This window comes from Papaver somniferum, chromosome 7, assembly GCF_003573695.1.
Source record: "Papaver somniferum cultivar HN1 chromosome 7, ASM357369v1, whole genome shotgun sequence".
Classification (NCBI taxonomy): Eukaryota; Viridiplantae; Streptophyta; class Magnoliopsida; order Ranunculales; family Papaveraceae; genus Papaver; species Papaver somniferum.
Window position 1 is genome coordinate 236,060,044 of NC_039364.1, and position 72,089 is coordinate 236,132,132.

A 72,089-nucleotide genomic window follows, 5' to 3' on the forward strand; every position below is an offset into this window, starting at 1 on the left:
TCCTCGTGGGAACGACCTGTACTTTCCATTGTTCTACTAGTTAGACACCGTGCAATTGCGGTTTATATAAATAGGTATCTTCTGATCCTATCAATTTTTGGGTTTCTTGGACAGACAGTATCTGGCAGTGGCAATGGTGTACTCGAGTCTATGAAGTTATTTCTATGGCTGATTGATCGATTGAAAGAAGCTGCTACACAGATTGAAATTGAGTTGGTTGTGGCGGAAGTATAGAAATGAGAAGATTGCAACTGGTGGCAGTATTGAGAGAATTACTGGCTGTCTTTGCTACTCGGAGATAAATTGCAGCAGCGAAGAGTTATTGCAGGGAGTAACGGGTACCAACCAGTGCAGGCAGTAGTGACGGGTTTCTAAGGCAAGAGTTTTTAGGAAGAAGTTGGCGAGATGGGTTGTATTCTGTGTTGTTTAATCGAGTAGAGACGGAGATACTTGCTAACTAGCTAGAGTTACGACTGCCGGTGAAGGTAGGTGCTCAGATGGTCCGAGAAAGAAAGGTTGGTGTTGTGGTCGGATTTAAGTTGGGTATCGGTGAATTGGACTAGGCCTTGGCGGACATTGCTAGGTTACATATTGGACTCGCAGCAGCATCTAGTATTTAGACATCAACAAAGACTCAAGCTGGGGAGACCGGTTGGAGGAGGTCGGCGACCAAGCCGCAGAGAAGAGAAGAACAAGAAGAAGCTGCCGCTACAAGAAGAACTGAGATATTAGGGTTTGAAGTTTTTCTTCCTTCTTGGTTTCAATTAGCTAGATATTATTTGAGATTTGTTTATGGCTTTTGAGAAAGCCATGTCTGACTAATCATTTTGTAACTAGGGTTTTTATGGTTGAAACTACATGGGTATTAGGTCATTTTTGATTAATTGGATTATATAGCAATAGACCATTTTGAATTGAATAAATACACAAAATTGGTTAAAAAGACCAAAATCAACAATTCCTGGGTGAAATGGACAGTTAGATTTTGATACTGTTTAAATGGACAAAAATGTAAAAATAGGCAGGATGTAACCAGTTTCATCGTGCCCATTTTCAAATATATTTTCTTATTTTTAATTTACACAGGATGTATCCAGTTTCATCCTTGCTATTTTTTAAATTTAAGCTAAGATGAATCCAGTTTCATCCTTGCTAATTTTTTTTTTTGCCATTTCACCCAAACTATTTTTTACTCGTCCATTTGAACCGTGATTTAAAAATATTTGGACAAATGACCCATTTTCCGGAATAAATAATTCCATGATTTTATATATTGATTTAATGATCATATGAGTTGTTGCTTCACCGGTTTCGTATAACATTTGTGCATAATTGTTAGGAACGAAAATATATTTGTCTACTTATTTGATATTTCATGCTTGGGTTAAATCCTTTGATGGGGTATGCTTAGAATAGCCAGGTATTATTTGAGAACCTGTATTTAGTTTCGTATAAATTTCTCGCTAATGCAATTTGATGGTGCATGCTTTGGTTTAGTCTTTTGATGTGCCATGCTTAGGGTGTCCCAATGATATTTGTGACTCTAATATATATAATAGGTGATGTCAATAGAACGGACAATAAATAATTCATGAATTATGTTTCATTTCAGTATTTGAATAGAAATAGTGGTGGGTACATTAAACCCTGGTTACCAACTCTCCCATTTGATTCGTTTTGTTACTTGAGTTTATTCTTTTCATTGTCTTTATTCTTTCAAAAATACAAAAACATCTTTATTTGTTAGTCCTTTTAGAAATATTGATGACGTATTTCCACCACTCCTCGTGGGACCGACCTGTACTTGCCATTGTTCTACTAGTTAGACACCGTGCAATTGCGGTTTATATAAATAGGTATCTCCGGATCCTATCAGTACCCAAAATGGAGAGCTGCAATGGATGAAGAAATCACAACTTTATTACAGAATGGTACTTGGAGGTTAGTTCTTGTTGCTAATGGTCAAAATGTTATTGGTTGCAAATGGATATTCAGAATAAATAGGAGAGCTAGTTGCTCTAGATATTTAAAGATATAAAGCAAGATTAGTGGGTAAGGGCTACAACCAAGTAGAAGGTATTGATTATCAAGACACTTTCAGTCTTGTAGTCAAGCCAACCACTGTGAGAATAATTCTTTCTATCTCACTTTACAAGAACTGGCAGATAAAGCAGTTGGATGTGAAAAATGCTTTCTTGCATGGACATTTATTTGAGGAGTTATTTATGGTTAAGCCATAAGGTTAGTCTGATAAACTTCTTCCCAATCATGTATGTAAACTTCAGAGGTCTTTATATGGTTTAAAGCAAGCACCCAGAGCTTCGTTTGAGAGATTGAGTACATTTCTTGGTGCCCATGGTTTTCTACCATCCAAAACTGATACTTCTCTCTTTTACAGAGTTACCAGAAAATCTGCACTTTATATTCTCATTTATGTGATGATATTTTAGTTACTAGTAGTTCTCCATCTGATGGTTTTGTTGGTTATTTGAGCAGAGAATTTTCTATCAAAGACTTGGGTCCACTACATTTTTTTTCTTGGGTATTCAGTCTACCAGAAATTCAGCTGGGATTTTATTAACTCAGGAGCAATATGTTGCCAATTTGATTGTCAAGACTAAAATGAATACTAATAAATCTACATCCACTCATATATTATCTTATACTTCTGATGATGATTCCACACCTTTTGAAGATCCATTTCTCTATAGAAGTACAATTGGTGCTCTTCAATATGCCACAGTCACCATGCCTGACATTGTATTTACAGTTAACAAAGCATGTCAACATATGCAACATCCATCTAATGCAGATTGGTCAGGTGTAAAAAAATAAAATAAGGTATTTGCAGGGTACTCTATCCTTTGCTTGCAGTTTAAGAGGGCTTCAGTTCTTCAGTTACAAACATATTCAGATGTTGATTGGGCTGGTGATATGTATGAAAGAAGATCTACAAGTGGTATGGCCATTTTTCTTGAACCAAACTTAATTTCTTCGTGTTCTTGGAAGCAGAAAACTATCTCTAGGTCTAGCACAGAAGCAGAGTATCGTTCTTTAGCTGATGCCACCTCTGAAATAGTTTGGGTTGAATCTTTACTTGATGAATTACACTACTCAACTTCCAGAGTTCCAGTTTTGTGGTATGACAACATGGGAGAAACTTACTTGACAGCAAATCCTGTTTTTCATAAAAGAATGAAGCACATTGAGATTTCTTTTCATTATTTGAGTGAATTGGTTGTTGCCAAGGCTTTGGATGTACATATGTTCTCCATAAAGGATCAGATAGATGACATCTTTACCAAGGCATTGTCCACTGCTCGTTTCTCTCTTCTCGGGCTCAAGCTCAGTGTCTATAGTACTCTATAGACCTTGAACTTGCGGGAGGGGAACTAAGATGTAAACGTGTGAAATGATTATGTGAGTACGTGTATGAAGAGCGTGTGTGTGATAACTGCCACATGAACGTTTAAGTGTACGTTAGTCACCGGTTGTGTGAGTCATAACTTTATCCTGTTTAAATAGTCTATAAAATACATCCTGTGTATGAAACAAGAAAACATAGTTTGAAATGACATCAAACTCAGAGAAGAATGTCTAACGACTTCTAATCTTCTCAACATGGAGGAGAGATCCTGATGATCGACCAGATGGAACACTTAATAATTTCAGCAATTTTTAGATTAGTAAGGTCAATTCCTATGGGCATGACAAATCCATGAGTTTGCCACTTTTGTACCCACTATGGGCATGGCGAAGTGGCAGACATGCCTGGCTAAGTGGTAAATTTGCCACTTAGTCAGGCCCGGTCAAGTAGTTATTGAGCGGTGGAGTCTCGACCGCTTGGTGGAGAGTAGATCTCCCGGTAAAGTCTCCACCTCGATCGGTCAACACTTGATGGCTAGGTAATTTTTTGATTTTTATTTTATTTCTTCTCTCCTACTTTCTAGTTTTTTTTTTTTTTTTTTTTTTTGAGAACCTACTTTCTAGTTATTATCGTAAATTTTGATCATATAAGGGTCCCATAAAATATCATTAATCTCTAAATATTTAATAAAGACCCATCAAACATAAACAACTAGATTTTTTATTGATAAGGATCCCACAAAACACAATAAAATATATTATTTTAATAGAAATTTCCTTTTAATAGAATTTGTCAATTTTACTATAACGGGAAAACTAGTTTTCCATGTCACATGGCATGGTAAAATAACTTTTATACCTCTCCATAAGAAGCAATCTAACGGAACCGAATATGAGTAAGTGGGTCAACCATCTGCAAAACCTGTTTATGCCATCTGAGTGCCTTATGGAGCCTTTGCAACCTGGCGACCCAGAAGAAACCACGTGAATTGATGATAGTAAATGCCTGAACCTGGGAAGCCACGTTAGTCATCCAGGTCCAGTTTTAATAGTACTTAGAAATCACATTGACTTTGGTTAACCAATGGCGTGTTTGTTTGCAGAATTCACGATTTCGAGAATTTATAATTTCATGGGATTACAAATTATGGGATTCATATAAATCCCTCGTGTGTTTGATAACTCATTTAAAATTTCTAGGATTCATAGAATAATTTTTTTGAAATCCATATACTGTTTGGTATTACTCTTAGAATCTTAAAATTGTATACATATGAGATTTAAAATTAAAATAAATGGGTCCACAGATCCCTTGATAAGTTTCCCAACAAATCTTATGGGGAGGGGTCGGACTCCATATGGAGAATCTGCTGAAAAACTGATTCCCGTGGGAAACGTGATTCCAGATATTCCGAAGGAAACGTAATTCCATCAAATCCCATGAACCCATAAATCCCCCTTTAAGATTCTACATCCAAACCACCTTAAGTATAAACCAACTTTCTTTGTAATAATTGCTTAAATTACCTAGCAAACCTACGGTTTTTCACTTTTAACTCGTGGTTAAAAGTTAAAACAAGATACATCAGGTTAGGGTTTATATTGCTTGTGGCTTAATAATGTTCTACCTGAATATTGCTTAATAATGTTTAGTGTTCTACCTTAATAATGTTTATATTGCTTGTGGTTTATATTGCTTGTTTTTCCCTCTATAGACATGGCAGATCAGAGAATGAGTACTCCAAAGTTTCTACCTGAAGAAATCACACTGAATATATTTACTAGATTACCAGCCGACTTAGTTTTAGATTGCAAACTAGTACGCAAAACATGGAGAAATTTTGTTAAACTTTTCCATTCTAAGACCACTTACTTTGCTTATCAACATCTTTGGCGCCATTGTGGTCGTGGATTAATACAACAACACGAGCAGCTGCATAATCTTTATCATAATGATTTCGATTCTGCGAAGTTGAGTTTTGTTTTCTGGAACCGAGATGCTCAAGCGTTAGATTATATGGAGTACCATGAGGAAGGTGAGTCGAATAGAGATAAGCAGCTCGCTAACTACTACACAAGGAAGATCAATTTTAAGTTTCCGCTGGAGGCATATGAATTTGTAGGTACATGTAATGGATTGATCTGTATATCAGTCAAGACTGCGCATGTTTCCTACAGAGAGGAACCTGAACCTAAACCAGCTTTATACATATGTAATCCCATTACCAAAGAATTCATAAGTCTTCCAGGGTTAGGGATCAACAAAGAGAAATTAGACAAGAATGATGGTGTTCACATCGTACACGGATTTGGCTACGATCCTCAAACTAACAAATACAAGGTTGTTAGAGTTCTTTACTTTGGAGTCGATTATAAAAATTCCTTCAAGGGGTCACATGTCGAGGTATACACACTTGGGAGTGGCTGCGGGTGGAGAAGTGCAGGAGAAACCAACTATTTTGTAGACCCTAGTTTTGGAGCCGCGAGTATTTGTGTAAATGGAGCTCTTCATTGGATCTTAGGACGAACTCCAAAGATTGTTGTCTTTGATTTGGCAGATGAGAAATTCCACTTGCTTCCTGCGCCTCCAGGTGTGCCATACTGCGGCAAACTTTTTGTTATGAAGGGGTGTCTGTGTCTTGGTGAAGCATATCGTAAATTAGGTCAATATTGGAAATGGGACTTGTGGTATTTAAAAAACAACGAGGAAGAGAGTAGCAGTAGCAGTTGCCAAGAAGGAGAACATTATTACAGTTTCTGGAGTTGGCGTAAAGAATTCAGGACATTGGGAACGATAGATTTCAAGGAAAGTTACTGTGAACCATTTGCCATCACGAACAAGGGTGAAGTTTTATTATTCGCAAATTACCTTGGTGACATCAGTCTTCATAACCCAGAAACAAATACTGCTACTCCGAAACAAATTCGGAATTTTTTCGAATACTGCAGCCCGGGTATGGAGATGCCCATACCACACATCAACAGCTTTGTTTCATTGAATGCACTGGGAGCAGAAAATGTGAGGACAAACATCGTAGATTAGCCAGCTGTAAAGAAAATGGCAGGCTTAACAGGGTGATGCTTCTTAATACAGTACTAGATAATCCATATGCATACACCACAAAATGTGTGCCTGATAACAAAGCCAGTTTTCAGAAAATCAATGCGTTCATGTGCAGTAGTGCAATAATTTAATTTAGTCTCAGTTTTTTCATTTCTGCTATATGCATTAGAAATTTATAATTGAAAAGTTCATGTTACCACTTGTTTGGATGAATTTTAACATCAAGCAAAATGTTTAATGCTTTAATGACGATATCTTCAAGTCTATGGACGGCTCTTCAAAATATTCTCTTCATCATCTTGGAACTAAAGAAAACCATAAAATTTTCAAGTCTCACCCCAGTATACTATTTAACACCCATAGTCTTTATCAGTTCTTCAAAACATATGCGGTTATTGTCAATGCAACAGTATCAACAAATCTCCAATACCCCAGCCACCATATTTGTTTGCTTAGAAGCAAAACCAAACCCAATACAAAACCCCAAAATCCAGTTCCAATACCTATAAGAAAAGCAGCATAAAACACCAGCTTGACATTTGCTTTCCCTTCACTGTTAGGCTGAGTAAAACCAGGATTAACCTGTTCACAAATCTTGTTTGTTGGGTGACCGCATAACAAAGTGTTGCCAACATAAGCTGACCCATCCAAACTCACTAGATCAAAGTGCGCACCTCTAGGAATCATTCCACTCAAGTTATTGTAAGACAGGTCCAGAGTGCTGAGAGGGTCGATCGAGGTAAGAGACAATGGAATGTTTCCAGACAATCTGTTGAAACTCAAATCTAATGACTCTAAACCTGCCATGTTACCGACATTCATTGGTATCTCACCATGAAGGTTGTTATGCGATAGATTAAGCATCTTAAGACCTTTAAGTAGACAAATATCTTTGGGAATGTTTCCTTCGAGGAAGTTTCTTGATAGATAATTCCAGTATTGTAAGTGTGTACAATCCCAAGTTGTTCAGTCGCCTTTTTCCACTGTATTTGTAGTTCCACACCTAAATATACCAGTGAGATTACGTCACCAACCACCAGACTATTATTTGACATACTTGTTAGCATCTCCAAGTTTCCCATCTTCTCAGGAACTGAACCAGACAGTTTATAATTTGACAGGTCTAAGAATTGCAGTTTATGCAAATCAGTAATTTCTTTAGGGATCGATCCATTAAACATATTTGACCTTAAGGAAATAATCCTGAGATTACTCAAGGAACCAAGGAAATGGGGTATACCACCTTCAAGATTGTTACTCCACAAGTTGAGAACTTGCAAATACTGAAATTGTTGGATAAAGGTCGGAAATGTACCATTTAGATTGTTCTCGTAAAGTTGAAGAAACTTTAGATCTTTCGCTCTTTCAAGCTCATTAGGAATGCTTCCTGTGAGATTGTTAGCCCCAAGATTTAGAGAAACAAGAGAACTACAATACTTTAGAGTAGAGGGTATTCTTCCAGATAGTTTGTTCAGATCTCCAGAACTTTTAGACTACTTCCTCGTGAACAAATAGCAGAATGAATCGAACCACTAAGATTATTATCAGATAGTGATACATGAACAGTGTTCGACAGTCTTTCACTTACTTCCTTAGAGATTTCACCAGAGAATTCATTATCGGATATATCCAAAAGCCCAACATTTTTTGGTGGAAGAGGAAGAGGACCCTGGAGTTTGTTGCTCTGTAATTGTAGTACTGAAATTGGATATTCTTGAGAAAGAGATATCGAATGCGGTAGTGTTCCTTCTAGGTTGTTGTTTGAGAGATCTAGGTATGAAAGATGTGGGAGTTTGAAGATACAAGAAGGGATAGAGCCTATGAGGTTGTTAAATGATAAATCCAACAGAGAAAGTTGAGTCATATTGCAAATGAAAGTTGGAATATACCCTTTCAAATTGCAGTCTTGCAGGCCTAAGGTTTGCAGTTCTTCAAATTCAGATGTAAGCGAGTAATTAACATCTATCTTTACGTCTAGAGAGTTGCTGCTTGAAGATATCCATACAGGGTTCGACCCTAGGAACAAAGATCTAAATGAGATAGCTCCAGTCAAATTGTTACCTGTGACATCAAACACCTTTAATATTCGCAGCTTGACTACGCAACTAGGCACTGATCCGCTCAAATTGTTGTCTCTTGCAAGAAGAATTGCAAGAGAAGAAATCTCACATATTGATTTTGGCATGGGACCATGTAAACCATTTTGGATCAAATTTAGCGCTTGTAGATTTCTTAGATTGGAGATTGAATGGGGAATGTAACCATTCAAGTAGTTGAAACTGAGGTCTAGATATTGCAAGTGGGTAAGGTTTGAAATTGAATCCGGTAAGGATCCTCGAATTGAACAATGTGATGCAAGAAGATAGACCAGTGATGATGCATTTGAAATAGAACTTGGGATCGGCCCAACAACATTAGTCCAAGTAATCGAAAGCAATTGAAGTATAGACCATGGATGATTGAACATGTGAACGAGATCAACCATGAAATCTTCGTTAAGACTCACATCCAAGTATTGAAGTTGTGGAAGATAAGGCACTGAACCTTGCAACTGACAGTTGTTCAAATCAAGGACTGAAAGAGATGTCAAATTAGCAAGCTGAATTGGAATTGGTGAGCTCAGAGTATTAGAGTCCATTTGTAAAAGCGATAGACTTGAGAGATTGTGAAATTCATGAAGTGGAAATGGACCAGAAATGCTACAACTAGAAAGTGATAGCTCCCTAAGGTTGGAAAGCACCGATATAGGTTCCGCCCAGTTCGTGCTGAGCACTGAAGAAGCCAGCGATAAATCAACACCGGTTAACTTTAGAATCTTGAGATTGATTAACCCTCTTAACCAACTTATATTAGTTGAAGAAACATAACTAGTCGGCAAATAGGAGCTACTGTAATCATAGGATCCTTCTAATGTTAACATACTATAAGAGAAGGATGAGAAATCAAATATCACTGAGGAGCACGAGAGATCGAGGTACTGCAAAGTAGATAGATTTGCAAACTGATTCTTAATAAGACTTGAAAACATCGAATTTGACAGATTAAGGTAAACAAGACTTTTGAGCTTGAAAAACTGATTGTGAATTTTGGAGTAGTCGAAGTTGTTGTAGCTTAAGTCAAGATGTTTGAGATGAAAAAGATTAAAGAGGGAAGGAGAAATTGTACCATTAAGTGCATCAGATGGCCCAGACGAAATTGAAATGACATCCGAATAAAGATTACGCATAAAGTTGTCCGGTTTTGGGTTCCGCAGGTCGACCTTTATGACATGTAAAGCGTCATTAGAGCAATGAATTCCCTTCCAATTACAGCAGTTTTTCCCTCGCCAAGATGATAAAAGGCCTGAAGGGTCAGAGAGAAGCGTTTTAAAGCTCAGAAGAGATTTTCTGTCTTTGTCATGGCAACATTGAACTAAAACATGCAATCCAACAAAAAGAAAAAGAAGAAAAATGGTGATGAATTTCATGTCTGTCTAGCTAGTATGTTATTGACAATCTGTTGTTACTAGTTGGGGTTTAGTAAACTTGGATTATGCATAAGCTAAGGGTGGATTATGACAGTTAATGACAGTAGAAAAAAGAACAAATGTCCAAGATTGCAACATCATCAAGTAGGTGGACTTATATTGAAATCAACGAAACGTAGACTCGTCATCATATAGGAACCCTGTTAATACTTGTTTATTTTAGTTGAATTTGGTTTTATTGACTGAAACCAGTTGATTACATTTAGACGATTTCTCCATTGGTATTTTATTACTAAGATACAATATAGAAAGAATTAAGAAAAAAACTGCTTTGATTAACAATAGAATTACTAAGAAACTGCAAACTTGCTTCTCTTATAGGCAAAAGCTGCTTGCGTGAGAAATTTACCTTGTCCCTTACAGGAATTGCTTAGGCAGGGGCCCTAGGGGACACTGTTTGAGCAAGTGTGTATGAAAGAATCCAAAGTATGATACAAATGTGGAAGATCAAGTCTACTTGACGCTCAAATCTGATGGTTTCCGAGATGAATTCTTTTTCTGACTGTTGATCTTATGGTTGAAGATGGAGCATCAAGTCTTTTGAACGCCCATCAACAGACTTGACGCTCTGGAACAATCTGCAACCCTCCACCATAAGATTTACTCTTCCAGAACCAATTCCACCTACTTCTTAGGTGCACCATAAGACTGGGGTTGTAACATTGTCACCCTAATGAATCAAGTTGCAAGCGAAATGGAAAAAGATGAGTGCAGCAAGCACACTATACATGGTGCTGGCTTAAACATTCACCTTCTTCCTAAAGTAAAATCCGGATGGTAGGGTCCTGCAGAACCCTTAACGATCTGCAGATGTCAGATCGTTAAGGGTATGCTATGCAAGCACCAACTAGCCATAAAAACAATACCCCGAAAAAACATAGGGATTATTCTGCACTTGTCAAAGAATCAGTACGTTCTGTGACTTCTATATCCAACAATCTGACCTCTAACCCTGAGGGTGGAATAAGCTATCAACCAGCAACATTTTGATGGATGTCAGAGAGTGACAGTAAAGACTACTGTGCAAGCTGTCAGCTAGCGCCTTCCCCCCATCGGAACCAGTCGCCAAATAATTTTAGAGATTAACTTGTAAGATTACATATAATGAAGAAGATGCAAAAACAATATCAAAAGGCTTTCTTAGATGGTATGACTACTAACATAATACCACCACCGACATAAAAGACTGGGATAACTATGAAAAAGATGCTGCAAGACGATAAAATAAAATGACGGGGAAGCTACCAAATGTGGATGGCAATATCATCTGAACTATCTGCCTAATGACTCGATCAAGGTTAATATAAAAAAAGGATCTTATCTGGTATATAAGCTGAGATTAAAAAAAATGAAAAAAAATTCTGCAGGCAACACACATTCATATATCTAAATTCTCGTAAATCATGATCAAGGCTAATCATCAACAGAGTAAACGGTATTTAAAAGATCTAACAATAGTGAAACAGTTTGCTCACAGTTGGGCAATCTCCTGGAAGTTCTCGTGGCAAATTACACTCTGACTCAGAGATCACAGGGGAGCGAATGATGCAAATCAAAACAAATTATCAGCCAATAAAAGTTGGCAACCCTTTACCTATATCTCTAACAACACTGATACATGTGGAGTACCAAACAGAATGACCGACAACACAAACAAAGTTAAGCGCATACAAAAGATGCTCAAAGCTCCCTGACGCTATATTAATCAACAAGAAATATAAATTAAGCCCTACAAACTGATAACGCCAATGCAATATAATAAGATGTCATTGCCTGTACCAGCTCCTGTCTGTAAGAACAAAATCTGGATAGGGAGTGAACAAATACATCTAAATTAGGCTTCTGTAACGAGTTATGAAGATTAGTTTCCATAAACTAACTTAATGCATCAACCACAAAAGAAATAATGAAAATAGATCCAAGTAACATCACCAAAAGCTATTGAAAGTGTAAATTTCATATGCAAAATTGCAAATCCCATGCACTGAAGGTTTCATCATTTGTGAACATTACGAGGAATATCATTGAATATAGCTTTGAACTTCCTAAAACTTCAAGTTGAGATAATGACTACTTCTGGTACCAGATCAGTATATACAAAACTCATCATGAGACATCAAAAACAACGCAACCTGAGAGGTATAAAAACAAAGTATATCTATCTAAAGATACAACTAAACAACCCCACCACAACATCTGGAATTCCCGAAAGAATAAGAAGAACTTTACCTTCGAATCGGTCCAGCAAAATCCATTAATCTTCCATCAGAGATTGCACCCATCCATCATCCGTTCTTAAAGATTCGTCAGTGGTCTTCACCTGCAGCAGACGACCAATTATTTCTCACAAGGCTTTTCTCCTACTTGATAGAACCCATCACTTGACTACTCTTCTTCCTTTTTCATATCCTCACTCAATAAGTTCTGCTTTCTTTGTCTAAGATCACAAAAGAAATCCGTCAACACAGATTCATAGCACGGCATCTTCTCATACCCAGGGAAGTAATTAATATCAATAACAACATAATGATTACCAATTCTAGAATCCCTAATGACATCAAAATTAAACAGATGCAATCCCATAGCATGTCTTAACCCTCTAGCAATATCAGTAACCAAACTATCCGGCGGCATTACAGCATCTTCTACACGCATTACCTCATTACACATACCCCCACTTCGTTCTTGACTCGTCTTATTCGAAATTTGCGAAAACGTAACACAACTCTCTTCCAGATCCTTCCCAACCAATTCTTCCTCAGATATATCCGGCAACGATTTCCTCTTCACACATTTCACATAATCACCAACAACATAAACTTTGAAAATAACACCACCGTGATTAACAAACTCTTGCAAAACAACCGGGGTGTTAAGTTTATTCAAACCATCGCGATTATACACCAATGACATCTTATGTGACAGCGTGCTTCCATCAGCAACTAAAGGCTTTGCAATCACAGGGAATTTCAATTTCGACCCCTCCGCCACCAATGAACCAACATCATTAATCACAATCTGTTTAGGGATACCAAAAGTGGCCGTTTCAGTTTCATTCACTTGACCATTCATTTTCAAATCTTCCACAACTTGTAACATTGAGATACGATCATGAAGAATTTCAATTTTGGAAGGAGAATCAATAATCAAAACATTAGGGTTTTGTAATGAATATTCTTCTAACTGTTTAATCCAACTCTCAGTAGACAATTTCTGTAAAATACAATCAAATGGACCTTGTTCTATCAATGGTTTATCAGTATCTATCTTAATAAGATCAATACCTCTTTGTCTTGATTCATTCAATAATGAACCCTGGATAAAATTCTTCTTTTGTGTGAATGCATAACCTATTTGGAAACGTTTTGCCATTCTTCCTTTTTTTTCTCCTTATCAAGATTCTAAAATTTGAAAAGAGGCAAACCCAGATTTTGAAATCTAGATTGAAGATGAAATTGAAACTTAGGTTATAGGAAAATTAGAGCTTCTTACTGTTTGCTGCTGCTGCTGTTCCAACGATTAACCCTATGAGATGGAGATATCAAAAACGGATATATTTTCAGGGTCCGCTTGAGATTGAAGCTATCATCAAAGTTGAAGATGCCTCCGGTCTCGGGCTGTGTGAAAGTAATCGAGTAAATTGAGCTAACGCATGCTAGCCACCACCTGGGTTCCTACCACGTGTGAATGAGGTGAAGAATACCTCGTCAAAGCGGAAGGGAAATGAGTGTACATCACCCATCCAAAGTAAAGCGTGTAGTTCTATTTTTCCTACTTTAATTGGGGCCATAGCCACGGAGGTAAAGCGATACGATAACCTAGTAAACCGTAGCTTCAAAACGTTATTGAAGCGGAGCTTCCCAAAATTAAAAAAAAAAAAGAAAAAAAACTTGTAGATTTCTATGTGAAATTGAATAACACAAAACCAAAAACCAATCTAATAATTCATGATGAAAGGAATAAACAAACTAACTAGTTCACTAAGCATATGCAAAATGCAGTAACAGAATAATCCACCATGATAAAAGGAGTAGAACAAATAAAAAAATTAGCTAACTAAGTCTATGTCGTACTGACTTGTTCTTTGGTTTTGGAGTCTCTAAATAGTTGGCTTGCAGAGAGTTGAGTTTAGGATTGTTTAATACTAAAACCTAAGAAGAAAACGATGGGACTTGTTTTTGGGATTTAAATCTCTGTTTTTTCTCCAGAAAATCTAAGAAGGAAACGTTGGGACTTGTTTTTAGGATTTAAATCCCTGTTTTTTCTCCAGAATATTCCTTTTTTTTTATTTCTAAACAATATAACCTAGTATTAATGCGGACGTATTGGAGCGTTTTTTAGCGAAGCGCCAAAAAGCGTGCTTCAAAACCTTTTTTAAAACACTGCATACAATTATGGTCAAAAAGAGAGGTTGATCCTCCTGAGCATTTAGTGATCTCAGATGTATCCATACCAATGGAATGGCGAATAGGCACTTCATATCATGGGCGTGAATCCGATATGCTACAAATTTCAGTTTTGACATCCAGAGTCACTTGACCCCTCTCAATTTTTTTTGCTAGAGTATTTGGTAGTGAAAATTGTAAGTGTTGACCTCTTTATACTACTTCTTTGAAAACTCAATTGACCTCCTTAAATTTCTTTAGAAACTAACTTTTACTCACTTTTTAGAATTTTGTTTGTAGAAACCATTACTAGGATAATATATAGACTTTGTTACTTGACGTATAATGCATATATCTAGTATTGGTAAAATTTATAATGGTCCTAAGATTTTGAGAGGTCTTCGACCGCAACTATGCTACTGCGTTGATCTCATCGAGAAATATATCTGGTCCTGCACTGCGCATTAGAAGGGTGGCGATGATTTCTTATATAATATAGCCAATGTTAAGAAATGAGTTGTTTTTCTTTGAAGTATATATTATCAGGAAGAAGATTTTCTCCTTTAAATTATCTTACTTCCAGAATTTGAGCTCATTTGATTGAGTTTCATTAACGAATCTTCAAGCAAGTTTTAAAAGGAGAGATATATTAAATATTTTAGAATCTTTAAGCCTCGGTTTATATCTTTTTGGATTACAAACTTCGTCCCAGGAAACAGGATAAATCCTTTGCTAATTTTTTTTAATCATGTTCATTTTCGTAAGAGTAATGTCAGGAGGCTCAAAATATGCATTTGATAATTTGATGTAGTACTTATAAAAGCAATTACAGTAGTTTTGCCAGCTTGAGAGTTAAGCTTCGCATGCCAAGTTTGAAGTTTTTGTCCAAGTACATATGCACTAACCAGTTTTCTAAGTATATGATGCCTGCAGAAACGATATTTTTGATGTTCAATGTACGCTCAATTGCATCCTTTTGCAATCTTATTCCGGTAGAACTCATATTATCATAAAAGGCGCAAGAGCCATTCTTTGAATACTTTTCACTAGGCCTAACACACTGAAAACGATAATCTTAGTGAGTTGAGGTTATTTTAAGGAATCCAACGCAAAAGCCACACAGATGTAACAAAATTTATGCTTCTATTCATCATAATATCCCGTCATTAATAATATATCATGCTACTTGTAAGAAGGATTACTCGACAATTCCGGAAAATCCTAATCTAGTTATATGTACGAATGCATGCTCATTTAATTTACGAGTTAGTCAATCAAGCAATCAGTCATACATGGCATTATAAACATTAGAACATAAACGATAATAAAGATATCATGAACATTTGATGATGAATAGATCATTTAATAAACATGTTTAATTTCCAACTTATGACTACATCTTTATTAGTGTGATGATCAATCAAACGATAATCCTAGCTCCTTATTCTCTTTATTGTTGTAAAGTATTTATATCTCCCTTTTTGGAAGTGCAAAGGGTCTTCCCATACAGTTCCTACGAGATCTAGGTATTAGCATCTTCATGAGGATGCAAATGTTCTCCGTCATATCATTGAAAATGCATATTTTTCACGTACCTACACAAGATTATGATATGGTTATTGTCCTGGATTTATCTCCTGACTTGGTCTGATTATCGATCTTTGTCTGTAGATTACCTAATTCTTAGTCCAAATGGTGATTATCGAGTTATCTCTAGGTCGGTAATCACAGTTGAGCTATAAGGAAAGTATGGTGATTATCGAGTTATATGTAGGTAGGTGATCACAGTTGAGCTTTAAAGGAAAGTATGAGAGACAAATAAAGAATAGATAATTTTTATTGATCAAGATAGATTGTATAATACGTCTTGGATTACAAAGGGAGCCTTATTGGTCTTATATAGTTAGTTACACTATGTATGAATCACGCTAAAGGTATATATAATATGGACCACTCTTATATACCTGGAGATGATGTCATGATTCACTCGGACTCCTACTTAGATAGTGTTAATAACTCGAATGTGATCTTTAGTATCTCGATCTCTAAGTATTGATTCTGATAGCCTTGGCCTTCCTTTTCTTCGCTTCTTGCTCCAAAACTCGTGTCTTACACGTTTCGTGATATTAGTTGTCTTGTTCTCATTCTATGTTGAATCATTATCTTCAGTACGTGATTGAGCTGAGAATTTATTTATTCTTGAGTCGACCTCTTTCTTGGCTTTGAGCTCAATGAACTTCCAGCTGTTACTGGTAGATGTTATTATATTTTTTCATCTACATATTTTCCCCAAATTTATTTAAAATGTAATCTTTAGACTATATATTAATTAAACTTTTTTTTTGTTTTTTTTTTGTAGCCTTTATCAGATCATATTCAAAGATATGCTTTATCGACTTAGCTCAAATATATGTTGTAACATCTCATTGATATATTTTTAAAAAGATGAGCAACATGATATCTACGATCTTATTAGGTTTTTTCTCTTATCGAGGATATCTTAAATCGAGTATTCCTCTTTCTACCCCAAAAGGATGAGTATCATTTAATGAAGGTATTAGATCGTCAGTTAGTAAGGTAAGTGATATCTTCTCCACCTTTTCTGATCACACGTCACGTGTAAAGTTTTAGCATTTAATAATATACTCTAGAGGAATATTACCCTCTAATTTTTTAGAGAGATAATAAATTTATTGTTGTTAATTATGAGCATAATTTTTCGCATGGGGAGAAGTCTTCACCTTTTTCGAAAATCGAAGAGTTTTAGCTCAGTTTTCTTCGCCTCTTTTTGGAAATCGAAAACTTGTATTTTTTAAATAGATCGTGCACTTTATGACCTTATTTACTGGTTTTCATAATAGTTGTCATTAAGTTATAGAATAGGTATTGTAGATCATGAACTGCTTTAGTCGATCACGTTTTTTCACTTTCCTTTTCCTTTGGTTTTCCCTATTTTTCCTATTTCCCATACCCATTACAATCTATAAAATCAATTTACTTTTGAATTCTACTTTTTCCTACGTACCACCTATAAAAGTCAAATTGACTCCTATTATGATTATTACCATTTTTATTTGTCTTCGTCTTCATTAATCCTTCCTTTTCATAGAACAAAACTAAAAATTATCAAGTTAGAAACCTAGATTAGATTTCAATTAATTATTATTATATTACGTCTATTTATTTTTATCTTTTATCATGGAATTTGCCAAGATGTAGATAAATTGATAATCTAGGGGGAAATATCTCAACCCTAGTTTAATCAACATACATATATGAAAATGTCCTTTAACATTCCGAAAGAATTAATCCAATCGATTTACAACTTCTACATGCCAAGGAGACCCAAAAATATTGCAGCAAGACAATTGCGTATAAAAAGTAGTAACTTAATCCATATGAACTTCTCATCAGGTTTCAGGTCCCGACAGCTAGCCAATGCACCAATCCAAATAAAAAATAATGGAAATATGGTGTAATTCCTAATATGATTGATTTTACCAATCATCATCTTGGATAATCATCCTTTTCTAGGAAATGCTAACTCGATCAAAAACGAAGCCGTGTGGGACTATAACCAACCATTGTAGGTCCAGTAGTACTTTCATGGGTTTTCCACTACAGGAAAAATATACATCTACAACTGGAGATTTACAACTCTTCGCTAAATATCGTAGAAAGTCATATGTTTTACAACTGGTTTCAAAGGAAGAGTTGTCATATATCATCACTACCAACCATTAGGAAACAAGGGGTTGCGCTAAGAAAACAAACGACAACTCCTTAAGAAAAAGAGTTGTGACGACATTTAGCTACAACAACTCTGTTCCATAAAGGTAGTGACTAAGCCTATCACAATTTTCACAAGAGTTATTGAAGAACACCAAAATATGATGATGAAAAATAGTGTTAGAGGGAAGATTCGAACATGAACCTACTACATGGAAGTCTAGCTCATCAACCATCCTCACAGTTCACAAGTTTTGGTCATGGTGATGGTCATGGTGAAATTCAACAACCATTATGATTACAACCGATACAAAAACTATATGTGATCCCTCTTTTAGTTTTATTTGATTCGCTTTTCTTCGATTTGTAAAGGATAAAAAACCAAAGACACTGAAACGAGACTTATCACTTAGGGTTTTTTTTGGGTTTAGTTGTAAGGTGTTTTTATTGTTGGTGCATTTAAAAAGCCAATATATAGTATTTTAGACATATGAAATTTTATCTGGGTGGTACTTAGGATAATTGGGGATAGGAACTAAGGGGATTAGAATTAAGAACAATGAGGATAAGAAATAGGGAAAACCTTTCCTTTTATATAAGGATTTCGAATACAAATAATTTCTTTCACATTTTCATCTTTATCATCTTCTTTTTCAACAATCTTTGAGCCATCTCAAATTTTCATTATGCATTTCGAAACTCAAGTTTAAAAAATTTCATTAGTTGAAGGTAAACCAGTTCAACCTGGCGGTTTGAACCTTTCAATATCAATGTTTCCCAGGTTCAGGATTAGAAAACATGATTTATTCATTACTGAGTCACATCTTCAGTATGGATTGATGTTCCCTATTCTCACTTTGTTGATGAATTTTTGATGTTCAGTGATTGTGCTCTTATTCAGCTAGTGTGAAAATTTTCTGGTTATATGCGTAGGATACTTAAGGAAACTGCATCCTCCATATCAGCCGCTTCTTTGTTTGTTGAAATACGGTCTCTCCATAATACATCATACAAAGTATTCCTCACATTCTAAGGTATTTCACATTAATACCGTTGGTTCTGACCATTCGCCTATTATTTTGGTGATCAACACCCAATCTCACCAAGGTAAAAGGCCGTATAGGTATTATAAATGTTGGTTTCAGTGATCCCACCTCTCATGAGGTTATGAGGTTAGAGGATATCCATCTTTTCAAATGGCGAACAAACTTAGATATGTTAAGCATGAGCTAAAAAAGTGGAATATAAGTCATTTTGGTAATATTGATCATAGAGCCAAGGATTTAGAAGCTCAACTTTAGAATCTGAATAGCAACCCTCATGCTATTGATAGGTGTAGAATTACACCCTATTTATTATCTATTGTTTATGCTTTCTTTGCTATTTTTCTTGTGAATTATGTATTTTACGCGTGTTTTTGAGTTATTAGGTACTGTGGAGTCGCACAGAGGAAAAGAAGAAGAAATCACCCAATTTGAGCAAAAATTATCATTTCATGGGCGGACACTATCTGGAACTGAGACAAGGTTAAGGGCCAACTCTCCAAGAGAAGTATTAGAAGCAGCCGGCTGATGTTAAGGGGTGACCACATGTTATAGGATACCCACTGGGGTATACCTTATCTTATGCAGTGGGGTGTCATTATCCAACCTTGCTTCTTTAACCTAGAGTCGAGAGAATTTTCCTCTCATTAATTACACATCTGAAATTTGAGGAAATAAAGTATCCGCACCATTATTTCCGAGAGATCGAAATGAAACTTGAATCTGGCGGTTTGATTTTGCGTCTGAGAAGGAAGGGTTTCACTTGGATTGAAGTTCCATTGAAGTAAGAAGATTGGGTTAATCAATGTCTCGAAATTGAGATGATGGTGGTTGAAATTGATATGAGCTTGAACACAGAGCAGAAGGGTTTGCTGGAATCGGTGAGAAATTGAGTACAAGAAGCATCAGAGATGGGTTTTAGATCGAGATGAAGAATCAAAGAAGAAGAAGGTCACGTAGATGAAAAGATGTTTCTGAAACTGAGAGATAACTGGTGATGCTTGAATGAAGATGGGTTTGTTGTTAAAATGGGATTGAGGTTTCGAATCGGTAGAGAGACGAAGAATTGATTCTAGGGTTTCAGATGAGCAGGAGAACATGAAATACAGATGGGTTTATCTTTGCTAAGGTTAGACAGAGTAATGGGTTTGCTGTAAATCAGATCGAGAAATTAAAGATGGGTGTTTGATGTGAAATGAGTTTATGAAGGTGGTAGTGCTGCTTCTATTACAGGGAAGATGAAATTGCTGTTGAGAATGAAAATGGGTTTGAATCCGAGAGCTGCTATTCATGGGAAAATGGGTGCAGATGGTGATTACAGACCATGGAGCTGAGCTTCTGTTGATTGCAAGAAGCCAAAGGAGGTGTTGTTGCTGCTATGGATATCTGTTGATAAATGAAGGCTGAATTGAAGTGTTGAATTAGATGTATGTTAGGGATTGTGAATGATGCAGAGAAGGAGCTGAGAAAAGGCTTGAAATCGGCCTGAGAATTGTCGTAAAAACAGACGAAACTCTGTCCATTTTTCTGCTCTGGCGAGTTGACTCAGCGATTCAGGTGAGTTAACCAGGTAACGGTGCCGTTAACTTGACCGTTAAAGATGATGGCGACTACAGAAGAGCATTAGTTTGACTCAAGCGACGGAGTAGCATATTCCAGTGACCGTCAGGGTATATTCCGTTCAACTACCGGCCTGCGACACCAGACTTCAAGCGACCAATTCTGGCAGAGATTTTCACATGGGTTTTTAACACAAGGGTTTGGTGGACTAATTGGAGATGGGTTTGGAGAAGACCCAAATTTGAAAAGAGTATCCTTTTGGAATGGGAGAAGCATATAAATAGAAAAGTCTTTCTCTTAACCTAAAAAGTATCTCCATTAGAGAGGCTTTTACTTGTTTTCTGGGGTTTCACATGATAGTTCTTCTTTGCTTTCTATGATGATTTCCAAAAACACAAGTAACTAAGTTTTATTATTAGTTAAAGATGTAGTTGGATTTTGCAACCAAGTTATTGATTTTATGAATTAGTTTTCTCTCAATATTATCGTTTGATTTCTACTGGGTATAATAATTGCATGATTGATGTATTGCAATATGATTGAATGTTTGTTTAGTTAAGTATAGAATTGATTGAACTTACATCCATATCTATAGCTAATTTAGGGTTCATCATCGAGCGATAACCTTGAATACGAGTAGCATGATATGATTACAGTTTGTAGTGGTACACTTTTGTAATCATATGTAGAAATTGACCTTTGTCCGAATTGTCATGCGCAATGTATTTCAATTGCATTGATTAGCCTATTTCTGAAACTTAATGCTCCTGGGAATTTAACTTAATTAGCGCAAGGTGTTAGGTTATTCTTTAGGTAGAATTCACATACGCAGCTCTAATGTGTGTGTTCATGACTTAGGAAATTTACGGAGTATTCTTGCAATAAGGTATTCTAGGGCTTTTGATGATAGCGAGATTAAATACGAATTCTATTCATATATTCAAAAACTTGTTTACAATTGAAGATGAAACTTTTAACCAATATCTTTCCTTGCTTGATTTGTTTATTTCTTTGTTTGCTTTTATTTCACTTTTAGCTTATAAAAATCAGAAAACCCCCATTGTTACTTATAAGAAACCATAACATATTGACAACCCAAGACCTCTCTGTGGGAACGATCCTTTCTTGCCCTTGCTTCATTATATATTTTGAGTAGTAAGAAAGTGTTATTATTTTTGATGCCTACGACAGCGATCAACTATTCAGAACTGTGAAATTATTAAACAAGTCGAGTAATATCTTGAGCATTGGAAAAAAATCCTAGAGGATTTCTATGCTAAAAATCCAGAGTTGAGTACATTAAGAGTTATGATAAGAATACTAGCTTTTATCATATTTCTGCGAATAGAAGAAAGCATTTTAACTATATCAGTGCTCTTGAACTCAACAACGGTCTCTGGTCTAGTAATAGATTAGAACTGGAAGACCTCCTTGTCTCTCATTTTGAGTCCATTAGCACCACTTCCCATCCTTTTTGAAATAGAAATTTTCTTAATTGCATAAGCCCTTGTATTGCTAATGAGGACAATGTGAAATTATTGAGTCCCATTAGTTTACAATAAGTTAAGAATAAATATAAATGGCTTCATGGACTCCCCCGTGTCCTGATGGTTTCCCATCAGGGTTCTATAAACAGAACATGGAGCTTCTTGAGAATGATGTCTTGCAAACTGTAAAATGCTTTTTTGACTCAAGACATTTGTTGAAACAAATGAATGATACATTTCTGTTGCTTATTCCTAAGGTCGATAATCCTTCCACTCCAGCGGATTTTAGACCAGTATAATTATGCAATACTAATTATAAGATTGTTTCGAAAATTATTGTGAACAGAATGAAACCATTTCTTGGAAAGATTATATCTCCTTTGCAAGCAGCCTATGTTCCCAATAGACATATACAATACAATATGGCCATCGCACATGAACTTGTTCATTCTATGAAAAGGAAGAAATGTAAATGCAGTAAAATGGGTTTAAAATTAGACATGTCCAAGGCCTTCGACAGAATCGAATGGCCCTTTCTAATCGATATCCTAAAGAGTTTTGGTTTTTCTAACCATTGGTGTGACTTAATTCTTAAATGTATTATGACAACCAGTATTTCTGTTCTTCTCAATGGGTCCCCTTGCTCTTCTTTCAAACCAACTAGGGGCCTTAGGCAAGGAGATCCACTCTTTCCATATCTTTTTATTTTATGCATGGAGTCTTTTACTCGATATTTGTTGCATACTGAACAATGCCATCTCAACCATGGCTTTAAGGTGACACGTGAGGAAATTAACATTTCTAATTTTCTATTTGTTGATGATTGTCTCATCTTTACAAAGACAACTCATGATGAGGCGGATAATCTCATGTCTCTCATTAAGTATTTCAGTCTTATTTCTGGTCAAGCGATCAATTTTCAAAATTCTGGTTGCTTCTTCAGTAAAAATGTCCATCCGGACCATTGTGTTTCCCTCATTAAGCAACTAAATGTTACGAAAGTGTAAATGATAAATAAATATCTCGGCATACCACTTTTCTTAAATCAATCTAGGAACGACACTTTTCATCATTTAGTCGGTTATTTTGATAAAAGAGTCGTTAAGTGGAAAGAAAACACCTTACACAAGCTGGTAAGTCTGTGATGGTTAAGCATGTACTTAACTCATCTACTAACTATCACATGAATTCCTTTCTACTTTCAGATAAAATTCTCAAGAGAATGGATCAATCTCAAAGAGATTTATTGTGGGGGAAAAACTCTCCAGGTGGTGTTTATTTGAAAAAATGGGATAATATATGTTCCCATAAAATGAATGGTGGTTTAGGCTTTCGATATTTAAAAATATTTAACATTTATTTACTCTCTAAGACTTCCTGGAACCTAATTCACAACCCTAATGCGCTATGGGTTAAGATTCTTAAATGTAAATATTTTAAGAATTGTAACCCTATGCGCTACACTAAACCTAAAACTTGTTCATGGGTTTGAGAAGTATTTCGATTGGTCTTGATTTTGTTATTCAGAATTCCGTATGGGAAGTTAGGATTAATGTTAATGACTACTTGCATCTTATTCTGTGGCTTTAAGATGGTTTTCAATATGTCTGTATCATCATGTGTGCTTGGCATGGTGATGTTTCTCAGCTCTCAGATCAACTGCATAATTCTCTTGTGTTAAGTAATGGGAATGGTTTTGTGTTAAGTTAGATTATACCCTATAGGTTTCAAAACTCTAGGCGTCTCTGGACCAGCACAGCCCTTGGTAGGTTCATTGCTCCTATACCTGCAAATAGAAAAAAATTCGACATTAGAAATGCTCTTATCTTTCTCTGGAAAATACAGAGAGGGATTTCAGTTAGAAGAACCTCTAAAAGTAGATTTTTTGTTTTTCTTATTCGTTTTGAATTAGAGCATGAGATGAATCGTGTTTTATCTTTGGATACTAAGAGGGTCTTTGGGGATTTATTTTGCATAAAAAAGCTAGAAATCACTGATGATGTTAAAAACTGGTTCCCAACCATGGAGATGTTTTTTATCACCATTCATAACCTCTTCCCTGAGCAAGTCACTAGTCAAAATTTAAGAAGGTACTTTTCTGCCAATGGTCATATAACTTCTTTTGGTTTTTCTCATCGCCATCGTGATGGCATATTTTCTACAAATGTTAAAGCCTTAGTTAATATTATAGCTCAAATCCGTTTTTCGGTAAATGCTGAGAATGCTCTAGGCTTTTACAAGGTGAAATTTGAATTCCACAATTTCCCAACACTTTTCTGTGGTTTTTGTGATCTTCTTGGGCATAAAATTGGTGATTGTGTAAGATATGAGATGGCACAGCAACAAGCTGCAATTCAACAAGAAGAATTACATCAAGCTGAAATAAATTCTTATATGGCTGCCTTGCAACAACAACAACAACAGGAAGCCGCAATGCAGAACCAACTAGACAATGCTCATGCATATGAAGACTTACAACCAGCTATGGTGCAAGAAGGTATGGAATTGACTGATGACTCCCTTACTTTTTCCTCAGCTAGCTCTCTTGCATCTGTGGTTACTTTCTCTGACCTGCAAAGAGAACTTGATGATGAGTTAGTCGGTCAAGAATAGAAAATCCCTAGACAAGCAGATTTTCAACAAGTTCATAACATGTTAGGCTTTTTGGACACTTCTGCCTCAACTGGTGCTGATGTTACAACAACAAGTATTGGTTCTTCAACATCACAACATCATCTATCTTCCTCTGAACAAGATTATTGGAACAACTGGAACACTATGGAAAAGTATTTCAGTGAAGATAGAAGTGGACCATCTAAAAACTGAAGCTAAATGAGGTTGATGGCAACACTGCAACAGCTAATGATAGAGACATCATAGTGATTGAACCTTCTGAATCCAACTTGGACCATACACATCACTGGTTTAATGGACAGACAAGCTTAGCTGGTGCAAAAGGAAAAGAAAGGGATACAAAATCCAACTACTGGAGTTATATCCATATTTGGAAATACTGCCACAGGAAACCATTAGGGCCTATGTAAACTTAATCTGATAGTTATCCAGTTTCCTGTCTTTTTACTTTCTTGTAATTCTTTGTAATCTTTTTTGATGTTTTTGTTTTATCCTTGTAAATTTTTATTAGCTTCTCTGTATAGTTGTTTTCCTGTTTTAATAGTAAATCTTTTTAGTAGCTCACTTCCCCTCTTGTAATCTGGTATTAACTCTTATCTTTTGTAATCTGTTATTATCTAGGTCTTTACTTTACTATTAATCTTCATTCTAAGTTTTCTGTGTACTTTCCACTCTAGTTCCCTGCCTGTTTTCAATTAACTGATTTAAATTTCCTCAATTGTGTCTGCTCTTTACTCTCTGTGCACTGCTTTTTCTTTGTTTGAATCCCAATTTCTTGTTTTACAGTTTTCCTGTTTGTTTTTGGTAGTCTAGTTTACAGTTGTGTTCTTCAATCTTTCTGCCAATCCTTGTTTGTTGGTATTTTGATCTCAAGCTTCTCTGTCATTACTTTTAAGTTTTCAGTTCAGGCCTATGGCTGTATTATGTTTTCTTTGGTTCCTGTCTTGGGTTTAACTATGAGGATTCTCTCTTGGAATGTCCAAGGAATTGGAACTCCAATAACCCAAGACCATTTTAATCACCTAAACTCTTATTATAAGCCTGACATTGTTTTTTTAGCTGAAACCAAAGCCCAGCTGTCTAAAATGGAACCTTTATTTAAAAAATCTCTTTTTTTTTGACTGGTTTATAGTTCCGTCTGTGGGTATTGAAAAGGGTTCGCGATTGCATGACACAATAATATAGAAATGAATCTGATTTCGTCAAATCTGAATGTTTGCCACTTTGATACAAAATTGGAGAAAAGGAGGTGATATTAACATGTGTTTATGGTGCAGTGGAAGCGGAAGACAAAATAAAACAATGGTCTTACATGGCTAATACTGCTCAACAGTTCAACAAACCTTGGTTACTATTTGGAGACTTAAATGTGATACTTGATGCTGACGAGAAACAAGGAGGAAACAAATCCAGTTCCAGCAACAATTATTTCATAATTCATACAATTGACTCTTTGGGGGTTCAAGATGCGGGTTACGAGGGAGATCCATTTACTTGGTCAAATAACAGATAAGGAGAGGCCAACTTATGTGAAAGAATTGACAGAGCACTCATGTCGTTTCAATGGACACAGAATTTCCTGAATACCAAGGTGAGTCATCTCCCTAGAATTGGTTCAGACCATACTCCGCTTTTACTTGATCCCCACCCGGATAAACAAATCTTACATAAACCCTTTAGATGCATTAGATATTGGCTCATTCACCCCCTATTTCCGCCATGATAGCTAATTCTTAGACTCTTCATTCCAGTAGTAATAAAAATAATAACTTTTATTCTAAGCTTCATCTCCTCTCTTCCGACCTCTCCCAATGGAGTTTTGATGTTTTCGGAAATATTCATAAAAATATAAAATCCCTAAATAATAGGATTGACTTCCTCCATAAATCCGGTAATTATTCTACCAACCTTAAAAAATTAAAAAGTTACAAGCGGAATTAGGGGATTGGTACAAGATTAAGAATGACTATTACCACCAACACTCTAGGGATAAATTTTTCAAGGAATATGACCAAAACACCAAATATTTCCACGCTTCTTCCTCTAATAGGAAAAGAATTAATGCTATCCATTCTCTTAGAGAGTCCTGAGGGCTTTGGATTTCGGAAAGACATCAAATCTATTCTTTTTCTCAGCCATTTCTCCAATATAGGAACCTCACGATTTAGAACTATGTGGAAGATCTGTCCAACATTATAACTCCTTGTATTTCTGATGAAGAAAAATTCTCTTTATCTCTTATTCCTTCAAAAAAAGAGATTTGGGACACTTTGTCCAATATGAATCAATGGGGAGCCCCGGGGCCAGATGGCTTCCAGCCGGGTTTCTTTTAAGCTAATTGGGATATTTTGGGACCAGATATTACAAACACAGTTCAAGATTTTTTCAAAACTGGTTCTCTAGACCCTAATTTAAATCACTCTTTCTTAACCCTTATTCCAAAAATTTCCACTCCTCAAACCCCGGCGGATTTTAGACCCATTAGCCTAAGTAATACTATTTACAAAATAATATCTAAAATCCTATCCAATCGCCTCAAACCAATTCTTAATAAATGTAGTTGCAGGAAATCCTACACTACACCCCTCATATGATTTCATTGTTGATCAGCTCATTTAGGTTAACACTCTTAATTTTATTGATTAAATTCTGAATGTTCTTACAAGACAAGGAAAATAAAGAAAATCAAGAACGATCTTTTTTCCGAACTCTCTCTCTCCTATTTACTTGTCTCTCACTCAAAAAATATCTCTCCTTTCCTTTACAACTCGAATGACTATTTATAAGGGAAATACATAGTGGATGACAGCTAATCTGTCCTTTATTTTAGGATATGGTTTGCGACATTCTCGCAACCTTACAAATGTTGACTTCGCAAGCTTTCTAATTTTCGCGAGACTATCACATCTTTATCATGATCCTTGCTGATGTCGTTTCTGAAATTGTTCTGCGACGCTTTTGTGCAATACCATTGATAACTTCGCTGAGACATAACTGTTGCGAGATTCTGATCCTACATCTTGCCTCTTCTCATATCTTCTTTGTGAAGTAGAGAATGATATGAGAAATGTCGCAACTACTTATCTTTTCATATTCCACATTTATCACACGTACTCTCTCTCTTCCACTTATTTCTTGACACGTCTTCTGTAACCGCTACTTTTCAACCGCTCACGTCTCTTCGTCTTAATGGTGTTTATTTCTTCGAGAAGTAAATTTTCTTTATATACTCTTCTCCCTTCCTCTTTCCACTTTTCTCTTCTATTTTTATTCTCTCATCTCTGCAACTCTGTCATTCTTTTGCAAATTCTGCTGCTGTAATTTTTTCTTCCTTCAATTCTTTTACTTTCCATACATTCCCATACCCTTTATTCAATCATGGATCCAAGTGGTCATAGATATGAGAAGAATCTACAAGATGTCCAAAAAGATCTTGCTAATAAAGGTCTTACACTCTCCCCCATTCCTGATGTGAATGCCAAATCAATTCTTTCTGTCAAGCTTTTCTCCAATCAAAATTATGATGATCAATCAATCATAATTTCGCTAGGTCAAATTCTCGCAGGTCTCCTTTTTCCTCTTTATAACCCAGACATTCCTTTATTTTATGAAATTCTCGCTCATCCAGGATTTTCGAGAGCCATTTTCCAACTAAGTGGGGATTGCATCCGTCTAATGCTAGAGTTCGCTAATCGTGGTGCTGGTAGAGGATCTCTTTACTCCAGTGAACTTAGGGATCCAAATTTCGCAGACCTAGAAATAGTTGCTGAGAAGTATACAGTGGCGAATTTCTTTGAAAATTACGAACTTATGTCCATGAAGAAAGAGAATACTCGCTGGGGTATTCGATTAAAAAGAAAAGATAGCATTGATGAATCCAAAATTCTTATGCAATATATTGACTGGCATTCTGGTAAAAACACAACTCCTCGCAAATCCAAAGATGACAAATGGTGTGTGTTTCCTTTAATGCTAAAGGGTCCTTACATTGCTGGATCAAACGTTCTTCCTGCGAATCTCGCTGCATATCAACCTTGGGTTTTCTCCTGGACCGAAAAGGAGAAAGAGGTGTACTTCTCCCCTTTAACTCATTTTATACTTCTTTATTGATTTTTACTATTATGTTCGCTAACTCTTGCGATATTTCGCAGATCCAAAAACTAAAAGATAGTTATAACAGGACTGGGAAATCCAGTACTCTGTTAGCTCTTCGCTCATAAACAGATGAGGTAAGAAATTTTCTCTTATGACTTTAAATAGTACTGTTATTCCCATGCTCCCATTTCTTACTTCTATCTGTGTGCGAAGATTATTGCTGAAGTAGAAGAATCTGCTGATGCTGCAAAGATTGGCGATAAAGGTAAAGGTGCTCTTCGCAGAGAAAAATCAACCGGTCCTCCTCCAAAGAAAAGAAAAGTTCGTTCTTCTTCTCCTTCAAATATTCTTCCTAACGAAAATTCTGAAAGTGACAAGGATGATGAGGATAATGATGATCTCGCTGGAACTGAAGATTCTCCACCCGAATCTTCTATGGCTAAGCTTTCTGGCCTCTTTTCTGATTCTCTACAAGGAATGAGAGATAGACAGTTCGCAAATACCTGCAAAGCTCTCGCTACCCTTTGTGATGTCCCTTTACTAGATGGTGATCGCTCTCTTCGCGGAGTTTCTAGATCAGTGACTCCCGACTTCTTGCATTCTCTCAATAGTTTGGTATACTTTTATCTTTTTACTTCTTCATTGTTATAACTCAAAATCTCTTTCTATATTAATATATATTTTTTTTATTTCTTTTCGCAGGATGGAAAAGCTTCTTTTGCGGTTGCCTCAGATCTAGAGAGAAGACGCGAAATTCTTGAAAAGAAGAATCTTCAATTTCGCAAAAGGAATGAAGAATTAGAAATTGAAGTTAAAGGTCTTCGCGAGAAGAATAGACAATTAGAAATTGATTCTTCCTCTTATAAGAACAAAATTTCTAGTCTTCAACAAGCTAATAATCAGCTTTACGGTATATTACTTTTCTCTTTTCTCTTTATTCATTTATCTTGTTGTTTTATCTTATTTAAATGATCCTTTTTGCAGATATTTATGGTATTTCTGATGAAGCTACCCTTCTTCGTTCATTTCCTAATGCCTTGGATAATGATACCCTTCTTGAACGTCTTACCAATTCCTTAAATAGCTTTTCTAATGATAGAATTTCATCTCTTTCTCTAAATGAACTTAGATCACAATTTCGCCTATTAGAAATTGATCATAGATCCAGTTTAGGCTTAGCTAACAGATTTAAACGTCTTCTTATTGATTCCAAAGAGAAAACCAATGAGTTTAGAACCAATATTAGCGGTCTCATAGATGATAAAGATCGTATCTCTGATCAAGGTGCCAAGGCTCTGGCGAAATTCCAAGAGGCTCTCCTTGAAGTTCAACTTGAGCGAGATGAAGCTAACCGCAAGAATATTGAACTCTGCGAAAGGGAAAATCAAATTCGTTCTCGTCTTCTCATAAGTAGTGAGGAGGAATTTGTCTGGGCTGCGAAAATTTTAGATGATGCTAGAAAAGATTTAGGCGTAAATGTTAGTCTCCAAGTTGAACATACAGCCTTGATTAGAGACATGATTTCTGACAGAGAAGGTTGCTAATTGCTCTTATTTACTAATCTTTTGCTTCTTATGGATTTTCATCAAGTTAATAATTGGTTGTCTTTTGTTCGCAGATTCTGAAAATAGATATCGTGAAAAGATTGAAGAACTTGAAGCTGAAAAGGAGGAACTCGCAAAGAATCTTTCTTCTCGCAACGACAAGTATTCTATATTGAAGAATCAAATCAAAATCACCATTGAGAATTTTAAGAATGATGCTACGCATTTTCGCAATCAAACCATCCAGATGGTTTGTGATGATCATAATATCCCACATTCTGATTATCCTTGTCTTTTAGAGGAAATCCCACAGAATACTTCCAATTTGATTATCTCTGATAGTGAAACTGACGATGAAGAATCTGATAGTGATGGAAGTTCTGATGGTGATGAGGATTCTGACGCAGATGAAGAAGGAAATAAGCCTGATGAAGATAATGAAGTATTAACCAAGAAATAGTCTTTATTTCTTCTTTGATTCTTTGTAGCACTTGTATATTTATTTCTTCTTTCTGTATATTTGTGTTTCTTTCATTTTGGCCTGCGTAAATTAAAATAATTCTTCTTTGCAATACAGTTAATCAATATAATTATTAATTCTTGAATTTTTGAGTAAATCTCTCATATGGAGACAAATAGCATTTTCTAATTTCATACATTCCCATACTTGGCTCTGTTATTTGAATCCAAATGAGATATTTCATAAACTTTTTCTTATTGTATAATTTCGTAACCTTTTTGCGAAGTGATTTTTGTTTCTTTTCAAAATCTCCTTCCTGTGTGGTCTTATTTTGCCTTCCTAATCAAAGGTTTTATTATGCCACCTCTTGTCATTGCGACAAAATCGCAGGACGTCCTTGCACTTTCATGCAATAACTCATTGATCTTGCCTTAATTTTTTATTCTGTATTATGGCCTCTTCAGGAATATTGCGACAATATGACAGGCCGAAAGCGAAAATAAAGCCCCATGACATTGCCGTCGTGCGATGAAATTGCATGACGTCTTCACACTTTCATACGAAAACCCATTGATCTCATCTTATCTTTTTCTTTTGTATTATTGCCTCTTCAGGAATGTTGCACAAATATGACAAGCCTTAATTATCCTTGTGCATAATAAGCCTCATGACATCTGCGTCTTAAGACACTTATCAGCTCCCTAATGGAGGGTGCCGCCCTTATCTCCCCTTGGTTGCCCCTTCAAGGAGGCCTACTTTTACCATACAATCTTAGCTCCTCCCATCCAGTCTTAACAACAACCAGTTGTTTTCGCAGCCTCTTATCCCTTTTACCTATAGGGCTTATGGTTACGAGACTGCACCCTAAGTGGGGTTTTCTTCAGGCCGAGTGCAGTATAAGCCAAGACTTGTCAAGAATGTCAAGGACGCTTCAAACGCCCTCGGCACTCTTGACTCAACCGTGTACCTCGGCGCCATGATCAGATATGCACTCCTTGGGAGAGTCCTTATTACCTTAGTCGCCCAACGTAAGTCATATGCTTAAGTTGAGAATCCAAGGTGCCTCTCCCGGATGGGCTTTATTGACCCCAAATATCCATGACTCAGGTTCCGGTGGCGGTGTAGCCTTTCCCTGAGCCATGTAACAGGTACCCCCTAATATGACGTACTTTAGGTCTTACATTTGCCTCTTGCGAAATTTTATTCGCGAACTAGGGTGTACGCCATAAAGGTTCGCCTCTTTCTCTTTTGTTATTCTTTTCTAATTATTTTCTGTAAAATTCATTATCTCTGCGAGAGTCTCGAAATTCATAATATTGTATCTGAATTTCACAATCTCAATTTTGTTGTTCAATCAAATGTATTTTTGAGAATTTTACTTATTGCGAGATTGTCGCAACAACTTAATCATTTATACATTTATTTCTTTTATTACTTTTGCCCTCCTTTGTTTCTTTATGATTTTATGCTACTGCTTCCTTGGTAATGGTATGTTCATCCTTTTTATCCTGAGCTAGCATTGATTTTGTAACATCTCTTCTCCTTTATTTTCGATTGTATCCACCATCAATTTCTCACTTCTTTGTACATCCTTGATCTTGTGTCGCCAGTTTTCCTTCTTGTCTGCTCTTCTTTCGCAAGATTCTATCTCAGTTTCGTAACATTTCTTTCCTTCAACCCAATCTCCCTTTATGATTCCTACACCATTGGGGTGAGGGAATATGATGCATTGATGGAAAGTTGAAGCTACACCCAGAATCCCATGTAGCCAAGGTCGACCAAGTAATGCATTGTAGGGTGATCGTACATCAACAACACAGAATGAGATTTCTGAAGATATTCCCTTCAATGGAATTTTCATAGTAACCTCCCCTTTAGGCTTGTTTGCAGTACCATTAAAACCATATATCTTATATGTTGATGGTATAAGATCATCATCTCTTCCACCCATGGTTTTATAAGTATGATAAAATAAGATGTTCACAGAGCTTCCAGTATCGACTAAGATTCTATTGATTGCCCATGAATCTTCAGCTTCATCATCCTCATCTTCTTTTGGTTTTGGATTAATTTCTAATTTTATTACCAATGGATTGTCATGCATCTCTTCACCTTCGGGAACTTCTTATGCAGTAAAGGAAATTATCTGTTTCTGCCATTCCTCTAGTTGCGAAATTTTCGCAATATTCATAATTTCTTTTCCATTATTATCCCTTGCAAACACTCGACTTAAAACATTATCATGAAAGTCTTTAATTGTCTTATATGAATGTACGATAGAGTGACATAATAGATTTTTTTGCTTTTGCACCTACTTCTATGAAGAATGTTTCCTTCCTTTTCATTGTATTCACTTTGTGATGTTCTGGTGGTGGTGGTAATGGTTGAGGTTGTGGATGCCCTACCAGAAAGTCGTTTAATTTTCCTTGATCTATTATTATCAAAATAATCCTCTTTATATTTCTGCAATCGTTTGTGGTATGCCAATGAAAATGATGATAAGAACAAAATTCATGACTTCTGTGATTTGGAGGTGGTTCCGTTCCCATGTTCCACGGTGTTGGTATATTTTCCATCAAGATTATAGCTTCCCAAATCTTCTCCACACTTGCATTTAGAGGTGGCATCTTGATTTCTTCCCATACTACCTTATGACCTCCTTGTCCTCTATTAAAGTTTGGTCTTTGACCTCCATAAGTTTCTTGCGGTTGATCGAGTCTTTGAATCTTGTTATTTCCTCCACGACTATAGAAACTTCTTTCTCTTTAATACTCTTCTTGATCTCGACTTCCCATAGCTACCAACTTATGCTGATTGTTTCCTGTCACCTTTTCTTGTTGTACTTGCGAAGTATTCGCCACTGTATTTATTATCTTGGGTAATAAGCTTGCATTCTCTTCTTGTGAGATGGTATTCGCAACTGGATATGATTCCATTTCATTTTGTCTTTCCTCCAAAGCAATGTATTCTTCTTAAAGTTCTCGCAATTCAGTCATTGTAATTGTATTCTTGACTCTCAAAATTTGGACATACAATAGGTTTGTTGAAAACATAGCATTGCTAAATGAAAATATGAGATATCTCTCATTTACACGGCCAGCCATCTCGCTACACATGGTTCTCCATCTTTTAGTCAAGTGTTTCAAACTTTCACCAATCCTTTGTTTTAATCCAAACACATCTTCTATATCAGGTCGTGAGGAATTATTACTTATATATGCTCCCAAGAATGTGGTCTGCAAATGATTGAAGGAGGTTATTGTGTTCTTTGGTATACCTTCAAACCATTTTAACGCCTCTCCTGTTAAGCTGGATGCGAAATATTTGCACAATACCGAATCATGATTTTCCCATTGTAACATGCATCTCACATAAGCTTTAATGTGTTGAATTGCACAAGTTGTTCCATCGAAAATGCTGGTTGATGCGGGCAAATTGCATTTCGGTGGTATTCCTCCTAATTGTACTTCCCTTGTAAATGGAGTTTTCGCAGCTTCTTCTATTGCTTCATCCAATTGTCTTCTACCTACTTCTCCTCTGTTATTTAGAATTCCTCTCATTTCTTCTAATTCTTTCAAGATTTGTTGATTTACTCCTGAATCTTGACCCATTGGTCTCTTTAATTTTGCTTCTCTTCTTATGCGTTCACGTTTATCTTCTCTTGCGAAATTTTGTATCTCTTCTTCATTATCCTCATATCATCTTCTTCTGCGATTCTCTTCCTCATCCCTATCTTGAATTCGCAAGTGATGATGTCGTTCATTTTCCCCTCCATAATTTTGTTCATTTCTTATCAACTCAATTTGTTGTCTTTCAGCCATTCTCTTCACTCTATCATACTCCTCATTGAGATTATCATTATTCCAGTTTTGTATACGCCTTCTTTCTCGGTTGTCATGATTGTTCTGGCGAATTGTCTCCTGAAGCTCTTGCTCTTCCATTTACGCTCTCAAATTTTCACGTTCGCAGATTAAACGTGCTTGTTCAGCATTATGTCTTTCAATTTCTTCTTCAATTGTCTGTTGATTTCTTTGATTTTCTCTCACATGTAAAATTCTTCTTCCCTCCTCTTGATTTCCTTCGCCATCTTGGTTATTTTGTCTCTGAATTTGCCCGTTCTCTTGATTTCCTCCAATTTGTCTATCATCAAAAGTTTCATTTTGTGGAATGTAACGATCATTAATCCTTTCTCTATTTTCGCGATATTCTTCATTAGGATTTGACATTTCTTCCTGAATATTGTTTCTAACATTGATTGTAGGTGAATTTTGCCTCATTTCTTTTCTAGTTGATCTGGAATATGATTTTGTAATACTTCTCGATCTTCTATTCTGCAATCTAATATTCTCCATCCTTAATTCGTGATTTTGTCTTGTTAAATTTGCACGTTCTTCCGCCTCAGGTATTCTTTCTTCATGTATTCTTCGTCTCAATGTTTCTAATGCTCCAATTTCTTCACCTCCATGAATTATTCCTTCATCTGCTTCTTGATTTCTCTCGTCCTGTCTGTAATTTCTATTTTGTTGCTCTTCTTCTACTTCTTCTGCTGAATTTGATCGCCAAGTGTGTACGTTCACTCTGTCATAATCTGTATTCCTCTCTTGAACTAGTGTTTGTTGATTTGGTGATTGAATTATATTTTCTATATTATTTCTCCTTCTAGTAGATTCTCCCATTTCACTTCTTTCTCTTCCAACAATTCTTTTGCTTCTTCTAAAAGTAGTTGGTTGTTCGGATGTATTTCTTCTTCTAGCCATTTCTTCAATGCTAACAGTGTTTCGAGAAATTATGAAAAATTCTTAATCAACTACTTTAAATTTTCACAAATCTCAATATTAATCTTCGATTTTTTTCTAGAATAGTCTTCAATCTTCAATCTTCCCTGTTTCTAGCGCCATTATGTAGTTGCAGGAAATCCTACACTACACCCCTCATATGATTTCATTGTTGATCAGTTCATTCAGGTTGACATTTTTAATTTTATTGATTAAATTCTGAATGTTCTTACAAGACAAGGAAAATAAAGAAAATCAAGAATGATCTTTGTTCTGAACTCTCTTTCTCCTATTTACTTGTCTCTCACTCAAAAAAGATCCTTCATTTACTTTACAACTCGAATGACTATTTATAAGGGAAATGCATAGTGGATGACAGCTAATCTGTCCTTTATTTTCGGATATGGTTTGCGACATTCTCGCAACCTTACAAATATTGACTTCGCAATCTTTCTAATTTTCGCGAGACTATCACATCTTTCTCATGATCCTTGCTGATGTCGTTTCTGAAATTGTTCTGCGACGCTTTTGTGCAATACCATTGATAACTTCGCTGAGACGTAACTGTTGCGAGATTCTGATCCTACAATAAAATAATATCCCCTAACCAATCAACTTTTTTACCCGGTAGAAAAATCACTGATAATATTATCATATCTCATGAGCTTATCCACACAATGAAAACCTCGAAAGCTCAAAAGGGCCACTTCACTCTAAAATTAGATCTTTCAAAAGATTTTGACAGAGTGGAATGGAATTTTATAAAATCCGTTCTTTCAGCTCTAGGGTTTAATATTCACTGAGTAAATCTCATTATGCAATGTATCTCTACCACTTCTTTCTCCATTCTTCTTATCGGCTCTTCAGGACCTACTTTCAAAACTTCTAGGGGGCTAAGACAAGGCGACCCCCTCTCCCCTTACCTATTCCTTATCTGTATGGATATTCTTTCTAGACTTCTAGAAAATGCTGTGCTGGAGAAAAAAAATTCTGGCCTGAAGATAAACAAAAATGCTCCCAACATCTCCCATCTTTTCTTCGTTGATGATTGCTTCCTTTTCACCAAAGCCGATTTAGGGGAGGCAAAAAACTTCTTGATATTTTATCCAGATTTGGGGAGATCATTGGTCAAATGATAAACCTTCAAAAATCTGGTATTTTTTCCAGCAAAAGAATCCATCCGAAACATGGGAAAATCATCGCCAAAATTCTAAAATTCCCTCTAATGACAAAAAATGATCGATATTTAGGTACACCTCTTTTTTTTTGATAAAAAAAGAAAGGATAATTTTGAGCCTCTTCTCCAAAAATACTATGACACTCTGCAAGGTTGTAAATCTAAACTTCTCTTACAAGCTGGAAGAACGGTGCTAATAAAATCGGTTTTACAAGGTTACCCTACTTATCAAATGCAAATCCTTAACCTCCATAAGGAAACCTTAGATCAAATGGATAAAATACAAAGAGATTTCTGGTGGAACAAGGATAAGATGAAAAAAAGAGGAGGTTGTTTTAAAGCTTGGTAAACATCTGCAAACCTATCTCACAAGGAGGTCTTGGGATATAAAAACCCACATCTTTTCAGCATTTCTCTCCTAACGAAACTGGCCAGCAGACTGATATCAGATTATGATCAATTGTGGGCAAGATTATTGAAAGATTTCTGGTGGCCAGCATTTCTCTCCTAACAATCACCCATTAGAAGCTTCTAGGACTTCGAATATATCTTGGATATGGACAAGCATACAAAAAGGTCTAAACCTTATCAAAGGAAATTTCGTTTGGCAAGTTGAAAATGGAGCTTCAGTAAAGATTTGGGAAGATAACTGGTAACCATCGGAAAACAACCTTCAAAAACCAACGAGTTTAACAGATTCAGTCCCACAAAAGGTAAGTGAATTGATTACACAAGATGAAGATTGGGATATAGAGAAACTTGATACACTATTCACCCATAATATTAAAGAGAAAATCCTAGCCAAATCGCCAAATATACAAGAACAATATAAAATTAGATGGCAACACCACCCCTCTGGAATATTCTCAGCGAAAAATGTTTACACTTTCCTCATAAATCAAGATCAGGAAAACACTAACTCTGGTGAATTCCCCTGGCAAAAAATCTGGAAAATCAATGTGATTCCGAGGATAAAGTTATTCATTTGGAAATTAGCTCAGAAAGCTCTTCCAACCAATGCTAGATTAGGAGCTCATAATAAGGATTTTATCACAGAATGCCCAATGTGTAATACACAATCGACAGAAACAGAACAACACCTGGTAAAAGCTTGTCCTTTTGCTAGAGCAATTTGGTTTGGTCTCTCTTTAGATGCAGTTAATACAAGAATTAATACAGACTCTATGGTGGATTGGATAAAAAATTGGATTTCGGAACCTAAGTTCTCTAACTATTCAGGAAAGATTGCAACAATATCCTGGTTCATCTGGAAGTACCGATGCTCAGTAGTGGTCGACAAAATAAACCCAAACCCAAATATTCTGATTGAGCAAATAAACAAATTCATGCAACAATATCCACAAGAGAATATCAAGAAGACCAAAAGAATTCAACCAAATATGGATTACAAGGATAAATGGTCATGTTTATCTTCAGACTGGATACTGTTCATAAATGCGGCATTCAAAAAGGAAAATTCAACTATGGGATATGCTTTTATCCTATACTCAGCGGACAACGAGACTATTATGCACATTGCAGCTGGAGCAGATAGAGGTTTAACAGCTTTCCATGCGGAGTCAAAAGCTTTATTAAAAGCGTCTTCTTGGCTAAGTGAGAATATTTTATCTAGTGTCACTTTAGTTACAGATTGCAAGATGTTAGCGGAAACAATCAGAAAGGAGGATAAGATCCCAGATTGGAACGCGTATAGCACAATAATGAAGACTCAAAATATTTTGCAAAAACTCCCACAAGCTAAGGTGCAATATATAAACAGAAGATTTAACTCAGCAGCGGATCACATAGCAAAAAAGGCTCGTGTAAATAATCTTCATCATATTTCTATCCAAATTCAGCTAAGGATATCTCAATCTAGTGTGATGTCCAATATTTTTTGAAAAGAAAGATATTGTAAATCTAATGTACTTTATTGCTTGATTAATATATTTATTTTTCTCATCAAAAATAAAAAAAAGTGTCTTAAAATCTAAACTAATAGCTAAGAACCGTCATTAAAAGTTACGACACATAGATAAACCTTTAAGAAAAGGATAAAACTTGAATAAAAAAAAATAAATAAATAAGAAATGGTGGATTTCTTGGGATGAATGGCTCCATCATTCTGTCACGGAGAGAGAAGGAGAGGATTCACACCATTCCGCATTTGCTTTTTCCCGAAAATGTATGCTCAAACCCGGAATAATCGCTAGATCTAAACCCCTTCCGAAACTGCTTTATCTTATCACGTACACGCCCACAGTATTAAAACTCAGCCGAGAAACAATTATGAGAATCCTAGGATTCCAGAACTATCAACTTTTTTAATCAATTTCCACAAGAAAAGTCGGTTACTTAACTTTCACTAGAGGCAGCTTCAACGTTTCAACTTTATTGATAGCTTGATTCTTAAGCGGTACCTGTTACCAAATTTTCATTTTTATAGCATTATCTATTTACTCCCAAATCTCTAAAGTAGAAATCTCACTTCTAAATTCTGAATACTCGTTGGAACAGTAGCAGCAGCAACAAACAGTCAAAAAAAAACCTAATTGTAATCCTTACAACCCTCAAGTTTCAAATTCATCTGCATTTACCTTCCAATTTCATCTTCAATCTAGATTTTTATAATCTGGGTCTTGCTTCTTTTCTGATTTTGGAATCTCAATCAAGGAAAAAAGAAGAAGAAAGAATGGCGACTCGTTTTCAAATAGGTTATGCATTCAAGCCAAACAAGAAGAATTTCATCACAGATGCAGTGGTGAATGAATCGAAACAAAGAGGTATTGATCTTATCAAGATAGATACTGAGAAACCATTGATAGAACAAGGTCCATTTGATTGTATTTTACAGAGATTATCTACTGAGATTTGGTTTAAACAGTTGGAAGAATATACATTACAGAACCCTGATGTTTTGATTATTGATCCTCCTTCCAAAATTGAAGTTCTTCATGATCGTTACTCAATGTTGCACTGTGTAGAAGACATGATGAAAATGAAAGGTCATGAGAATGAAATCGGAATGGCCACTTTTGGTATACCGAAACAGGTTCTGGTAACTGATGTTGATTCATTGATGAATGTGAATGCGGAGGGGGGGTTGCAGCTGAAATTCCCTTTGATTGCAAAACCAGAAATCGTTGATGGGACTATGCAGTCGCATAAGTTGTCATTGGTGTATAATCTGGACGCTTTGAGAAAAGTTCAAACCCCGGTTGTGTTGCAAGAGTTTGTTAATCACGGCGGTGTTATGTTCAAAGTTTATGTTGTTGGTGATTACGTGAAATGTGTCAAGAGGAATTCGTTGCCGGACATATCTGAGGAAGAGTTGGAGGGGAAGAATTCGGAAAAGAATCCTGTTACGTTTTCGCAGATATCGAATAAGGCCTATGAGGAACATAGTGACCATATGTCCAACGAGGAAATGCGTATGGAAAATGCTGTAATGCCGCCTGATAGTCTGGTCACTTATATTGCTAGAGGGTTGAGCAAAGCTACGGGACTGCATCTGATTAACTTTGATGTCATTAGGGATTCAAGAGTCAGTAATCATTATCTCGTTTTTGACATTAATTATGCCCCTGGGTATGAGAAGATGCCTGATTATGAATTTGTTTTGGCGGATTTCTTTTGTGATCTTAGACAAAGAAAACAGAACTCATCGAGTGAAGATATGAAAAAGGAACAAGAAGAGTAGTCTACGAAACAGTTGTTCGTCTATTGCAGGTGAAGACCGTTGATGAATTGCTGAGTACGGTCGATGGGCGAATGACTGGTTCAATCTCTAATAAAGGACTAATGGATTAACATGGATTCTGCTGGAGCGTTGGGAAGGTAAAGTTCTTCTCATTCTTTCGGAAATTCCAAATGTTGTGTTGTCGTTAGTTATTTGAATAATTAGTTTGTTATAATCTGATTTTGTACTTCTCAAGGGGTTTGGTTTTGGTATCTCATCATGTTGATTGTTATATGTATGTGGTACCAGAGGTACCCATTTTCTCAAATTTACTTAAGATTTTGGAAGTTCAAAGTTGTATTTTCGAGGCTGGTATAGTTTCATGCTTTCATATATCCCTTGTAATAATGTTCACTGATGGTGTAACCTTCAGTGCTCGGAATTTTTATTCTGGAAATAAGATGTACACTTCCATAGCTTCCAGTGACGTTGATTGGATTTATTTTCATCATTTCTTTCATGGTTGATGCATTAATTTTAACCAATCCCCGTAGCTCATTACAGAAGCCTAATTTAATGAATGTGTTCTTTCCCTTATTCCCTCTCCCTACTGAAGCAATTGTGATTTACTGTCAGCGCACTGGACACATTAAGGTGTCTTTTGTTTACAATTATCCGCTAATAGTTTGTACTGAAAATGTTATGTCTATAACTTCTACGGTGTTTTGAGAATTGCTCTCGTTTTAATTAGCTGTTTATTTCCCACCGTGCTCTTGGATGTTGAATCTTAGTTTTGAGTTGTCTAATTTTTATTGTTAGTTGAGTAATGTGATCTTCTCCATTGTTGTTGAAGACAAATCTATTACACCAATGTACTTGAATAATGTTATCTACTCCATGTATATATTCTTTGTTTTTTTTCACATTTGCAAAGGTATGTGGTTGCCAACAGTTTTACTGGCTGATGATATGTTCTGATTTGTTAGTGGTCCTGCCAAGCATCAGTCTCTCTCTCCTACCCGGTGATCTCTGACTCTGTGTCAATTGCTCCAAGAGCCTCTGGGAGATTGCCCAAGTGTGCGCTAACCAGTTCTCTAAATATTAGAAATCTAAAAACAATGAGTACTCTATTGATGATTTGAGGGATTATTCTTGCTCTTGATTGACAAAAATGCTGATATATGAATGTCTGCTGCTTGCAGAGAGAATATTTTTGTTGTGCAGCTTATGCTAAACCAAATCCTTTTTCGTTTTTAACCTTGACGAGTCTTGAGGCAGATAGTGCATATGATATTGCTATTCACATTTCATAGCTTTCACTTTTCATATAATCTTTCCATCTAATCTTTAGCCGTGTTTTGTGGATTTTTTGTAATGCTGGAATGGTAGTTAGCATATTCCTTGCTGGTTGATAGCTTGTTCCTGACATCCATCATCTCATGCTGGTTGTTAGTTTATTGCTTTATTAGTTATTACAGCCCATTAGTGTTGGACTTGGAGGTCAGATTTTTGGGTAGAGAAGTCACTGAAAGTACTGATTCTTTTAACAAGTTCCGAATGATTCTTTTTCTTTGGAATACTGCTTTGTTCTTGCAGAAACTAATTTGTTGCAGGCTTATCAACTCGAAAGAGGGCACCGAGTTGGTAGCTGCGCATGGTTAAGATGTGCAAACCTTCAAAGATTCAGCAGGACCCTGCGGTTTGTCATTTGATTCTTATATCATTATAATTTATGAACTGCTGGAGGTATCAGTGTCAGTTTCTGCCGGTTCGAGATTTTATTTTGCATCTTTGCATGTAAAGAAGGGGGAAGGGATTTTCATTGGCGTTTTATCGTTTTTGTTGTCTCTCTATCCTTTCTCACTCTTACTCCACGTAGAGGGAGGTGTCTCTGTTTGTTGATTCCTACGCTCCCCTTATGGCTTAAGTCTATTATCGTTTATTCAAAGAAACTTTTTTACTTGCAAGATTGTTAGAGTGTGCTATGCCAGATCTATTGTATAGTGTGCGTGTGTTTTTAGAAGATGTTTTCTCAATTCCAGATATGGGAATTTTGCCGCTAAAGCCATATTAACTAATCGATAGGGGTAAAAGTTTGGTGTATAAAAAGCATTTTCCTAATTTTCGCATTACGCTAGCATCTTAATTCATCAGATTGGCTGTCTTGCCACCCTCCAAAACAACGTCAATTGTACTGGAATGCTTAGCCCAAGCTCAATGGCGATGCATTTCCCTTAGTTAGTTATAGCTTATTTGAAGCTAAGCGATATGGCGGGAGACGCACCTCAGTATGGGTGAGGACATCCTTTAGCGGGAGATGCGCAGTATGGGTGAGGATATCCTTTAGCTTAATCAGAGTTCTATCCGATCGACTTAGATAAATATTACTTATGGTTAAAAAAAAAATTAACAGAAAAAAAGGAAATATACTGAGAAAAAAGATGTTTTAGTAAAAATAAGAAACGGTAGCTAAGTATTCGTTTAAAATTACACAAAAATTTGTTTCCGTAAAGTGAATTTCTCTCCATGTATGCGGTGTATACACCCATACATGTACAGATGTACTGCTCGGTGAACTGAATTGAGTACCACTTTCATTTAGAACGATTTTTTGGGACCATGGTTTTTTTTGGGACCATGGTCCTATTAGGCCACCTACACTATAGTTATAAGGGGTGTCCTAAAGCATTGAAATGACTAACCTACCCTTAACCTAATATAATTTAAAACCAACCCAATAACTACCTATATATATATATATAACCACCACCTCCTCCCACCACCGCCGATTACCATCATCACCACCTCCGATTATCACCACCACCAACCACCGATTACCACCACCGCCCACTACCGCCGATTACCACCACCACCACCTCCGATTATCACCACCACCAACCACCGATTACCACCACTACCTCCGATTACCACCACCACCACTATATATATATATATATATATATATATCTTAATTTAAAACATTAACAAAGATATTCTCAAACCCATTACTTGTCATTCGTTTTTTGTTGAATAAATGAGAAGTAATCATTAAAATGAGTTGAAAATGGAAGTTGCAGAGAGGTTTAATGGAGGGTTTTTTTTTCAGAGAAAAGTTCGGTTATCAAGAATTAGTTTTTTCTTAACCGAACTCAGAGTTTGGTTGATTCGCAAAAAAATACTTTTAACCGAACTCCTTGTATTAGAACAACACAAGTCCATAAGTTCGGTTCCTTCGCAAAATAAGGGTATCACCGAACTTTAGTTTATGAAAATAATGAGAAGTCCACAAGTTCGGTTCGTTCGCAAAAACGTTAAGTTTTCTTTGTAACCGAACTCTACCTTTGAAACTTCGTAACCGAACTCTACCTAATTCGCTAAGAAATAAATTTCGTAGTAACCGAACGTTTGCCTAATTGCATATATGCATATATAAGCCCAGTTTGGTTGATTCGCAAAATATGTTGAAGTTTGCGAACCAACCGAACTTCTAACACTAGGTTACTCTTAACCTGCAGTTCGGTTGGGAACTTGGTTGCGTTGAAGTTTGCGAACTAACCGAACACACAAGATGTACCCAAATAAATTGTTAAGTTCAAAGTTCGGTTACCTACCATTTTATCCTAGGTAACCGAACATTACACTGTACGACCAAAACCTCCATTAACGAGCGAGTTCGGTAACCTGCGTGTTTGGAAAACGTAACCGAACTACACTTTCAGGTGTGTTCGGTTACATGTTCTTGACATATGGTAACCGAACTGGCCCAAATCTACATAAAGAATTTCATTTTTTTTGAAAGTTTGGAGCAATTCAACGAACATTATCTAAGGTTGAAGCCTACCTGGGTACCCAAATACCCTTCCTCCGGTTGTGATTGGTAAAATCCATCGTTTTTCATGTTTTTCTTCTTCATCTTCTCTAACTTTACTCTCTCAATAATTCTACTTCTTTAAAAAAAACCATCTGATTTTTTAATCTCACTAATTATCTTTAACTTAATCATCTCATTAATCATTATACTAACTATTATTAACACTAACTAATCATCACCCAAAATTAATCAGGAGGGTAATTTAGGTATTAATATAAATATCCAGATAAGGGGTGACCTAGATTTACTTCTAATGTCTTTACCCAAAATAAAAAACCATGGTCCCCCAAAAAAACCATGGTCCCCAAAAAATCGTTCTTCATTTAGGGCTGTAAATAGGTACATATTACCCGGACCGACCCGGTAGGTTTGGAACTGGTTTTGGGTCCTAAAGTTGGACCAATTAACAACTTAGGACCCAACGGGTAATTACCCGATTGGACTCGGATGTTAACGGGTCAAAAGATATAATACCCGTCGGGTATCCGCGGGTATCGGGTACCCGGTTATTCATCATTTTATTTATCTTTTTAGCAAAATTATAAGTACGTTGTTAGTTTTGACTTCGATTTTTTACCATTTTTCATTTTTTTTTCTTGCATTTAATCTTTATTTAATACATTAATAAAAAAATAATAATAAATATTTATAAAAATAATTTAGATTCAAGTTAAAAAGAGACCCCAGTTAAGTTTTCAAGATCTTCTTTATAGTTTTTTCAATACCCAAAAGGTACCCGGGACTTTAAACGGGTCCAGTTCTGGATCCACAAATTTAAAACCCGGACCCAGGTCTAGTGATATCCGGAAGGATCCAGACCGATTGGCAGTCCTTCATTTTTCTACTTTCTATACTTACGTGAACAAGTAGAATATAATGCACGTCATGTCTAATGATATGTTCCTGTCAAAATCAAAATCCATTTCTTTATGAGATATACTTGCACGTCAAATATATATATATATATTAACGGTTAAAGCAAAGTGTAAGATATGAGATTTCCCAAATCACCTTTGGTTATCTCTATTTATGAAAGAGCAAAAATATTTGGATCTTAAAATTTGATGCTCTTCTTTATGCTTTTTGCGTAGAGATTTAAAGAGATTTCCAGTCTCATAGAAAGTCCAACATATATTTTAAAATCTACGAAAAATTAATAGTGGTATTTACAGTTTTACACTAATTCTGTCAAAAGACTCAAAATTAAATCCGCCAGTTAAAAACTAAACACGGAAATCCTGGGGCTTTAAACAAATATTCACACAGAACTAATTTTATTAGACCATTCAAATCTAACGGCTGAACTTTTGATCTTAGAAAATCTAACGGTCGAGTTATTACCGGCTTTCAATTGGCTTGCGCTAGATAGTATCCCACTTAGCTAGCTAGTAGCTCGAGATTGATCATATTAATATAACACTCGCATCCATCTTTGGTTATCGGTAGCTTGATACTAGGTGCGAACTAAAGAATTTGCAGCACTTTTCTAAAATTCCTGCTCTTTTGTCAATTATCGGCCCTATATATAACATATTTCAAGGAACCACTGTGGTCTACGAGATAACTCAAGATAATTTGTATGTAAATGTCCCTATTGTAAACACTGCAATGATAACTAGCTCCTTTTGTTTTTAGATTTTTCAGTCAATAGTGATTATGTTAGGGCCCACAATGTTGGTTATTTTCGGGTTCACCTGGTCAATATACCATGAGATTTTTTTTATTCATCGGTCAAAAAAAATTTCACTGAAAAGAAAAGGTACTTAAAAGGGGTATCTCAACCCAATGAATACAAACATAAATAATATAGAAAAGCAAATGGAAGGGTAGTTCGGCTACCAAAGACTACAAACAACAAACTCACGAAGGCCGAAAAAAGAGTCCCATATATAATGCTATCACCATATTCGTCGTTAAACCTAACATTTGTATGTTTGATTCGGCCCAAAAGAACACTTGTCGTTTAATGTTTCTGATGAGGCTTACCAAACTTTTTTTTTTTGTTTTCGAAGACTCTTGAATTTCGCTCTCTCCAAATGCACCACCATATTGTAATCAGGATGTTATTCCATATTCGACTAAGTGTTTCGTCTCCCCAATCAAACTTCCAACACTTTATATTTGTGGTTATATTTGCATCATAAGTTCACCGAGAACGACATCCTTCAACAAAGTAATCCCAAATTCTCGGAGTCCTCCAACATCCATAGAATAAATGTGAGCTAGTTTCATCATTTTCGTCATAAAAACAACATACAGTAGAGACATCCGTACGTCTTATCAAAAGCTTATCCGCCGTCACTATCCTATCATGAGAAAGAAGCCAAAGAAAAAAATTGATTTTACAAGGGTAGTAACGGCTCCAAACAACATCGATTGGAAAATTTGGCTCATCTTGATCTTCTTCGTCTCTGATACAATCTTTAACCATATATTGATCATGATTATTTCCGACCCAAATTCTACCATCCGAGATGCCTTCTTGAATAGTGATGGAAAAAAGTAAATTTGAGATAGTTAAAACTTCACTTGAAATGGTCTGGGAGTATCTTTGTCTAGAAATAAACTTCCACCTTATACCACCTTCATTCACTTCATACATACTTGCCACCACAAACTCCTTGGTCCTTGAGGCTTCATATGCCAATAGAAACATATCACATAATTTTGTTTCACCAATCCAAGAGTCTTCCCAAAATCTAGTTTCCTTACCCGCTTCAATATTAAATCTAATACTTTTGTTGAAATCTTTAAGCTCTTTATAGATATTAAACCACAAGCTACCACCTTTTGATCCTTTGGGTTGGAGAGTTCCCAAACGGTCGAGGTTTCACCGAATTTCTCAACAATAATCTTCCTCCACAATGCATTTTGCACAATTTTTCCTTCTCTATCGAGGAGCTTCTACATGATAGTTATCATATTCTTCACGTCTCGTTCAGGACCATTATATCTTTTTCCGATTGGTTAGATCATTTTCCAAAAATGGTTTGTGCGTTGGAGGTTTTGGTTGGTAAGGAATCAATCTTTTACGACAATTTTCAGGTTTTCTAGTCCATGTCAAGATCATTACACCTCATTCAGGTCCAAAATCGTTATTACATTGTTTTCAGGATCGTCAAATCATTTACTCGATCCAGAGGTTGGGTAAGAAGAAGATGACTATTATAAACATTATACAACATGATTGTTGAAGGCAGATACTAAATATAACAGATGACTATTCCGTAGAAGATGAAATAAGAACCTACATTTGTGGGGTACATCTACAAATTGGGAGAAATATAAAAAAAATAAAATAGAGACATTAAGATGTAATATTGGAAAGTAGAAACTATCAAATAGTCCTAGTATTAGAATAAGTATGTTTGTTGGTCTGTGTGATACTAGTGCGCTCGCTAGAGTCGATTCTCCTTTAACCTTTGAGTTTCTTCTCTAAAACCAGGTTAACGACTTAAAGACTTCATTGGGATTGTGAAGCCAGACCGATACTACTTTTATCGTAGTTGTGTGATCTGATCTTGCATCTTCTATCGTACTAGTACAATCGATTGATTGTCTTGAGATCGTGAGAGTTCTCCGATAGGCAAGATAAAGAAGTCACAAACATCTTCGTCTTACTGTTTGTGATTCCTTGACAAACCGCCTGTGTAGTCAGGAAGGATTGTATAGAGGTGGTTGATTAATCTAGGCTGTTCTTCGGGAATATAAGTCTGGATTATCAATTGGTTCTTGTTCACATTGATTTCATATCTTAAGACGGAACAAAACCTAGGGTTTATCTGTGGGAGACAGATTTATCCTTTGATAGACTTTTCTTTGTGAGACAGATTTTTTTATTATCAAGTCTGAGATTTTGAGTTGCAGCAACTCTTGGTTGTGGGTGAGATCAGCTAAGGGAATCAAGTGTGCAGTATCCTGCTGGGATCAGAGGCGTAGGAGTACAACTGTACCTTGGATCGGTGGCAGACTGATTGGGGCTCAACTATAGTCCAGTCTTAAGTTAGCTTGGAGTAGGCTAGTGTCTTTAGCGGCTTAATATAGTGTGTATTCAATCTGGACTAAGTCCCGCGGTTTTTCTGCATTTGCGGTTTCCTCGTTAACAAAATTTCTGGTGTTTGTGTTATTTCTTTTCCGCATTATATTTTATATAATTGAAATAATAAAGGTTGTGCGTTCGTGATCATCAATTGGAAATCCAACCTTTGGTTGTTTATTGATATTGATTTATCCTTGGACATTGGTCTTTGGTACGTCCAAGTATTCCTTGTGTTTGATTAGGACTCGCTGATTTCTATTAGCTTGAGTAATATCAAAAACAAGAGAGAGATATTAAACTCCTTGAGATACTTTTATCTAGATTGATTCTGACTGTCTAGTTGATTCTCTAGCAAAGTATTTCGGAGTTAGTCCATACAGATTGCTAAGCGAAATATTGGGTGGTGTTGTTAGACCCCCGCTTTTTCAATCCCCTCAACAATGCTACGGGGATCGAAAGTAGGCCAAAAGACTTCATTTTTATTGATGTTGAGATGTAAGCCCCTACTCGGCCCTTCAGATTCTATAATCCTCAAAGCTTTAGCAATCTCCAGTGTGTCACCAATGATAGTGCCATCATCAAGGTACCAGGCGTGTAAATAGAGCTTACATCGAGAAGCAATGGACCTCACAAGGGGATGAAGTGTCAGAGCAAACAAAAGGGGACCGAGGGGGTCACCTTGCTAAACACCAAGGGCTGAAGATAGGATGTGATGATCATAATAAAGTTTAGCAGGTCTGACATAATAGAATTCAATCCAACGAGAAATACCTGGACAGTGAAGCCGGACCTCTCTAACGAGATGAGACCGGCAAACCATATTGAACGCATTCGAGAAATCAATAAGCAACATTGACATATTATCCGAGTGCCCTTTCAAATCCAACAACCCATTTACAACGTGAAGAATACTTTCACCTCCTACTGGCACACCAACCCCAAATTGATGATCCCCTATAAGAAGACATAGCCTGACCGACGAACGAAGCAGCCACTTTAGATACCAAACGGCGCCAGATAGTGCCAACTGAAATAGGCCTAAGCCCACCTCCAGGTTTGAGTAAGGGCGTAAGCGGTGCACTAACAATGAACTCTCCTAAAACCATAGGGCACTTGCCTACCAACCAAAGGTTGACCACCCCTGTAATCGAGGCCAATAAATCATCCGCCACTGCCGCATCTGCACCACCCATCGCGTCCGTGAGATTTTGTGCACGCAAACCATCACGACCACAAGAAGTATCTCTCGGAAAACTCTTTATGGCGCCTAAGACTTCCCGTGAATCAACTGTGACTGGATCACCGAAAATGCCTTCATCCGGAATGGAAGGTGGAGGTGTTGTCGGATGCTTAGCTTTTAATTCATTCAAAGTATCCTCACTGCGAGGGGCAAAACTGTTCGACGACAAAACCCGAATCGCTGCGGCATAATGTCCAAATTCAATCTTCTTCCGGCAGACATCTAAGTTGGTAATATCCGGCTTCTTTTTGCTCTCCTGCTTGGTGGATTGCAGTTGGCATGGAGAATGAAGCATCTTAGATATCAAGGTGTAACAACCCATAGGCTCTTTCTAAGCCAGAAGCGCCTGCTAGATGGCAGCGACTTGATGTCGCTTTCTGTTACTCGACCTCTCCTCGGCAGAACGTTTAGGCCTGAAGCGAGTCAGTGTGCAAATGGGAAGTAAAATTTAACGAACCCAAGCTGCGACATATTTTGGTTTGCAAAGCACATTATCAAGGAAACATTTCAAGGCACGAGAAAACCCCAACCTGCATTGATAAGGAATGCTAGACACAGTAGGGAATTGCCGTTAGAAAACAACATTCAGCAAGTCCGGAGAAAGAGAATAAGCTTCATCCAAAACAGAATCATCCTCACACCTTGCTGTATACGCCTCCAACCTTGCATCAGCTAGAACGATCAGAGCAAGAGAGTCCGCCATTGCTGGTCTATCAACTCCGTGAAGGAGAAAATCTGCAGATTTGCCATTGGAGGGACCGACAATGTTGCCGTGAACACCTTCTAGGGATTTACAAGAAGAGATCCAAGTATGTAGGTTCATGCACTGGCATCATAACCACATACGCAACTGCTGAAGCAAACTTTCTCAGGCGCAATAAACTTGCAAATCATTGGTGATGATATTCCTGCAACAATTCGTGTTATCTTCCGAGAAAAAGTGTCTATTCTGCAAATGCTAAAGAATATAGCCCCTAGCGTATCCCCTACCATTCACTCCATCACGACAACCGTCAAATTTTTTGAATGTGCAATGGTAATACCCATTCTGTGAAGCAGCTTCGTCCATGGAAAGAGAAGAAAATTTATTCTGACATATTTGGGAAGAAGTTAATTAAGGTGAATAAACCATTACTGGGAAGTAGAAACTTCCAAAACCCTAAAAGGAAAACAGAAACCCTAGGCCAAAAAAGGTAGAAAAACCAACGGAAAAGGCAAAACCCGCGAAAACCAAAAGCAGGAAAGAAAGAAAAGGAAAAAGAAGAGTAATCAAAAGCGAAAAAAACCCTTGGATGAGACCAATCCATTGAAGAACCCTAGATTTCAGTCGCCACACCTAACTTAGGTATTTTAAAATGCTTTATAATGGTATAAAGTTTACGAAAAAACGTGGTATAGTTTAAGAGATAAATCATTCTTAAGTTTTACTAGTTATTATCCATAAGGGTGTAATTGTAAAAAATACTTACACATATTCATCTTTCCTCATTGCCTTAAAAATTATGCAAACTTCAACTACCTCATCTAATTGGGGACATAGGGGTATATTATTACTTCAATTTATAGCATCTCTCATAACAATCTCATGAATTAATAATATATCTTCGCCTTCCGGATATATGGTCCACAACTAGTTAGGCTCGAGAAAATATCGTGAGCGTACATAATAATAACTAGATTTTGTGCCCGCGCTACACCCAGGTATCTTTTTATTTTAACCATATTTTTGATTTGGTAAAGCTCGATTGCGGCTTCGCCTCGCCACGATTTGAGAATGTCATCCTTTCCTACACATCGAAATCGAAAGGAACTTATGAGTGAATCATCTAAATGATAATGTGGATAACATAACTTATCGGGATTGGTTAATAACTAAAACTTCATTCCATAGTAGTTCATTTCTCAAAATCATTAACCCATGGATGTGGAAATTTCACATTAATTTTCTTTGTAAGATGTATCAACTTCCGACGATGCATCAATTTATGGACAACCTAACTAACTACATCCCAATCATCATAAAGTTGATTAGCCGACTTTATTATTTCTTAAACTTTTATGCCCATGATTCAACATTCTCCATCATGTGATTGAAATTATTTGTTAAATCCAAAAAGCTACAGGCACACACATTTTTCTTCTATTATTTCCTAAAAAACTAATTTGTTAGGAATCTTTTTCTTTTAACCATATTTTTGATTTGGTAAAGCTCGGGTTCGGCTTCGCCTCGCCTCGCCTCGTCCCGTCCCGTCGAGATTTGATTTGGTGTGGCTCGGCTTCACCTCGTCTCGTCCCGTCCAGATTTGATTTGGTGTGGCTCGGCTCGCCTCGTCCCGATTTAATAGGAACAAATGAATATCACTCACATGCTAGTAATAGCTGCCGTCATCCTTTCCTACACATTGAAATCAGAAGGATCTTGGGAGCGAATCATCTAAATGATAATATGGACAACATAATTTATTAGGGTTGACTAAGAACTAAAACTTCATTCCATAGTAGTTCATTTCTCAAAGTCACTAACCCCTGGATGTGAAAATTTCACATTAACTTGCTTTGTCAGATGTATCAACATCCACTGATGCATCAATTTAGGAGCTAACTAACTAACTAAAACCCAATCATCCTAAAGTTGATTAGCTGACTTTATTATTTCTTAAACCTTTATGCACATCACTCACCATTCTCCATCATGTGATTGAAATTATTTCTTAAAGCCAAAAAGATACAGGCACACACATTTTTCTTCTATTATTTCCTAAACAACTAATTTGTTAGGTATCTTTTTCTTTTGATCATATTTCTTGGTAAAGCTCGGGTTCGGCTTCGCCTCGCCTCGTCCCGTCTAGATTTGATTTGATGTGGCTCGGCTTCGCCTCGTCTTGTCCCGTCCAGATTTGATTTGGTGTGGCTCGGCTTAGCCTCGTACCCTATTTAAGAGGAATAAATGAATGTCACTCACATGCTATTAATAGCCGTCGTCATCCTTTCCTACACATTGAAATCAGAAGGAACTTGGGATCGAATCATCTAAATGATAATGTGGACAACGTAACTTATTAGGGTTGATTAAGAACTAAAACTTCATTCCATAGTAGTTCATTTCTCAAAATCATTAACCCCTGGATGTGAAATTTTTCATATTAATTTGCTTTGTCGGATGTATCAACATCCACCGATGCATAAATTTAAGAGCAACCTAACTAACTACAACCCAATCATCCTAAAGTTGATTAACTGATATTATTATTTCTTAAACCTTTATGCACATCACTCACCATTCATCATCATACGATTGAAACTATTTCCTAAAGTCAACAAGTTACAGGCACACATATTTTTCTTATATTATTTCCTAAACAACTAATTTGTTAGCCATCTTTTCTTTTATCCCTATTTTTGATTTGGTAAAGGTCGGCTTCGCCTTGCTGATTATGGATGCATAATCTGATATGCATCCTTAAATATACTTTGTGATGCAGATGCATAACTTGTTATGAAGTCGAGAAAATGGTTGCGTATTTCGTTATACGTCTGTTTTTTTGTTGGAATCAAGCATATACAGCGTTTTAGTGGATGCGTAACCAAAGTAAGAGATGCACGAACAAAAATATAGTTGCATAACATGTTATGCATGTTTTGTGGTGTATGCATATTGTGTTAAGCATCTTTTTTGGAGGCTGCATAACGAATTTGTAATTAGTTTTCAAAAGCTTTGCCTAAATGATAATCGTCTCGATTTTTTCGTGAAAAACAAATATTTGGTATTGTTGTTTGTACTCGTCGTGTAGATCTCTTTAAAATCTTTTCAACGAGATAAAATTTGTTAAATCCAAGGCACGAATTTTTAGATGTGTGATATTCTAGTTTGCTTCCCAATATAACCCAAAAATATTTTGGACCTGACAATCATTTTTTTTTCCGGGCGTTCGCCTAACTTCCCAATTAACATTTGTTAAGACTTAAAAGTTTACCATTTGGAGATTAAGACAAGGTGGAAAAATTGTGCACAAAACTTAGAGATGATTGGATACATACTTCGGCCAAGATGTCACTCCCCACTCATCGGTTCAATATCTAGAGGTACATTCCCTGCATATTCCCTATCCTAACAAGTCGGCACGTAAAGTCAGTTTGTCGCAGCAAACCCATAAGAGAAAGGGCTATTGTCGGGCCAGTGTGGAAAGAGCATGGTGGGATGGGTTTAAGAACTATTTTTTGGAGACCATGGTTTTTCTTGGGGACCATGGTTTCATTTTGAATAAAGACATTAGAAGTAAATCTAGGTCACCCCTTATCTAAATATTTATATTAATACCTAAATTACCCTCTTGATTAATATTGGGTGATGATTAGCTAGTGTTAATAATAGTTAGTATAATGATTAGTGAGATGATTAAGTTAAAGATAATTAGTGAGATTAAAAAATCAGATGATTTTTTTTTAAAGAAGTAGAATTATTGAGAGAGTAAAGTTAGAGAAGATGAAGAAGGAAAACATCAAAAATGATGGATTTTACCAACCAGAACCGGAGGAAGGGTATTTGGATACCCAGGTATGCTTCAAACTTAGATAATGTTGGTTGAATTGCTCCAAACTTTCAAAAAAATGAATTTGGGCCAGTTCGGTTAACCATATGTCAACAACATGTAACCGAACACATCTGAAAGTGTAGTTCGGTTACCATATGTCAAGAACATGTAACCGACCACACCTAAAAGTGTAGTTCGGTTACGTTTTCCAAACATGCAGGTTACCGAACTCGCTCGTTAATGGAGGTTTTGGTCGTACAATGCAATGTTCGGTTACCTAAGATAAAATGGTAGGTAACCGAACTTTGAACTTGACAATTTATTTGAGTACATCTTGTGTGTTCGGTTAGTTCGCAAATTTCAACGCAACCAATTTCCCAACCGAACTTCAGGTTAAAAGTAACCTAGTGTTAGAAGTTCGGTTGGTTCGCAAACTTCAACATATTTTGCGAATCAACCGAACTGGGCTTATAGGTAGAGTTCGGTTACAAAGAAAACTTAATAATTTTGCGAACGAACCGAACTTATGGACTTGTATTGTTCTAATACAAGGAGTTCGTTTAAAAGTATTTTTTTGCGAATCAACTGAACTTTTAGTTCGGTTAAGAAAAAATAATTTGTGATAACCGAAATTTTTACTGAAAAAAACTCCATTAAACCTCTCTGGAACTTCCATTTTCAACTCATTTTGATGATTAGTTCTCATTTATTCAACCAAAAACGAATGACAAGTAATTGATTTGTGAGAATATCTTTGTTAATGTTTTAAATTAAGCTATATATATATATAGTTGTGGTGGTGGTAATCGGAGGTGGTGGTGGTAATCGGTGGTTGTTGGTGGTTATAATTGGAGGTGGTGGTGGTGGTAATCGTCGGTGGTGGGCGATGGTGGTAATCGGTGGTTGTTGGTTGTGGTGGTAATCGGCGGTGGTGGGTGGTGGTGGTGGTGGTAATCGGTGGTTGGTGGGAGGTGGTGGTGAGAGGAGGTGGTGGTTATATATATATATAGAGAGAGAAGTGGTTATTGTGTTGGTTTTAAATTAAATTAGGTTAAGGGTAGGTTAGTCATTTCAATGTTCTAGGACACCCCTTATAATTATAGGGGAGGTGGCCTAATAAGACCATGGTCCCCAACAAAAAATCATGCTCCCTAAAAAATCATTCCTGTTTAAGATTACATATACCATGATGGGTAAATATTACTGTTCCGGGACTGGAGAGGATGTGTACTGGAAATACAAGAAAAAAATTTCCACAAACCAAAACCCAAATCTTGGAGTTGCTTAAGAACACAGTGTATCACGTATACAAACATGAGAGGAATGTTCGGGGAATTGTCATATCATTACAGCATCCTAGTCGGAAAAGTGCAATAATGATGGCAGTCAATAATGGAACAGACTACTGAGGTTTCTTTCCTTTAACAGCATCTCCAATAGAAGGTGTAAAAAATCCTATGTGGATTTTTTATTAAGTCTTTTTATTTATGGGGTCTACACATAAAAGTAAATATAGGATCTCATATCAAAAAGTCCATTTCCAACAGTGAGAATTTTAACCCTCAGAATTAAAAGAAAATTGGTTAAAAACATGACGTGGAGGTGCAACCGGAGGTGTAGATAACACTTTCTTGGACACCTTCATATTTAGTAATTGGTCCCTCCTAACTTGTAGGACCCTACTATTGGAGATGAATTTATGACAAACGGGGATCTAAAATGCTATGTGTCACTAAAAATAAATAGATACATCCTCTTTTGGAGATGCTCTAAACAACACTGGCCGATCAAAATCATGCGTTATGGCATTCACGTTTGAACAGATAGTTTGATTCTTGTTAAGGAGGATTTCACGAAATTCATAACCATTAAATAAATTGAAAAGAGAAATGAGGAAATATCCGGTCAAAGGAAAATTTAGTTCTTGTTCGGGTGTATTCTGATTCTTCAGCTGGTTCGACATCTTTTTATCATGACAACTGTTTTGGGCCTTACGGTGAGGTTCGAATTAAATAAAGATTGAACGGTTTTTTGGGGACCATGGTTATTTTGGGGGGTCATGGTTTTATTTTGGATAAAGACATTTGAAATAAATCTAGGTCACCCCTTATTTAGATATTTATATTAATACCTAAATTACCCTCTTGATTACTTTTTGGTAATGATTAGTTAGTGTTAGTTAGTGTTAATAATAGTTAGCGTAGTGATTAGTAAAATGATTAAGCAGAATTATTGAGAGAGTAAAGTTGGAGAAGATGAAGAAGGAAAACATGAAAAACAAAGGATTTTACCAACCACAACCGAAGGAAGAGTATTTGGGTACCCAGGTATGTTTCAAACTTAGATAATGTTGGTTGAATTGCTCCAAATTTTCAAAAAACTGTAAATTTTTAGGGTAGATTTGGGCTTGTTCGGTTACCTTATGTGAAGAACAGGTTACCGAACTCATCTGAAAGTGTAGTTCGGTTACCTTTTCCATATACGCAGGTTACCGAACTCGTTCTTTAATGGAGGTTTTTAGTTGTTCGGTTACCTTTTCCATACACGCAGGTTACGGAACTTTGTTTATAGGACTTACAGAGTAATATTCAGTTGGTTCGCAAACTTTAACCCAACAACATATCTAACTGAACTCCACATGAATGCAATTAGTGAAGAGTTCGATTTGTCAAGATTTTTTGCGAACAAACCGAACATAGTGGAACAAGTTCGGTTAAATTGAAACTCAACATAGTAAAAATAACACAGTTCGATTACATTGGAAAAAAAATTTCTTTTTGGAATATAAGTAGAGTTCGGTTACTAGATAGTTTTAGAAATTTTTGCGAACCAACCGAACAAGGTAGGTAAAGTTCGGTTATATCATAACTCAACATAGTAGGAAAAATAACACAGTTCGGTTACATTTTTTTTTTGTATTATGGGTAGAGTTCGGTTACTAACTAGTTTTAGAATTTTTTGCGAACCAACCGAACTCGGAGTTCGGTTATGAAAAATTAAATTCGTGATAACCGAAGTGTTCTTCGTGTTCTTGGTTTCAGAATGTTTGGTTACAAAACTAGTTTTTTTAAAACTATTCCTAACCGAACATGCCACCTTAACATTCATTTAAACCATATTTTGATGATTTCTACTCAATTTTCCTATCCAAAAACGAATTAAAAAGATTGATGGGTTTTTCAATCGAACGAGGAACGTCAAGGAAAGAGAAGAAGAAGAGAATAAACTTTTTTTCAAAACTAAAAATTTTCGATTGCTCTTTTGATTTTGATTTGATTTTGATTTTGGTTAATAAATTCATTTAGATTAGATGTATATGATTAGATTTATATAGTTATTAAGTTAGTTTTAATTTAAACTAAAGTAAAGGGTAAATGAGTATTTACCTAACTTTGGGACACCCCTTATAAGTATGGGGAGGTTGGCTTAATAAGACCATGGTCCCCCAAGAAAAATCATGGTCCCTAAAAAATCGTTCTAAAGATTTTGATGAGGATAAACCCAAAGATGTTCGAGTCTATTCGGAAGTATCCTCTTGCCAGCTTAGATTACATGGACAGAACAGATTTGATCGACCATGACTAGGTTATGACTACCAAGAAGATTGGTAGGAATTTAAGGTGAGTCTGGAATCAAATGAAGATTTTGACGCCTACAATTACAGAGAAATTTGCAAGCTGGAATTTTGGGATAATGAATATGACGTGTTTGTCATCTGTTAATTTGAAAACATTATTTCCGAGCCTGATTTGACTTGAAGGGAAGAGCTACGAAGCATGGTTGTTTCTAAGCATTCGGCGTCTTCTAGCGTTTCACCAAAGCTGCACATCGTTCTTTTTTTTTTTTTTAGGCATGCATTTATTAAAGAAAAGATTAAGTTACAATTTGACCGGGATATGTGATACCTAAATATAGTTGGGTCCGGGGGATTAGCTGTTTCCAAATATTTGTATCTTCTTTCCAGGTTTCGATGTTAATATAAGCAGGCACTGCAAAAGCTGTTTCTGCAAAAACTTAGCATTAGCTTGAGACTCTTGACTGTTTAAAAAGAAGACGGATTACTGCCTCGACGAGGGGAAAACTGCCTCAAAGATTGCTGAAGGTGAAAACTACAGACATACCCATTTTATAGATTTTTCCCACTGTGAAACTCACCCTCATAAATTCTCAGGCGCGCACCCATTCTCGGTAATAAAATTATGCACAGGCACATAATTTTGAGAAATTATGTTTTCGTTTTTCTTCTTTCCAAACTAACCTAAAATCACCATATTCATCTCAAATCTCATCTTCTCTGTTCTTTTCTTGATCTCAACAGCTTCATCACCATCTTAATCTTGGATTTCCAGTAAATCGGTGAAGAAGAATTCGATCACCTGTTGATGATGAAATTGAATCGAGTTATGGGTTCTTAAAAGTTACATACTGCGGCTGTGAAGTTTTCAGATTTATTGTTAAAACCTTTGTCATTTCTTTGCTTCCATAATCATAGCTACTGTTGCTGCTACTGCAACTTCATCATCAATTCTTCAATCCACATACAAAAAGAACACTATTTCAATCAAAACCAATCAGTTCAATTAGCTTCCCATCTTCAAAATTCTTCAAAAAGAATACAAATAAGAGATTACAGGGAACGCCTTTGCTTTCAACAAGATTTGAGGTCAAGAAACAGTTTAAGGGTTCTCGAAATAGGGCTTGTGGTGGATCTGAAATGGAAAAATTTCTACTGCTGTTAATATGAGAAGGGGATCTGATGCATAGAAGAACAACAAGTTGTTACCGTGAGTTAATGGCTATTGTGGTTGCAGGGAGGAGATAACTGCTGTTGTTGACCTGAGAAATTATGGAGTTTGGTGGTACAAGAAGCTACAGATGCAGTGGCTGTTGGTGTTGATTGAACTGTGACTGAAATGAATTCAAATGGCATTCTATTGTGTTGAGTTAGACAGGTACCGGAGGATAGAGGCATCATGACATTGGGTTCTAGCTGAATTTTTCATTGGTAAGGAGATTCCAACTAAGAAATGCAGTGCAGTGAAGAAGTTCAGTAAACTGCCATTGTTGTATGGCTAAATCATGAAGAACAGAGGCGATTCAGGGTGAAGATTAGTAATTGTTAAAGAGTTTTGAATGGATTGTGAATGTGGGTTGTGTGTGAATTCGAATTCTGAGCAGGGAAGGAATTGTGCAATCTCCAATATACAGCTGGTGCATAGCTATCATCAGATTGCAATACACACATATAGTGCTTGACAAAATTCCTGAACTAGAGTTAGCAAGATATTTGGAGTTCAGTTCATATCGGAAAGTCAGGGAAGAATGATGGGTTAGTCTTCCATATTTTCTAGACCTTGTAACAAGGAATTTGAGCCAGTAAAAACAGCTAGTGAATGGAGCTCAGATTGACCTAGAAGTCAGGTTGTGGGAGATAGTTATGAGGCCAGAAAAGACGCAGTGAAGGAATGAACTGCTGCCGTTCAATTGCAGCCGAATGGTGTAATCAGTGGCTGAGTTATGGTGGCGGTATGGGTTAGTCTGATGAGGGCTAACCCCAATCTCCTCAATTATCTTAAAGATTATTTAACCTTTTCTTGGTTAGACAACACTGACCTTTTCTTGGTCAGACAACACCGAAAAGTAGGTGAGGTTAATCTCTCTCGAAAAGCACACGAATGTTTGAGTTGCACCAAAACATGTTGAAGTAGTTGAATAATCTATTGGGCAGCTATGATAATGGTTGCATAACTTGTTATGCATCTATAGAAGTTGTTGCATAACTTGTTATGCAGTCCAAAAAACGGTTGGATAACACGTTATGCAGCTACTTTTTTCTTAGTATTGAAACCAACCAAAAATAAGGTTGCATAACTTGTCATGCACCTACAATACTATCTACATAACATGTTATGCAGTCCTGAAAATCGATGCATAACCTGTTATGCATCCAAATTATTGTTGCATAATGCATTATGCATCGAGAAAATTGTTGCACATCTTTTATGCATCGAGAAAATAGATGCATAACCTGATATGCAACGTAAATATGGATGCATATTGGACTATGCATCATTTTTTTATGTACGCACTAAATCAACCAAAATAATGCTTATATAACTTGTTATAGATGCATAACTTTGTGATGCAGGTGCATAATTTGTTATGCAGTCGAGAAAATGGTTGCATAATTCGTTATGCGTCTGCAGAATGTGTTATGCATCTTTTTTGGTGGCTGCATAATGGTTATGAATCAAGTTTTCGAAAATTTTACATAAATTGGTGATCACCTCCGATTTTTTCGTGAAAAACAAAATTTGATATTCTTGTTTGTACTCGTTGCGTAGCTCTCTTAAAAAGATTCCGAACGATATAAAGTTTATAAAATTCCAAGGCGCGGATTTTTAGATATGTAATGTCCAAGTTGTGTTGCCAATTATACCCTTGAAAATTTGGGTACATAACGAGTTATCCCTAAAAAAAAATAGTATGCATAACCCGTCATGCGGATGCATAATCCGCCATGCAGACATATTTAATAATTTCATATACTTATGGGTGTCACTGTACCCAAAATTAATTGTGGGCCTGACAATAAGAATATTATTTTTTTGGGTTTCCCTCTAATTTTCCCTTGCTGAAAAACCAAACACCAACTAAATTATTTATTTCTGTCGTTGAAGCCCAGTAGAACAGGGTGATCTCAACGATCGTAAATCTTATCTTATCTTATACTAATATAAAGAAAAAACGTATTTGTGGTACGACCCTTTTTTTGTTCCGGACACCTTTAATTTACCAAGTTATCCTTCCTTTAAAATCAGCCCCACTCGGTACACCACGTAAATATCAAAATACCGGAGGGTAAGATTTTGATATTGTCGGCTGAACCCAAAGTAGCATCTGAAGATCTAAAATTTGGTCCGTTTTGAGATGATGATGAGTAGATTCAAAATCCATCAAGGTACAACAACAGTTTGAACAATGTTCATCCTTTTCTTTCAATGGTTATTCATTCAGTTAGCTCCTGAAATTGAATTCTAGGGTCTCGGTTTTTATCAGTTTAGCTCATATATACTGCACTGGTGATTTTGCAACTCATGTGAATGCGGAAATTATCCAAATTGTGGGTTCAATTGTATATATCATTATGTTCAAAAATAAGTGAAGGCTAGGTTTGTATTAAAAGTTATTGAAAGAAAGATGATAGGGCTACGCACGCAGGAAAAGAAGTTTATATAGTAGAGGTAAAGAAAGCGATAAGCAAGCATAGAGGGTATGTCATGTTATCCTTCGGTTACATTTTGCACTATCTCATTGAATATTAGTGCATACTTAGATACATACAGTGGGTGGGTTCTAATTGATTGTATCTACTAGGTACTTTAATTCCCTGTAAGTTGAAGTTCTTACCGATAGACGACTTTATCTGTCTAACTAGGAGAATCTTGTACCCATCAACGTTATCAGTTGTACATACAAAAATTATATGTAGGGTATAATGTTATGCGCCTTTAGTTATTTGCTTGGCGTGCAGAAGAAAGAATATGTCGTCAACTCTATGAAGTTCTATGAATTAATGTATTGTTATTTCTTAGATTCTTTGTCTTTTTTTGTTGCACTGCACCTTTGTCAACAAGGTCTAGAATTACCTTCACTACTCTCATGAAGAGGTTTTTGGGTAATATGATGACTTGCGTCATTGGGTGAACAATTGGTTCCACCTGCGTATCAAAAACAAACAAAATATCAGGTGGAGTAACCTGTGTGCAACTGTGATCTGGCAAATCTGGGAAGCCAGCTGCCTTTAGGCATTTCAAATTAGAAATAGCATTGTCCAAATATCTCATTGTCTACTTTGAAATGACCATATTTATGTTTTTTACTATTCAAGATAGACTCAATAATGTACCATATGGGAGTTTCCTGGAATGTTGCTACCAACAATTTTTTTTCTTTTCTTTCTGAAGCATGACATTAAACAAATCTTAATCTGCTGCAATTTTGAATTTTTTGGGTTGTCCAGATTAATTGTACAAATGGCGAGTCCATTTCATCGTAGTCCGAGAATACAAGCTCAGCTTAACATGAGTTGACAATGAACGACAACAACAAAGAGATGTTCGATTGAACAATCGTCGTATTCCAGAAAAGGAAAAATAAGCGGCAGTGACTGAAGCTGAAAGACAACAAGTTCTTCAAAAACGAACGGAATGGCAGGTGCATCGCGCTTGCGTGTTATACTAGTACTAATATAAAAAAAAAAAAAGGGATTTATGGCCTGGCCACCCTCTTTTACAAAACTGCCCTCACAGATTTCTACCATCTAGACTGTGCAACAAAGGTTACAGTCGTAACTTGACTTAACAAAAGAAAACCAGTTTCGTTCTCTTTCGTCTTCTGTCTGTCTCAACTCTTCTCTTTTCGAACCAAACAAGAATGGCAACAAGTTTTAAAATAGGGTATGCATTCGAACCAAACAAGAAGACTTTTATCACAGATGCAATAGTGGATGAATCAAAACAAAGAGGTATTGATCTTATCAAGATAGATACCGATAAACCATTAGCAGAGCAAGGTCCGTTTGACTGTATTTTACAGAGATTATCTAATGAGATTAGGATTAAACAGTTGGAAGAATATTCATCACTAAACCCTGATGTTTTGATCATTGATCCTCCTTCCAAGATTGAAGTTCTTCATGATCGTTATTCAATGTTACATTGTGTAGAAGATATGATGAAAACGAATCGTCCAGAGAATGAAATTGGAATGCCCACTTTTGGGATACCGAAACAGGTTCTGGTAACAGATGTTGATTCGTTGATGAATGTGAATGCGGAGGGGGGATTGAAACTGAGATTCCCTTTGATTTCAAAACCAGAAATGGTTGATGGGAGTATCCAGTCGCATGAGTTGTCATTGGTGTATAATCTCAATGCTTTGAAAAAAGTTCACACCCCGGTTGTTTTGCAGGAGTTTGTTAATCACGGTGGTGTTATGTTCAAAGTTTATGTTGTTGGTGAGTATGTGAAATGCGGGAAGAGGAATTCGTTGCCAGATATATCAGAGGAACAGTTGGATTTCGAAAAGAATCCTGTGCCGTTTTCGCAAGTATCGAATAAGCCGAGTCAAGAACATAGTGACCATATGTCTAATGAGGAAATGCGCATAGAAGATGCTGTAATGCCGCCGGATAGTTTGGTCACTTGTATTGCTAAAGGGTTAAGAGAAGCTACGGGATTGCATCTGATGAATTTTGATCTCATTAGGAATTCAAGAATTAGTAACCATTATCTTGTTCTTGACATTAATTACGCCCCTGGTATGAGAAAATGCCTTCTTATGAATCTGTTTTGACGGATTTCTTTTGTTATCTTAGAAAAAGAAAGCGGAAGGTAAAGTTCTACTCACTCTTTCGCCAAATGTTGTGTTGTGGTTAGTTAGTTGAATATCAAGTTTGCAATACTCCGACTTTGTACTTCTCATAGAGGAGGTTTGGTTTTGGTATGCCATCATGTTATTGTTCAAAAAAAAAAAATGTTATATGTACTGTTTTGCAGTTTCTCAAATTTACTTGAAATTTTAGGAAGTTCAAAGTTGTATGTATTGTTTTGGTGTAACCTTCATCCAGTGCTTGGAAATTTTATTTTGGAAATAAGATATACACTTTTCATAACCTCAAATGATGTTGATTGGATTTATTTTCATCATTTCTTTCAAGGTTGATGCATTAATTTTAACCTATCCTCATATCCACTATACCAGATTTAGTGTTTAGCAACAGACGATTTCGGTTGTTGAACTAGCTTGAACACTTGCAAGCCGTTTCGAAACACCCTCTTACAGTTTTTGCAACATCTGTATCGCCATTTTGCCACAATGAGTCAGCAACGGCCCCTCGCAACCAAGACCAACCATTGCGAAATTACAATTTAGCAACAGAGAGTTTGCCGGTGCTAATTAGATTTTTCATTATGTTGCTAAGTATGGTCAAGTCTTCATTGTCCTGGCATTAGCAACATACTTTAGGCGTCTAAACTTTTGCAGCATCAAAAAATATGGTCGATGATTTGTTGACCTAGTCAAAATCGATCTCCCTCCAATATTTCCATTCACAATAGTAAACCATAATCATCTTTTGTTGCTAATCGATATTTTCTGAAACCGCCAATTACATAAGATGATTTTTTTTTTGTTTTGGAAAACCTCCATAAAGTTTAAACTTGTTCTGCGCTGCCATGTTAGAGCATTGCTCAGCTGAACCCATCAAGTATCGGTATGTGAAGTTTGGTTGTCATATTTTAGTATCAAAACTCAATTAGAGTCGCTTGATTAAATGTACAAGAGTCAACTTCGTTTAGGTTAGACAAGAAAGTCTAGAAATGTTGAGACATACAAGTATTACCTTGAAGACCTGAAGATCGTGAAGACATATCGACTACAATGAAGACATCATCCTTCCACTTGAGGTTAGTGATACTGACTTGACTTGTTTCCATTCCTATCGTTACTTTCAAGTCTTTTAAGTTTGAAAACATACATGCGATGTTATATTTAATACTCTAGTATTACACTTGGTCATTTTATTATGATCAAAGTGTCAAGGAAGAATATTTGATTACAAAGTATAAAATTTATCTTTTGAACTTCGTAAATACGACATTGACATAATCGATGTAACTCGTTACTTGATTGTGTATTGGATATATATGTTGGAATGCATATGTTTAAAGGAAGTACATGAATGAAACTTGTTTCGTAATCGAAAATAAATCAATAGGTGTTTTGGTCCGGTTTTCTATGAATATTTATTCAATTACCAATTCGAACCTAAGGTGGGAGTTTTGGTAGAACAAATCTTAACTCATGTTGAGAGTTATGGAAGAACCGATGCTTACCTATTTTTGGATACATGGTAGAACCGGTCTTAACTTATGTTGAGAGTTATGGTAGAACCGATCCTTACCTATATTGGGATACATGGTGGAACTTATCCTAGCTTTTGTTGGGAGTCTTGGTAGAACCGATCCTTATCTATATTGGGAGTCATGGTGGAACCGATCCTAGCTTATGTTGGGAGTCATGGTAGAACCGATCCTATCTTATATTGGGAGTCGTGATAAAACCTATCCCTACCTATATTTGGAGACTTGGTAGAACCAATATTTAAGAATCATGGTAGAACCGCTCCCAAAAGCAAAACCTATTTTCAACATTCACATATTACTTTACGGTTTTGTGTGAGTTTTGAATTAGGGTTTGCAACATATATAGGAAAGTTCTAGATGTAGACATAATTTGAATACGTACATAATTCTTACCTTTGATTGTTCAAAGATATTCCTTGATACTCAAGGTGATCCCAAACCGAAATCTTTTAATTAATATTTTCGAATTATATGTTTTTGATTTTCCAGCAATCAAAACATATCCCCAGAAAGACTATATTAGTTAAGTGCTAAGTTAATATTAGACATTTTCTAAAGAGAGATTTCGGAATTACAAGTTGGATATTAGTTGGAAATATGAAAACCTAAAATAGGTACTTTATTGCATATCTTGAGAATCTTTCGGTTTTGGAATTTCCTTGTTGTCCAAACAACCTTGGTCTATAAGTAGTGAAGTTTTTTCTTCTTACAAACTATCCTTAGCCAGGCGAACTTCATTGTTTTCGGTGGAGCCGACTACTAGTATTACTTGTAATACTATACCGGAGAGGAAAGTACCCTAATTAGGAGAAATCTCTTATGTCAGCTCATTTAAAGACTTCTTTTGGATTAAGAAGATCTAGCAAGTACCATTGGTGGGAAACTAGACAAAAGCATTGTTATTTAGTTTTCGGTTATTAATTTGATTGACTAACGATAGTTGAAACTTTGATTGCACCTAGATTGATTATTCTGGAGATCCTTCTCTTCTGACATAAGGTCACTCAAACTAAATCAAAACATCGACGAGATCTTCAGAATTGTTTTTTGTTCTGAAGACAACTTGTGATCATCCATTGTTCACAGATTTCATTCTGTGCATGATCGATCCTAAGTGGAATCAAGTTTTTGTGTGCAAGTACAATTGAAGATTTGAAGATCGATAAGAAGATTTTTGCGATTGGTTTCGCGAGTATCTTGTGATATTACTTTAGGCACACATCTTGATTGGATGAAATCCGACTAAGATATAATATATCTTTGATAGATTTGATCAAGTAGTCACATAAATCGGCAGCTATCATTTGGTGGTATTCTTCACTATCCAAATATGAGAGTTGTGAATCTAGATCTGATTATTTCAGATCTTGATTGATCTTACTCGACAATGAAGTTCACTTGTTTAAACGAAAGATCCTTTGTCAAAACTCAACTTTATTATAAAAGATTTGTAGAGAGGCTACCAAACAACTTTATTACTTTACTGTTTGGAATACGATCAAAAGGAGTTGAGTGCTTAAGACTTTACATCGGTAAAGCAATTCAATGTAGTGATTTCTATCTTGGGATTCACATGTGTTGACTAGACAATTGTAGGCATACTGATACTGAGGGAACTAAGTAACTAGGGGTAGATTACTTGGTCTCAAATATATGAAGTTATTTTTGTTATTTGTATAACGTCTTAATTCTAAGAGTGTTCAAAACTGGACTAGATACCAAGGTTTTTCTGCATTATGCGGTTTCCTCGTTAACAAAATCTTTTTGTGTGATTTACTTTTATTTTCCGAAATTATAATTGTTTTATTATAATTAAAATGAAACACACTAGTACATTAATCTCGGACACTTGATTGTGACCTAATAGTAATCAGTTTCATACCGTAACTACTATCAAGTGTATACCCTGTTGTTATATTGTATCGACTATGTCCATAGACGGCCACACTTGGTATCAGACTTATAGCTTGAAGCGAAAATATTTTGGTGTACTCGGGTACCCTTTTCATTTCATTAATTATATTTACTTTACTAATAATTAATTAAATATATTAGTACTAATTAATATGGAAAATTTTCCCATTACAAAGGATATATGTCGATGGTGTTTTGGATTTCATTTCGTAATGAACCTATTTTATTTTATTACCTAACCCAATTAGTTTAAGTATACCCCAATTCGGCGAGTGATTTATATAAAAGGATACCAAATTTTCGTACGAACATCATTCGATCTAGTAAAAAAACAACAACCTGACTTTTGTAGGATTATCATTCCATAAAGTAAAAAAAAATCATCTTAACCATTGAATATTATGATCGGTATACCGTGCAACGGTTTGTTTAGAGATGCCAATGGGTCTGGACCCCCTGCTACTATAGGATCCAGAATCGGACTTAATTCGTATATTGGTAGGTTGGGAAACCTACAATAAATATACTGCAAGAGCACATCGTCTAACTAGTAGACAATGGCAACGACAGGTCGTTCCCACGAGGAGTGTGAAATACTTCTACTAACTAATACCAACAACAAATCAATAAGGTGATGTTTAAACGATTTTTCAGGAGTTTGGAACAAAATGATATAATATAAAAATGGGTTATTAAGGTTTTCGGTTTCCACCAATTAATTACGCAAACTCTACTAATCTTTAAAAATATATTCCATGCATTATCAAATATTGTTTCTCTGCTATAGTTTTCTTCGCTTCATGGGTAGTGATTCTAAAGCATTACCTATCAATCCTTACATACCACGTCTAGGGATTTAACCGAAGCACGAAATATCAATTCAAAAGCATAAATAATCAAGAAAATCACACAAACGATTAAACACCAAGCTATATGAAGAAAAAGTAATAATCAATCAAATCGTTATTGAGCATATAAATGTAGAGTTGGCATAATAAAATTGGTTTCTACCCGAACCCTAACAACAATTTAGCTAGACATGGCTTTCTTAAAAGCCACAAAATGAATCAAAATAAAATCTCTAGCTAATAAGAAATGGAATCGAAAAGGAAAACTTCAAACCCTAGCTATTCACTGTTTACGGCTGTGTGGCCGTTCCAGCCCCCTTCTTTTCTTCTTCTCTGTAGAATTATATGAAGATGCTTCACCCAATCCAAAATGAGACCTAACGAATAATTTTGAAAGCCCGGTCCAACAACTGACCCAACTTCCAAATCCAGCTATGATGCGCCACTTCTCTGACCTTCTCATTCTCGTTGTTATGTTGCACCCACAGTAAGACCCTGCTCTACGGCGACTTGACTTCATCACTAGCCTACAGCACCTAACTGTCCATCAAAATCCGTTCACAATTTCGTCAACCACCGATCACAACATCTTAATCTCAGACAACCCATCTTCTCATTGACAACCCATCTTCTCATGAGACTTGCAACGTAAACACCAGCGAGACAACCTCCATTGCTTTGTTTGCTGCCATCTTCTTCTTGCTGTAATTCAAATGCGAGACACACCCAACCTGAACCTTCACCAGTAAAACAACCTAATTTCCATCCGAGCAAGAACCCCGTTGATCCTATCTCAGCAATCAACCATGGCAGCAAGTAACTCCAAGAACAGATACATCTGACACCGAAGTGAGGAATTAAACTCGATCACTACCTGCAGACTTGCTGCTCAAAACAACTTCACTCTTTAGTCCCGCCCGACTCCATTCTTCTCAAACTAATACTACTGCTTCAATTATAAAGCAATCCAATTATCCCCACAACAGACTGAAATCAGCTACCATGCCGACACTCGCAGTAAGAACCCATTCCAGTTCGTCTCCATTTATCTCTGCAGTCTTCTCTCAACCACGAAATCCATGACAGCAGCATCTACAACTCCAGTCGACGCACAAAACACTTCAGTGCCAAAACTCATGAAAATCCCTTTGATTATTGTTGCGGTATTCAGCATTTCCATTCCTTCCAAGCCCCGAGTCTCAAGTCTTTAGTTCATTGCCAAATTCCAGGGTCTGACAAAAACCCGTCCACAGCAGCATCTCAAGTGATTGTTTTCTTCCAAAAATGTCCCATACACAGCCACGTACCACCCTTTTAACAGCGTTTATGATTTTCCAGGGTCAATGGCCGATACTGGCAGTAAGCCTAAACTATCACCAATTCCATCGTCAGCAGCCTCTTAGCCTTGATAAACATTTCTTCTCACGGACCTGAAGTGACATTAGACTCCACTCATTCTCTGTCATGATCGACACAAGCTCCTTCCGGAATCCATCTACAGCACTTTCTCTATGTAACTGAATTACCAATCCTCCCATTACTCTCTGCGAACTTCGAGTTAAACCTGAACTTGGAGCATCTCCATTGTGGCTTCTTCTGTTGTTGCCAATTCTTTCTCAAGTACGGCAACTGTCCAACTTCTGGCCATCTAAGTTTCAGCTCCTTCCCAGCTGACCACAAGACTAGTTTCATTGCGTCAAATTCTTTATCGATTGCACAGCTCATACACACATCTCCACTTGACTGACTGCAGCCATCTCCATTCGATCAAACAGCCAACTCATTTCTTAACTCAGATCCCGGACTACTGCCTCTTTGCTCCATCGACGTTGCTGCTTCATTTCTCCTCGATCATCCTTTTCTAAACCATAATCATCTCAGCCAACATACAGACCTTGGTCTTCTCGTTGCTGCTGTAGAAGTTCATTCAATGGAGCACTCGCTGCCACAAACGAAAATAACCCCAGCTGGTTGTCCAATGACTCTTCTCTATTCACATCATCGCTGCAGTTTATGTTTCTGCCTGCCACGACTGCACAACTCAGGCCCTCATACGCGGACAATGCTTCACTGCTTTTCCTAATTCGATCACAGCAAGAAACCCCAGCTTGTGTTCAATGCTTCACTGAACCAAAATCGCATTTAGAATTCAGCCCCGAGCCCATCAATTCAGTTGTCGCAGTTGCTTCATAAATCTCCAATTTGACCAGCATATACTCCTCCAGACCATGTGACATTCAACTGGGTTAGGTGCACAGTACTTGGCACACTAATAGTAATGGTCTACACATCTAGCTCTTGGTGGACTCACGTGCATACATCAAAGAGAACCTTTGTTTCTTGTATTTTTTTCTGGCCGTGATTTCCATAAGAGGTGCCAACAAACTTTAGTTCGTCTCTGACTTCTTTCTGTTGTCATGGTAATTAGACTGGTTGTTGATACATGGAAATACTAGGCCAATCTCATTTCATCATTGTGGTTGCTGATACATGGAAATACCAGGCCAACCACATTTGGCCATTTTCGTCGAAAAGACCATTAAGTCTCACATTTTGTTGTTTATTCGCCGGATGATCGAATTCACTTGTACTTTCTACAAAAGCACTAAAATAGTATTAGTAACTGAAATATCGAGTCCTACCTAATATAAATATTGGTATAAAATGTAGCACTTACGTGCTTATCATATATTAGAGTTGGTTCCTAGAACTAACGGTTCCGAGGGAGGTTCCCAATTTTATGGGACCATAACCGCAGAGTAGAAGACACAGGTGATCAGAGTCCAGACCCTGGGTTAATAACAAATTTAAGAGTTAAGGCTTCTGAATTTTATGACTCCTGAAGAACCATTATTCAAGACTTCAACAGAATCGGAAAGTAACAATCTTTAATACATACGATAATATAAACTTAAGTTTAGATTTGAAAAAACTAAAATTTTATACTATAAGTAAAATCTTCCATAACATAAATATAAAAGTTGGTCGATCGACTTCATGTTCTTTTACTCGATAACTACAAGTACTGTCCGTCGTAATACGACCAAAGAAATTTGCTGACCTATCATTCTATAAAATGCTTCCCTAAAAGATAAATGCACATTTCCTTTACAAGTACACAAGTACATATAAAGAAAGGACGTAGTTCGCATGTTCTTTGAATATATCAATAAGAAGTTCGTTCCAACCACACCCAATATTTCGATTAGCAATCTGTATTGACTAACTCCAATATACTTTCAAGATAATCAACTAGACTCAATCTTAATAAAGTATATCAAAGATCTATATCTCTCTTTCTCGATTCAATTCTTACTCAAGCAAATAAAAATCTGCGAGTCTAATTGAATACAAGAGAAATCACTTGAAAGGTACCAAAGACCAATGTTCAAAGATCAATCAACAACCAAAGGTCGAATTTCCCAATTGATTGAATCAAACGCACAACATGTGATATTTCAATTATATAACAAAATATAATTCGGAAAAGAAATAACACAGACACCAGAAGTTTTGTTAACGAGGAAACCGCAAATGCAGAAAACCCCCGGTACCTAGTCCAGATTTAACACACATTGTATTAAGCCGCTACAGACGAAGTTGAACCCCAATCAATCTCACACTGATCCAAGGTACAGTTGCGCTCCTTACGTCTCTGATCCCAGCAGGATACTACACACTTGATTCCCTTAGCTGATCTCACCCATAACTAAGAGTTTCTATGACCCAAAGTCGAAGACTTTGATAAACAAATATGTATCACACAGAAAAGTCTGCGGTAATAGATAAAGTTGTCTCCCACAGAAATACCTACGAGTTTTGTTCTGTCTTTTGATAAATCAAGGTAAACAGGAACCAATTGATAACCATGACTTATATTCCCGAAGAACAACCTAGTATTATCAATCACCTCACAATAATCTTAATCCACACGGCGAAAGAAGATATTGTGGAATCACAAACGATGAGACGAAGATGTTTGTGATTACTTTTATATCTTGCCTATCGGAGATATATCAATCTCAACCCAATCGTTACGATTGTACTTAATACGATAGAAACAACAAGATCAAATCACACAACTACAAGAAAGTAGTATCGGTCTGGCTTCACAATCCCAATGAAGTCTTCAAGTCGTTAACCTACAGGGTCTCGGTAGAAATATAAGGTTAAAGGAGAATCGAATCTAGCTT

General features: G+C 36.4%; 4 protein-coding genes and 1 pseudogene across 6 annotated transcripts; 3 read left to right on the plus strand and 2 right to left on the minus strand.

Annotated features, from left to right (window-relative positions):
- The first annotated feature begins 5,083 nt into the window (after positions 1-5,083).
- On the plus strand, positions 5,084-6,409 carry LOC113296169 (F-box protein At3g07870-like). Its single transcript, XM_026544498.1, has one exon. The coding sequence runs from the start codon at positions 5,084-5,086 to the stop codon at positions 6,407-6,409; it is 1,326 nt and encodes a 441-aa protein (XP_026400283.1).
- LOC113299908 (inositol-tetrakisphosphate 1-kinase 1-like) lies at positions 6,218-13,560 on the minus strand. Of its 3 annotated transcripts, XM_026549005.1 has the most exons (3): positions 12,491-12,568; positions 12,186-12,393; positions 6,218-9,772 (listed from the first exon to the last, which is right to left on the minus strand). In XM_026549005.1, exon 3 carries the CDS (start codon positions 9,654-9,656, stop codon positions 7,902-7,904), a length of 1,755 nt encoding a protein of 584 aa, XP_026404790.1. In that variant the 5' UTR covers positions 9,657-9,772; positions 12,186-12,393; positions 12,491-12,568; the 3' UTR covers positions 6,218-7,901. The 3 variants fall into 3 exon arrangements, with proteins under 3 accessions (XP_026404790.1, XP_026404792.1, XP_026404791.1); XM_026549007.1 differs by lacking the exon at positions 6,218-9,772 and having other exon boundaries at positions 11,885-12,393; positions 12,491-13,560; XM_026549006.1 differs by lacking the exon at positions 6,218-9,772 and having other exon boundaries at positions 11,885-13,560.
- On the minus strand, positions 6,800-7,237 carry LOC113296170 (receptor-like protein 15). The gene has a single exon (XM_026544499.1). The coding sequence runs from the start codon at positions 7,235-7,237 to the stop codon at positions 6,800-6,802; it is 438 nt and encodes a 145-aa protein (XP_026400284.1).
- Positions 13,561-39,002: 25,442 nt separating the features above from the next.
- On the plus strand, positions 39,003-41,032 carry LOC113299909 (inositol-tetrakisphosphate 1-kinase 1-like). Its single transcript, XM_026549008.1, has one exon. It carries the CDS (start codon positions 39,538-39,540, stop codon positions 40,543-40,545), a length of 1,008 nt encoding a protein of 335 aa, XP_026404793.1. The 5' UTR covers positions 39,003-39,537; the 3' UTR covers positions 40,546-41,032.
- Positions 41,033-62,642: 21,610 nt separating this feature from the next.
- Positions 62,643-63,664, plus strand: LOC113296171 (annotated as a pseudogene).
- The last annotated feature ends 8,425 nt before the right edge of the window (positions 63,665-72,089 follow it).

Bases quoted from the DNA above. Each gene is read 5' to 3' on its own strand.
- LOC113296170 (XM_026544499.1), bottom strand. From the start codon at position 7,237: ATGGCAGGTTTAGAGTCATTAGATTTGAGTTTCAACAGATTGTCTGGA.
- LOC113299908 (XM_026549005.1), bottom strand. From the start codon at position 9,656: ATGCGTAATCTTTATTCGGATGTCATTTCAATTTCGTCTGGGCCATCT.
- LOC113296169 (XM_026544498.1), top strand. From the start codon at position 5,084: ATGGCAGATCAGAGAATGAGTACTCCAAAGTTTCTACCTGAAGAAATC.
- LOC113299909 (XM_026549008.1), top strand. From the start codon at position 39,538: ATGGCGACTCGTTTTCAAATAGGTTATGCATTCAAGCCAAACAAGAAG.